General features: G+C 44.0%; 2 protein-coding genes and 1 long non-coding RNA gene across 3 annotated transcripts in view; all 3 read right to left on the reverse strand.

The window, feature by feature from the left end:
* Positions 1-264: 264 nt before the first annotated feature.
* Positions 265-4,834, reverse strand: LOC309669257. The gene is made up of 3 exons (XR_014268895.1): positions 4,782-4,834; positions 4,536-4,673; positions 265-457 (listed from the first exon to the last, which is right to left on the reverse strand). It is a non-coding gene; the product is annotated as an uncharacterized lncRNA (long non-coding RNA).
* Positions 4,835-6,398: 1,564 nt separating this feature from the next.
* Positions 6,399-28,229, reverse strand: EXOG (exo/endonuclease G; the record flags this gene model as incomplete). The annotated part of the gene is made up of 6 exons (XM_082479763.1): positions 6,399-6,980; positions 18,408-18,522; positions 21,518-21,594; positions 23,286-23,425; positions 26,677-26,826; positions 28,082-28,229. 6 exons carry the CDS (start codon positions 28,227-28,229, stop codon positions 6,519-6,521), a joined length of 1,092 nt encoding a protein of 363 aa, XP_082335889.1. The 3' UTR covers positions 6,399-6,518.
* Positions 28,230-39,261: 11,032 nt separating this feature from the next.
* Positions 39,262-72,089, reverse strand: part of ACVR2B (activin A receptor type 2B) — a 101,844-nt gene continuing 69,016 nt past the window's right edge. The window contains exons 2-11 of the mRNA XM_082479036.1: positions 58,481-58,688; positions 54,737-54,846; positions 53,486-53,637; positions 52,192-52,335; positions 50,943-51,086; positions 49,903-50,051; positions 45,234-45,348; positions 43,535-43,673; positions 40,735-40,865; positions 39,262-39,574 (exon numbers count right to left, since the gene is read on the reverse strand). Of these exons, the coding sequence (XP_082335162.1) occupies positions 39,380-39,574; positions 40,735-40,865; positions 43,535-43,673; positions 45,234-45,348; positions 49,903-50,051; positions 50,943-51,086; positions 52,192-52,335; positions 53,486-53,637; positions 54,737-54,846; positions 58,481-58,688 (1,487 nt within the window). The 3' untranslated portion in view covers positions 39,262-39,379. The remainder of the gene's footprint in view (positions 39,575-40,734; positions 40,866-43,534; positions 43,674-45,233; positions 45,349-49,902; positions 50,052-50,942; positions 51,087-52,191; positions 52,336-53,485; positions 53,638-54,736; positions 54,847-58,480; positions 58,689-72,089) is intronic.

Raw genomic sequence — 72,089 nt, forward strand, 5'->3', positions numbered from 1 at the left:
TTTGGCTATTGCCCTCCAGTCTCTCCAATACGTGTCTCTGCTTTTTAGACACGTGGCTTCTGCAAGGATGTGGCCCATCTCGGACACCTAGCTCCTGGCCAAGGGCTCAGGCCAGGCAAAGCCAGAGATGGCGACGGTGCCGCTCTGCTACCGTTGGGACTTATCCTGACGGCAGTAACATCGATTTATTTCTTGAAATCTCCTACTCGCTACAGCAGAAACCTCATATAATGAAAACATAACCCTGGAGCCAAAACTCCTCTCCCACACAGCCACGCGCCGATCCTAACTCCGCGTGAACACACGTTTTTCATTCCCACCCACGGGAATCTCCCCGCACATTAAAACACCTGAAGACTGGAGGATGGGGAAATTTCACCGCAGCGTTTCTCTGCTCCTGCACAGCTTCTCCCTGCGCAGCTTTTCCCGGTTACACTTGCTTGATGTTGTAGGACGCCTGTGACAAAGCGGAAAGGAAAGGTTAAGATGTTGTCACCCAGGCTAAGACACACTAAGCAATCCCTCTGTTTGCGCTTTAACCCTGGCAGGGATTCGCAGGGCTCCAAATTCCCCCAGGGTGAGGGTGGCAGTGGGGAAAGGAAGGCCCATCGCCAGCACATCTCCTGCCATGAGGTCCTGAGCTCGCGAGTATAGCAACAGAACAGCAACACAGTTGTCTTCAAGATGCAGTTAAATCAAATTAGGTGAATCTCAGCACCTTTTTCTGGAGTGCCTCGCTTCTTGCAGCAAGCCCAACGTTTCTAGCCCAGCTCTTTTTGGGACCAGCGTATGTCTATCCATGCACAGGCACAGGGTAATATCCCTACCTGCCCACCTTGCAGAGCAGTGTCACAGGGCTGATGTTCTGCAGAAGGTCCTTCAGCTGCCACTGATGCAGCTCATGTCCAACCCAAGGGACCCGCTGATGGCTGAGGGACACAATTTGGCATCCTGCCCTCTAGCAGCGCCATCAGTTAGGGGGTCAGCTTTCCCGCCTTGCTTTCACACCCTCTCGTTTTAGCTCACCTTGCATCTTGCAATGCTCTGGTAATCAAATCCAAGCTCAAGCCTCTAATCCAACTACAGTTTCATTTCACTGCGCTTGGTGTCCCCCAAGTGCTCAGGCACGGCCACCCCACATTTGGAGGCACTACAGCACCAAAGACCATTGGCTGGGTCACAAAACAGACGTGGGGGAAAGAACACATATTTTTCGTAATGCATGGGAGTAAAAGGAGGCCGGCCAGGAGATGGGCTGGTCTTCCTCCAGATGGAGGCATCCACACAAAGGTGGGACAGGACTTAAGGCTGTTGAGCACCAGCAGCCCGCCGGGTGCTCCCCTTCCCTCCCTGGCTCCATCCTCCCTCAATGCTGAGCCCTGCCCCATCGGCTGCTGGGTGCTGCTTGGGAAAGCTTGCACAGGTCTTTATTTGTTGTCCTGGGAAATATTTATTCTTGACACAAACCAAATTTACCTCTGGGATCTGCCAAACACCTCCACTCTGTTTCTTAAGCTGAGTTGGAAGCACTTCGTTCCAGAGCTGTTTTCAGCATCTCTGCCCACCCACCGAACGCGCCGGCGGGGAAGCCGGGATGCCAGCCATCCTACCTCTCAAACTGACATCAAAAGCCTCGCGTTCAGCTCTTGGAAGTGAGTATTTTGGGAATATTATGTTGCCACAGCTGTTAATTTTTCACACGGCAGGTGGGAAACCTGCCCTATTTGAAAGGCACGATGGAAAAGGCCAGTTGCTCTGTAATATTTTACAAGAGGAGAAAGTGGGGGTTGTTCGTAGCCAGCGCCGAGTATCGGCTCCGGAGCATCCACACAGACACTTCAGATATTTTAAGCAAATACTCAAAGCTCTTGTTCGGTCTTTTCCTCCAAGCTATGGCAAAAGCAGACAAGCCATTAATTGCACAGGCAGATGGCTATTAGGAAGCGTGTGAGAACTGGCTATACCGCCACTGTGTAGGTGGAGCTGATTAGATGGACCTGAATCAAAAAAAAAAAAAAAAAAAAAAAAAAAAAAAAAAGAAAAAGGAACATTTCCTACGTTGCTACATGGTGAGAAAAGCTTTTCCCGTGTGACTGCAGAAGACAATTCAAAAATAACAACAAAATTGCTCCTCACTTCCCCACTGAGCCAGGTTACCAGCAAGAGCACTTTGGGGTTTATACGTAATTCCTCCCCAGCATCACTGCTGGGCAACAAACCCATGGGACCAGGATGGGCACAGGAGAGTTTGGGGTTTTCTTCACACGGGCTGGCACTGGTTAAACACGTAAAGAGACCCAGGCGTTACAGTCCCAGAGGTCCCCATTTCTCTGCAAAATGCCACAAAAAAAAAATCCCTCCTCGTTCCTCTGCCGTCCCATCTCTAAGCAGCTCTGGTTTATCCACCTGACTGGCCCTGCTTGGGACGCATCTTTGGAGCTCCTTCACAATGAAGACCTCCCACCGAAGACAGACAAAGCAAGGCTGCCCTATTTCAGCAACCCATTCCACCCACCGGCACAGACGATGAGGGTGCCTAGCAGGCAGGAGACCTTCAAATCTTCCGGGGATGATGTGGCTGCTTCTCTGGCAAGCAGCCTGGGGACAGCATGGCCCTAACTGGCCAGTTTGGTAGGGTTTGTACCAACTGGAAGTTTCCACTAGAAAGATTAGTGGCTTCAAGTCCATGAACTGAATCAGAGCAGGCTGTGAGGGCATGTCTGCTTAGGCATCTCATTAAACCAGGTGATGTACTGGCAGAAGAACTGCTATTTAATAGTTTTCCATGACAGAGGCTCAGCTTGTCTAGGCAATTCCAAAAAAAGGCTCATGACTGAAAACCCTCCGAGAAACCCCGTGCCCATCTCCAGCAATCACTGTTGGCCAGATGAGTCGGAGCTTCTGCAAATTCTGGGGTTTGTTACCTACTTGCCTCCATTTATTTTACACCTGAGCGTCTCTGTTAGGGAGATGATTCCAGTGACAGAAAGGATGCTCAAATTTGGGTGTTGCAGCACTTTTGAAGCCCTTTGATGAAAGAAATCCTCAAATTTCTGGGTGCGTAGCTTCTCCCCTGCCAGTTGTTGCCTGCCATATCTAATACTTTTTCAGGACAGGTACTGTTTCGCCACAGGACAGTACAGCGCTTAGCACAACCAGCTAACGAGCCCCATCTTTATGACTGCAGGACAAACTGAAAATTGCAAACTGGTGCTCCGAAGTGAACCAACCACACAAAAATAAAAAGCAGAACTTTAAATCTCCTCCTCTCCCATAAGCTGTGTTTAGGGATGCAATGCCATAGCATTGCGAGACATCAGTGCAGGGTTAAATCCTCACCCAGAATGAGATTCATGAAAAAGCTGGAGTCAAAATTGCCTTCGGACCAGATACACAACTTGGTTGGTCAATCTAAAGGCACTTTCAAACATTATTGTCAAAAGCCTTATCTAGGGAAAATCATTAGCTTCATACTGCCAATATAACGCTCGAAACAACAGTTCGTTTTAAATGGGTATCTTAGTATCACAAGCAGAAAAACAGTTATTACGGGCCAGAGACACTTGATTCATATCCCCCATCATTTTTGGCCACCGAGGCTGACACCGCAGAAAGAGTCTGCCCTCAAAAGGCCAAATGCCTAAAGTGGTCCGAGCGGGGCCGGTGGACTGCAGCCCCAAGCCCTTGAGCCCAGCGGCAGCTCTCCTCTGTGCTCCCTTCCCGTCTGCCTCCTACTGACCATCACTGCCACCCCGATTCAACATTAGCAGTAACAATCAAGAGTAGACAGTCAAGGGAATATCAGAAAATCACTGTAGCAGGCTGTGGACAGCCTAGCCATCACCTTCGCTCACGATTTGGGTATTTAGCCTTAAAAACAAACGTATTAAACCAGTGGAGGAACAAAGGACAAGCTTCTCCACGTCCAGGGCTCCGGCTGCTTAGCTGCATCACAGAGGTTCGTATTGTCACTACAGATGGACACGGGGAAGTGATTAAGTGTGCAACAGCAATGACAGATGGACATGGACATGAGCACAGTTCTCATGGCGGATCTTGAAGCAATTACTTACGGAGGTGGCTCAAACAAGTGTGTAAAGCCTCACCCCCTCACTGTTACTTATATTTCCTGCTGTAAGGAAAGCACATTTTTTTTGCTGTATGCTAAACTCCACAGTGACTTCAGATGAGGAAACCAGCAGAAGACGAGCAGGTGAACGTACTCCTTGGCACAGCCCAGCACTGGAAGTGGTTTCACTGTTCACCACCTGCTGCCACCCTCCACGGGGAGCCGAGGAACACCAACCACACTCAGAGCTGAGAACTCTATAGGGAGTCTAGTCTGTGCGGTAAGCCACGATGCCCCAAAATTACAGTAATTGGGGCTTACAGGAATTCAAGGGGGCACCTAAGGCCCCAGGGAGTACTGAGTTAGTATCCATAGCTGGTGTCCATAGCAGGCCTCTACAGTAGAGTGACAAGCGGCACTTCTGCTGTTGTCGTAATGGCAAGCTGTCAGCAGAAGGGGAAGATACCTGGAGTTCCTTGCATACAGCCGCTGCTGTCCCCACACAGGGTTTTCGCGACGGATGGACACGTATCTGCAGCACCGCGATCCGTTCCAGCTGTCTGTAGGTGTGTGCGAACACCGCGGGAGACCTGTAACCTCTCAGCTGAAAGGATCAAGGGGAAAAGAAAGGCGGAAGGCTGAATTAAAAAACAGAAATAATTCAAATAATGGGTAAAATAAAAAGACAATGCAAAGAGCAATGACCAGGTACCTTTTAAAAAGGGTGACACTCCAGTGAAGCACACACGAGACCATCAAGAGGCACATGAAGTAGACGGCACTCTGTTATTCCAGGCAACACACATGGACATCTCCCACGTTCTGCAAAGGGAGAGGTGGCTTGTTGTTTTGCAATTTACTGTTTTTGTTACATTTGATAGGATTAACAACCAACATTCTGGGCTAAAATCGAAACGGGCAAACATTTTGTCAGGATTTCCCCCAACTTCTCTCTAATTTATGTGGGCAGTAAGCTTTTATGATGTCGTTGGCTAGTCATATTTCTGGTTTTAAATGTCTGGATTTTGTAAATACGTTCTTGGCAACCGCAAAAGTGTCATGGGAACCGTAACTGCTTTATGAAGTGATCTACTTTTGGATACTGCAACTGAACTGAGATGAAGGAAACCGTATAGTTTCTAGAACACCCAGCTGATGATTCACATCATCCAAATAATGTTCCTGATTCATCCTTTATAAAAAAGCCCAATTCAGCCTGGCACTACATGACCCTTCTCAGAAACTATTAACTCTCATGTTAAAACACCTGAAGGTGATTTTATGGCACAACTCCAAATTTGTATAGATTCTTACCATTAAAATAAATCTAAATATTTCCAGTTTTTATTCCCTCCTTCCAGATGAAAAATCTCAAGAGGATATAAATCATACTAATTTATATCTGAAATTCACAATGTATACACAAATAAAAGTACAAAACTAATTAAATAAAAATTCATTAGATCTCCCAAGAAGATGAAAATCCAAGCAATATCAAGTTGCTGCTGAAACAGAACTGGAACTGCATTTTTAGTCAATCTTCTGCTTTCACGTAGAAGTTTTGTTGCGAAGTTTTAGACCAAAGACACTGACACCGGGCAGAAAGCCAGCGAGTGACTACCACAAACAAGAAAGCAGTGCTTGTCTCTCAAATCAAACCATGTGCACGAAAACACGTTTATCCAAACTTAGCGGTGAAAGAGAATATTAAGCTTATATTATTTTACGAAGACCCAATCTATACCGGTGGCAACTTGTGTAAACGCTGCTTCTATTGCTTTTTTTTTAAAAAAATGCAGAATTATACATGAATGGAAGAAGCCCGCTGCAAATGACAACAGCTGACAGCTACTGACATGCTAAAGTATCCGAAGCACACAAGGTCAGGAGAGGTTAGGGACAATCTGGTTTGGTTAACACAACTAAGTAAAGACCGTAAGGGATTCAGATTATGTCCTACAGGTCTCTAATGAAGGAGTGTTAAATTAAATATTTCTAAATTAATGTTAAAAAATCCCAGAAAGTACCATTGCTTCTACAGCATCATACTGAAAGACATTTGCAGGCGGAATTACATTTAAACATGTTCCAATTACGCTCCCAAGGTGTCTACTGTCTATTTTTATAATATTCCTAGAAGGGATTCCATACAAACCCAAAGTCTGACGTCTCGCTTGGAAAATAGCACAAAGCCTTTTCTGGAGGTCCAGTAATCTATTCGTGCCAGAAAGGGGTCATTTTCATTTCCCACATATAAGTATCGCAACAAACCATCTGTGTGCATCACGTTACACAAGAATGAACATTATTCCAAACCCATCAGCTTTCAAATGTTTCTTTATTGTTTTCACAATTCAAAAAAGGATATTTCATAGAGCCCTTGTCTTTGTGTTTGCCTTCAGGTTCCCTTTCAAAGTACAAAACCCCAAATGTCTTCCCGAATAAGCACTCAGCCAGCTTTCCCCTCTCTAGCTGCTACTTGTTTTTCCTGCAGTAGTTCTTCTTCCTTCTTCTTGTGAAGCTTTAGAAGATACTCATCAGGCTCAATTCCCGCCTCCCTTAACTCTGACATGGCTTTCTCCAACCGGTGCAACGTACGGGCACTCTGCACTTTTCGAGCAGTGATGTACAATGTAAACTCCTTGAAGCCTATCAGTTTGCAGGTATCCACCTCGCAGATATTTTTAACATCTTTGGTTTTGTCCACCTGGGGGAAGAAAACTAAACCTGACATTTTTTCCAGATCTTCAATATCTACTTGGAACTCAGTCAACCGGTGACTGAAGCCTATGGGATTGTTTGGCACCACAAAAGCCCCCAGTACCAAGGGTTCTGTAGATGTTCTGCTCCGTCTGGCAAGGATCACCTTGTACAGGTGGGATGGCACAGCTACATCATCCTTTCCGATCACCTGTCAAAAGGAAAGTTGTTACAGATACGGATCTTATCAGTTGAGGGGAGGAAAAAAAAGATGGGAGATGAAGCCTACTACTTCCAAAAAGGAATCACAGCATGTTACTACATATCAAAATCACGTGTAATGTTATCAGACTAGATGCTGAGGTGGAAAGCACCATTTCACTGCAGCTCCTTATATAGTTGGTCAGGAACGAGCTAGTTATTCGATGCCCGAATCTCTCTCTCAAATAGGAAAAGCAGGGCAAAGAACACTTCGCTGCAGGGGTTTTTAGGCACTGTTGGTAGGAGACTTTCCCAGAAGAATCTCTGCCCTTCTCCTGTAACACCACTGACTTTATATTATACTGTTAAGAAGAATGATGCAGACAAAAGGTCAAAAGATTAGTCAGTAATTGGCTAATATTTGTAAAGATCTGTGACAAGGAGCTCTGGTAGAACAATGAACTCAACTTAAATCCCCCAAGATGTGACTTCAGTTACGGCTGAAACTGAACTGGAACCAAATCTGAAAAACACATTTGGAAGCAGGGAGCCAGCCAAGTCCCCAGCTCCCTAATCCTGGTGCAGATCTGTTAAGGGTAGCTGACTTGAAGGGATGGTAGAGCTCCTTTCTCATGCTGCACCCCATTAGTAATGCTTGGAATGCTGTTTTCAGAAACAGTGGCTCTATACCAAGTTCTTGACCTGACAGTTCCAAATCATGTGATTTTTAACACACATTTCAAATTAACTTAACTTCTGCCGGTTATTTTTTGTATCTCTATTACCCATACACAGGCTGTATTTAAAAGCTATGTTACCTAAGTAAGCTTTTTTTTTTTCAAGGGACCTAGATATAAAGTAGTACATTCAGTGACTCGGTATCTTGGAAGAGAAGGAAAATGTACCTACTTCTTTCATAAATTCACTATGATTCAACTTAAGAGCTTGTACATGTTGGGTCTCCTGCTATGTCACTCAGACCAGGATCCAGGAATTTAACTGAAGCACCAGTAGGGGAGATCAGGACTCCAAATTCACATGAAATCTGTTAAAAGCTCACACACATGTATATAGCGGACACAGCATCCTGTGTCAGGAATAAGTCCAGGGGAATATATTTGTCTTACCTCAAACCAGGACAAGGATAAATGTAATCTCCCCAGTATTTAAAAAGCGATGCCCATGCATGCACTATATTAGGTATTTTTTTCTTTTCTTCAATGTTGCTGAACAGAATCTGCCATACTAACAAGTGTAACAGGCTCAAACATGGAAAATTTGAGTTTTGCATAACCCTTCCATATAACTACCCTTCTAAAATTTGTACTTTTATTCTAATGGTAACAAAAGAAAAAGATGCAGATGCCTTGCAAAAACTACAAAGGCATCTTGTTTTATACATAAAATCCAGTAATTTGGTAGTTTCCAATATTTGCAATACCTGCAAAAGCAAAGACTGCTTGTTTTGATTTTTTGACAGCTTTTGTTAGATACGGTTAAAATACAGTTTCAGAGAAAGCAGGTATTTATTTCACTGCCACAACCAATCACATTAATTGAAAGTATTTTATAAACTAATCCAGTATATTAGTTCAGACATGCTTTGTCCATTCATATAGTCAGTATAACTCCATCATAAAAGAAACACTTCCTAAGTGTGCTTTATTCTGACAGCATTCAGCACTTTTGCAAACGAAAATACATTTTTAAAACTAAACTTTGCCTGTGGCTACTGAACCAAGGTTCACATCAGTCTATTCCAACACTCATTTCAGCTATGAATTCTTTCAGTGCTTGAAACCAGAGACCAAAACCAGAGAAAGTACCTTTAGGACAAAGGGAAATCTCTGACGAAGAAAGTTTTTTTATGTTTTGCACGATAATGTAGTAGTAACATTACTACTGTCTCTGGCAAACGTGTGCTCTGAGATTTCTTTACTGTGTTACAGAATATTCCCCCCTTCCTTAAACTAGGCTATTTAATGGCTTTGCTGTAGTTTAAACTTTTTTTGGTTTGGCTGTTGTGCTTTGGCTTTTTTTACAAAAAGGATCTTGCTTATGCCACCAACCTCCTCCTAAATAAAGCTCTGCCTAGACATCTAACAGTCATTGAAACTGTTAAGCAATAAATAAATGCCTTATGCCAAATCTACTTCCCCTTTCAACGACAACAGATGTCTTGATAGGGAAATTAGAGCTCCTGAGTGTCAAAGCACTTTGCATTTAGCATTCAGTGTGGGTGAAACTAGAGTTACAGCTCCTCAGGATCAACTGCATAAATAATCAAAACTGACTGATGCACAGGTAATTTAAAAATATACTAAAAATGCATCAATACACTGTTGTACCTGGTAGGTTAAAAGTGAAGTACAAAACAAATGGTGTTGGGAGTTTAACCTATTTGAGATCGGTGGCATGCAAACTGGGGAGTACATGCAATGTATTGGGGGTGAGATGGAGGGTGCCACTAACCACAAGAAGCTCTGAGGGGGACAGGAGGAAGTTCACATTTCCATCATCACCCACGTGCAGGCAGTGACTGACACTGTTGAAGGCAGAAGGCTGGATTTCCTTCTCTCCCCCTGGAGCAGGGAGCCTGCAGAGCCTGCACTGCAATCCCACCTCCCGCCCACTCCCAGGGCAGGGTGGAAGAGAAGGAAGAGGCTGTGCACAGCCGCCCTGCGCCCTGAAGCTGCTGTAGCCTCCTTAGAGAAGGTAGCAGAGAGACTAAACCCTATTCCCCAGATTTTCCCTGGGCCAACAATCTCCTGACTTGCAGCATTCCTGTGCAGTATGGCCTGCACTGCCTTTTCCAGGCCTCTTCACATACTGTTTTCCCACTATAAATACACGTATACGTACTAGGTCCTCCTTAGCTCGGCTCCCTCCCCTTCTCAACACCTCCCACACACATACACATACCAGCATCCTCTGTCTGTTGTATAAAAGACTAGAGGAAGGGTGAACATGCAGATGGAGATGCTGCAAGTATCTCCAATTAGGGGGTATATGGCATATGTAAAACAAACAGGTGAATGCGTGTTGAGTGAGCTAGCAGAGGGAAGAGGGATTGAGTCTGAGGACCGAGTGGGTGGATAGAAAGGCTGGGGAATGAATAGAGCTGCACGTAGAATAGTTAGGTATGAAATGGAAATGCTGAATGCCTGAAGTGGGTGTTAAGGGAAAACAGACCCTGTGCTTATGTAATAGTATGCAAATATATATATTCTATGCAAAATAATGCACATTTATGCATCGTATATGCCCTTATGAAGGAGGGAAGGAAAGAAGAAAAAAGAGGAATAGTTCAAAATTAAGGAAGGGTTGGCCTTTTGAGAAAAGTAGTTCCAAATACAACTCAATTCTATACAGGCAATGGCCATATATGTAATTTATGTACCACTTCAGTTCCATGTAAGCTCTCTTTTGAGGATTTAAATAAAATTTAAGTAGTGCTCAGGCTTTATACTAGTCCTCTGTGTAGCAGTAAACTACTTCTGTAATTACTTCACTGAGTTCTAATACTGTTAAAGTGATTAAAACAAACTTCAGCCTACCAAATGGCCAGAGTCCACAATTGCCCTTTTCTTACATAAAACGGGGCATGGAAGTTCTATCCCCAGCTCATTCTGCTGGAGAAGAATACCATCAGAGGAAGGTGCCTGAGTTCTCTGACAGATTAAATATGCATGACAAAAAATATGTTTTTTTTCTGCAGTTTAATGCTTACATGAACGGTGCACAGGACGCATCACCAATAATTTATGCAGCCAGTGTGACCCAATGATTTCTGTTAAAAAAGGAAATGCAGCCATAATACTTCCATCATAATGCTCTGTAATATACCACAATTTGCTTTTTTATGGGAGTAGATACAGAAGCTGCAGATCCATGTTTCCGTAGAGTTGCCCCCCACAAACAGCTCAACTGCCTGAAGAAAGAAGGAAAGCGTGATTCTGCAGAAGTGAAGTTTGCAACAGAAGCAATAGGTAGGAAAAACAAACTCAACAATTCATTTCCTATTGCCACCTAGAGGATCTTCCTACCTAACTACAGCAGTCTGAATCACTATTCTGATCTGCACCATCCCATTTATCTCAATGCACGCCTAACGGAGGCAGATAGCATATGCTCCTATTGTAACAGAATTGAAAATGGGTTAAGATTATCCATGCACAGATGTTGACTTTGATTTGTGCTAGTCTATCCACAGGCAGCAGATGATCTTTCAGCAATCAATGCCTGAAAGAGCTCTCTGTCCCAGCTGGAAAAGAACAGTTTTTAATAGTATCTCTGATTCAAAAAGTAAATCTCATGCACTAATGTAAGCAAGAAAATACAGCAATGGCCTGTTGAAAATCACTGCTGTCCCAAATGCATTCACACTATGTTGATAACAGGCCACAAGGTAAATTTTTGTGTCATCCTTCGAAAATTTCCACTTTGCTATTCCTACAAAATTTTGCTTAATCTTTCAAATATTCAACAGCCTCATAACAGAAAAAAAAAAAAAGCACTCGAGCTAAAAGCCTTCTTTTTATAGCATTAAAAATATTCCTTTGTCATCATCATTTGGGAAACCTATGCAAATTTCAGATACTATTTCTCTTTGCTATCTGTATCAGTTCAACATAAAAACAGTTCATTGCTCTAACTTTTTGCAGCTGCTCGTTCCTTTCATTTTTGCTTCTTTGGTGATCTGGTGCTGGCTGAAGCCCTAGGACTGAATTGGCATTGTCTAATAATGCAATATTATGATAGTGTCATTTTCAGCATAGTGTTCATTGGTTTTTATTATTATTGACATTGTTATTGACATTCCACAAGTGTGTATAAATTTGTTATACTCCTCGATGCCCAATTAAATGTGGACAGCTGTCATGAGGACCGGCCATTAAAATGTGTGCAATTCCTGACATTTAGAGGTGTTTACATATCGCTAAAACAACAAATGTGTTGGTAAGCAGTCATACAATAGGAGCTCATAGGGACAGATAAAAGATAAGGGCAGAAGTAGCATGATTTCTTAAAACAGAGAGAACTCAGTGAGCTTTGATAGATTCGGTCTCATAGCTAAGTCACTGGAAGAGGATTTGTCTTTAGCTTGGCTTTCCTCACGATTGTGGCCAAATCATTAAACTGTTATTAGTTGTAGTTTTTAAAATTGGAGGAAGGACAAATTTTATAATATCTGTGGAGTGCTTAAGTATCAGAAGAAACAATGAAGACATTTGCTAACGGCATCTAGGGTGAATTTAAGCCTGTGGCATTAAGTAACGTCACCTTCGTCGTGGTAGTCAGATAAATACTGGGCAAAGCACTCCCTAAAAATGACAGTTTGGAGTTTAGAAAGAAAAGTCCATTCTTACATAAACAGGAGAAAAGGAATATATACAGTGTAATGACAGAACACTTGAGATTATATTAGAAGAAAACAGTGTTACTCTTACTAGAAATTTTAAAGCATACACAAACGTTGTAACAAGTCCAGTTTAAAATGAAAATATTATAGTTTCCCAGAGCAGTAAGAAACCTTTCTTCTGAAAGGGTAGGAATGATTTTTAAAAGAAAGGACTCATGAATCTAAAAGTAGTATTTTGCCACCTAGTGACTAGAAAATGAAAATCAAGCATGAAGAGAATTAGCGGAAGAGGACTAGCCTTTCATCAGCGAGGGCGAGCTCTAGATTGGCAATTATCTGAGATTCTTTTAGAACCTGGTAAACAGAAATCACATTCAATCATGCCTTAACTGCCAGCACACACTGAAGAGTCCTTGCATCAGACGATACCATCATCAAACACATTAAAATGATAGCTCCAGAAATTCCCTCTACACTCCAGTAACCATTTCTTCCTTCTCTGTATAATAACTAGAGTTTAGAACAAAGCCATACTGCAGATCAGAACTGACTGAAAAGAAGCATACACACAATTCTCTATGTAACAGTATTTCCATCTACTTCTGGCAATAACAAAATTAAGATTTCTGTCACATTTCTTCATGGACAGAATTCAAGAACATCATTCCTGTCACCCCAAATAAGACTGTAGCTTTCTCTGAATAGGCATTTGTTTTGTTTTAGCTGTAACTTGAGGCATGATACTGACCAGGCCCATCTGATATTTTACTGTAGACAGTATCATTCCTGCTGATATGACCCCAGGTTTGACAAGCCAGAGCTTTATTCCAATTTCGTACTAAATTCTGTATAGAAACAGACTTTCTGTTAGTATAAAAAATTCCCTTTGCTATCAGTTTAATTTTATTTACTTGATCATTGTGACAGCATTAACTGCCTCCACTCCAGCTCCTTCTGGATTTGTCTTAGGCAGCACTGATTCTGTTGATAGTGTTTTTTTCCCAATATTTGGGAGAACTCTGTCAGATGGCATTGAGAAAAACTGAGGGGTGTGAAGGCAGATCTAGCAATAAAGAAAACAGAAAATACTACAGATAAAAATCATAATAACAATCTGTAACAATACTGCACAGCCAAGCACTGGAAAATGCAAATGTATGTACTTCAGGAAAACTTAATTTGTTATGGCTGGTCTGACTGCTATTGCCAAATCATTTGGCAATCCTACAAAAGAAAGAAAGGAAAAAGAAAAAAGAGATGGTAAAAAAAAAACCCTGTGCCTAAATACATCGTTATGGCATTAAAAGACAGACACCCCAACCCCCCCCTTTTTTAATAAAGAGGGTATGTATACACGTTATAATACTGTATTTACATGATGACAGACCACTACTTCCACAGAATCCATTTAAGTTATCTAACACTGAATCTACTGGAGTCCCTATCACCACTCTTCCTATAATAAAAGAACCTTTGGGATGGGTACAGTGCTAAACAAAAGCAATCCCATAAATCTATCCTGCACCTTTGGTCTCTCTTCCCCTCCACTCTTAACCCAGTGTCAATTATTTTCAGTTGTACATCATGTCTAAATTTAGGGCTGACAGAGCTCTAGTCGTTTACACTAGCTGATCTAGCCCTTTCCGCATAAGTTTTATGGCACATGTATAATGGACCTAGAGCCATTAGTTGCCTTGAGCAAGTAGCCTTGAGCCCACTTGGGGCAGCCAACAAATAGTAATAGTCCGCATGTTTATTTCCTCCTTTAACAAGGATTCCTTCCTCCATAGTATCTCGGCTATGAGAAAACCTCTACTACTTCTGAAAGTTGACTGGAGAAAACCATAAAGCACCATCTTATATTTGAGAGGAGCAGTTAGTTTCCCAGGGACTTATTTGCCACAGAACTAGAAGACAAGTAAGTATATATTCTGGTACAGTTATTGTGCATCTCTGGCTCAGCCTATTCATTCAATTTTGAAAATGAAACAGCAGACCTGATTCCAGTATGAAGTGAGTATATCACTTAAAAGTACATAAAAATGTCTTCTTCAAACAATAAACAAAATGTTATCTAAACTGTACTTTCGTTCACTAACCATAGCCAATTCTTCTTAAATTAGTATTTACTACGATGGCACTGAGAATAAGAAAGGTGGAGCATTGAGCATGACGCAGTAGAATTATTGCAAAATTTGTATTTCAAACTCCAAATCTGCTGACAGAGGAAAATCACTGAAGTGACAGTCACTGGAGAACAGTAATGTATAAAACAAGACAATGTCATTTTGATCTGATCTGGACAAAACTGAAAAACCTGCATCTGCCTCTCCAATGACACAGAACAGATTTTTCCTGTTGGCATTCTATTTTACATATATTCTCAAAATATGTTTTTCAGATACCAAGCACGGTCATCAATCTACTCTTTGCAATAAAAGCCTCCGCTGGAGACAGATGAAATGACAGAACGTATCTGAGGATACAGCAAGTTCAGCCAATAGATAGAACAACGCTGGCATCTAAGGAGTTCAAGGTTAATTCCCTTTCTGGAATTAAACAGCAAATGGTACCAGAGTCCAAGCAGGAACTGGGAACAATGCCATGACCGATGCTCTGTTTTTCCTCTATAGTGATCTAAAAATAACCTTTTTGGATGTCTGATGAGAAAAACACCAGCCTGTAACACCATGGATACATATTTCACCGCTCCTTTAGCCAAAAACAAGGAAACTAAGATTGAAGAGAGGATCTGAAACAAATCAATGCAGACACATTCACTGTAGTACTTCTGTGCTTTCTTTTTTCCACAGTTTTAGTCTCAGAGGAGAAGAAAAACATTAGAAAGGAGCTCAGCCTTAACAGTCACATTGCCAGATTACAGGTTGTGAGTTTCGGCACTATTGTGTATCCTACAGCACCTCTCCTTAAACAGCACATACAAAGAAAAAGGACAACTTCTCACATCAGCTTCATAAGCCCAAACAATAAAGACTAAAAGCCTTTCATTTCTAAGTCACTTGTTTGAACCTAGCAGAGTTCACTCTGAAAGACAGCTAAGAGGTACCTTCCCTTCTCGTTCCGCTGCCAACTCTTAGTGTTCTTGGTTTAGGGGCAGAATCGCAGACTACCAAAATCAATGGCAATGACTGCAATTAGATCCAAGGTATCTGTTTGAAAAGAACTTCTCTCCAGTGCTTTGACAGGTTATGTTCCCTCTTCTAAGTGTATGTGTTGATGTAAGAAGAAAAAAAAAAATACATAAAAACGAACACACCACTCCAACTCTGAAGTCTCTCTCCCTAAAGGACAACTTCAATGGCAAGCACAAGAACCTATGCCATAAAAAGATTTCAAAATAACAAAACAATTCTCAGCCTGTATTTATTTACAATTAGGAGCATAGCCAAAGAGAACCCAAATCAAATAATTTAATATTTAAATTTAATAGTTAAAACAAAACAAAAAAAGACCACAAATCAACATTTTACTTTTCCCACCTATAGACAGCATTTTCTGTACCAAAAAACACCTTAAATGCAGGTCAATTTACATAGTGAATCTCATCATAGGAAGCTGAGTAAAGGATTTATGAATGTGGCCAAATGGTGAAATGAAAACAAGAATACCATCATTCCACTGTTTTCAATCTCATACTGAACTTCACTTCATAGTTTATATTAAGACCAAAACTGATAAAACATTCATAAAAGACCAGAGTTGTCATCAAACCCAAAGATGATGAAAACATCTTGGCAACAGGCAGGAACACAACGATATGGTAATCAAAGCAGCATGGACATTTTGTGCCACTAATATTCCCTCACCGTACCCTGGTATCAAGTTACTTTGAATAAAAGCAGTAAGATGCAATGCCTTTTCTTATTTTTACCTGTGGAATACTAAAATTTACATTTCAAAAACAAACTGGAGAGCCAAAACAATTTTTCTGAAAATGGAATCTTTCTGTTCTAAGTATAAGCACTTTCTCTAAAGAAAAACTAGAAAAAGGGGACCAAAATTGAAGTGAAAGCAGTTCATAGATGCATTTGATAGATGATTCAACTGCTTCCTGGAAAATCATTTTCAGTTATAGAACGTCCAAGTTCAGCTTAGGATATTTAATTCTTTGCTATGTAAGACAAATACATATTTTTAGGGATAAAAAATAAATGCAATATCCCGACAAAGAGGCAAATTCCAGCAAGCTACGTGCAAGCCTGGAGAACTCTTACAAGCACCATTCTGCATGAGAGCAAGCCAAATGCTCAGCTTGAGACTGCTGAAAGGGAACATCTCCCTCCTGCTCCCAGTTTTGGGCTTTTGGACATATCTCATGCTGTCACCAGTAAGCGCTGGACTCCTCTGTGTGCTACTCTCTTTCTATGGCAGTAGAAAACAGGTCCAGGATAATTTTCTGTTGCACTGGGTAATTAAGCATCTTGGTGAGGATGTGACAGTCATCAGCACTGGCAGACAAGGGAAAAGACTGGAAAGTATAATGGGCAATAGTGAAATCAGCACTCTCCCTTTGGGTGGCAAGGAACCATTGCCAGTCTAAAGCTGGCTTTGCCACTAATTTATCATGTGGCATTGGTCATATCCCTGAACCATGGCTTATTTACCCACTTGAATATGAGCACAGTTGTCACCTTGCTCGCAAAGATGTGGTGAGAGCTGAAGGTTGGAACTGCTGCTGAACATGAAAAAGATAAATTATTATTACTGCATTTTCATATGCGTAACACATGACTGTCTGGGAAAAAAAATAACAAACCCAAAACCAAAGCTGCGATTTCATCACAGTCAAGGTTATAGACACATGCAGGTGGGGACGTAAGGAACAGTTTTTAAAGGAGTAAAAAGGTAAAAGCGAACAGGAAAAATTACACTCTATCACAACGGAGTTACAAGTTCAATCCAATGAAAATCAGCTCTGGGTTTATAATGGAGAAATAGCACCTAAATTTTACTGCCAAACAAGCCAGTGTTGAAAGCTGAACATGTCTCTCTTTTGTGTCTCTCATATCCCTCTGAAACAGCAGCTTGTTATAGCAAGCTCATTCACTGCTTCTGAGAGAACTAGTTGGACAGCTGAATCACTCACGAGCTGAAGCTGCAGTTGATCCGAGTACTTATTTTCAAGGAAAAGTGTTTTTTCAAGAGGCGCAAAATACAGCATTTATTATTTGCATTATGCTAGCTTTCATCTAGCAACTGAAAACAGCAATAATATCTCATTACAGTAGGGTCAGAAGGTAATACTCCCTCCCTTGAATACCTTACTACACTCAGATCCAACAGACGTCTAAACATGTGCTTACAAAGACTAAGTCAGGATAAGCAATAATAAATTGACCTCTCAATTTAACAGCCTTTCCTATCTGTCAATCTATCAGTGACAGTTTCTAGAGACTGTGCATGATCAATCCTAAATCTTCAGAGTATTTTAAGCAGGTAATAAAAATGGGGGACCAAAAGAAGAAAGGGGGGTACCAGTACCATGGACCAGTGATCACACTACATTTGTCTAAAACCTACTGAACGCGAATGAAGTCTTTCAATCAACTTTGGTATGCTCAGAATCTCAGCTGTAAGGCCTCATCTAAGTGATGCATATGGGATATCAGTAAACAACTGCTTTTGAAATTAATGGAGCACAGGCATTCCAGTACCCTACATAGTTTTGAGAAACCCACACTCCCTTTGTATTACATTGTTTCTAAAATGTATCAATAAATGACTGAATAGATGCCTACACATCAGCAAAACCCACTAACTCTCTGCTTAGGTACTGTCTTACGGAAGTCAGAAAACTGTTTTAGTGCAGCCTGTGAACAGACATTTAATAGATCTCTCTTTGTAAATAAAACCAATTATTTTAAAATTATACTTTTTCATGTATAGGCAAGATATAACATCTCTACTGAACTTGTCCCAACTAGTACTGGACATTTTGTACATTTTGTCTGTACTAGGATGTTTAACTTCGTTTTATCAAGCTAGAAGATCAATTTTAAATAAATAAATAAAGTATTACCACTGCACTGTTAACCCAACAACATATATACGTACCTGATAAGTAACACTCTTTTTTCCATCATCGTTTGTTTGAGGCAAGGTCAGAGGTCCAGAAACTACCCAAACGTCCTCAAATCTCTCGGTTAATTCCCGACAATACATTTCCATTCTGGAACATATTTGTCAGACAGGGTGAAGTCAGCTGGGAAAACTTAACATGATAATCTTTGAAACATAGTGTGAAGGGCAAGATGAACTACTGACAGTTTGGAAGCATTTTTCCAAACTTGTGTAGTCACAAGACTCACAAGTCAAAGAAGGTAAAACGCAGGCCCACGTCATACCTCCCACTTGTCCCAGGTCCACTTCCTTACAGATAGGCGTGTGTTGTTGCACACATTTGAAAATGGTTTCTGTAGCCTTACCACCTGTCCTGAAAATCTGAATTCTCTACTTATTTCCACACTTGACACTAGAAAGATACTACTGATGGTCACTTGGCATTAGTAAAATACTTGTTTTAAACCACAGGTCGTGGCATTCTCACTTCAAAAAGTTTTACTGCGTTACTGGATTTATATATTCCTCCCCCAGGAATCAACGTCCTGCAACGCACAGCTCTTTCCGTAGCTCAAAGTGCTTAGGAAAGTTTCCACGTGTCATTCCCACTAAATGTACTTTTTTTTTTTTTTTAAGATATATAAAACTGTTTAAAAATAAAGTAGTAACTCCAGAAATACTAACATTATTTTTGCTTTTTAAACTAACTGATCCAGTTTGTAGCATAAAATATTTTTCCAAATAAGAAAGGTTTCTGGATCATGCCTACTTTACATAAAACAAAATATTATAGCCTATCTTTGATCTAACACCCCAAGTGTTACAGAGACCACATGCAGTGAGCACCCATTGGTCTTTTACTAAAGATAAGAGTTGCACTGCACTCAAATGGACAAACAAACCAGAACATGAGACCGATGAGCCCAGCTAATCTGGCTGCCTCTGTAAAGGGGAGGTTTCACCCCCTTCTCGGCCTCATCCCTGTTCCTCATACCTCTCCCTTCAGCACTATTCATCTGTCAATTAGCCGGAACAAAATCAGCCTTTTTTTGTGTTAGGTTAGTGAGTTAAATCAGCTCACACAAATCAGAATTAGCCAGAATGAGCCCCTCGAATCAGAATTATCAGGAATGAGCCCTTTCTTCTTCAGTAATAGTTAGCTGCCATGTGACACGGCAAAGCATTGACCACAAGCTATTTTTTTTCCTGCTGTTGTCAGCTTTGCTTCCAAGCAGCTCAGCTCCTCAGGCTGTCTCACGGCATGGCAATACAAACACCACCTGGCACAAGGAAAGAATGGGAATAAATGCAGCTAGGGAACAAAGTGCTTTTGGTGGCAGCAGGGACAGAGATCAGATTACAGCGACCATGATATCGCACTCAAAAAGTCAGAAAATGACAGTTAAACATCAGGAAAGAAAGAAGCGTGTATGTTAGTAGGAAGAAAATGAGGAATAAATACTAAGGTGCAGTTAGACCACACCACTAATAGCTTACTATCTAATAGCTTGCTGAAATATGCAGTCCTGCTGTCCCCTTTCCCACTGCTCCCCTTGTCTGCCCCTGCTGAATGGTCCTATTCCATCTTCTGTGTTGGCTCTGGCACTCATCTCACTAGCTGATCGAATTTTCTAATCTGGCAGAAACATAACCAAGCAAAACAAAATGTGAAACAGTTTAACTGGGTTAGCAAATGGAATTGACTCGCTGCAGTCAGGCTAGTACCAGAGCTGGAAATGGGAAAGCAGCAAAAACACATGGCTGGAGGCACTTTAAAAACCAACAGATTGTTAAGATGACTAAGCTGTATTCTCTACCTGCACCTAAGAAGACAATTCAAGAAGCAAGCAATTAAAAAAAGAGAAAGGAAGAGAGTACTGAAGCCAGGAAGGGATACAACAAACGTGAAATATAGTGTCCTTAAAAATATTTATCATTAAACAAATGGCACAAATACTTGTTCGTGTATTTGAACTGTGGGTATAGGGTGTTGGGAGAACGTAATAATAGCTGCTTAAATTGTGGGGCTGATACTGCCAGGCGAAATTTTCAAACACTCCCCATGATTTCCTGATTAGGCAAAGATACTGCTCAAGGGAGTTAAAGAGGGTTTCCAACCTTGAATTGTTACAAATGTCTAGTTTTGTTATAAGGAAATTTTACGTTCAAATACTTGAACTATTAAAACAATACAAAAATGCTCTTAAAATGTTATAGCATTTTATTTGTCTATAAAACGGTATAACCTTACTGAATGCCTCATATGATTTTATATGTGTTCTTTTAAAACTGGAAAGCAGTGTGTAGTTGAATGGTGATGCATTTTTGATAGACTTTTAGTGCAATACTGTACATAATTTCACTAACCTTCCTTTGAGCGAACCTTGTAAAATCCACCATTTTCCCTCCTGTTTCTGAGTCTTAACATTCTGTAAGTCCTATGCAAGAAGCACTGGATGAATGCTACTTTTATTAACGTTTTTCTCTGCTCAAAGGGAGGAAAGAATAAAAATCTGACGTGAAGAAAGTTTAAATTTATCAACCACTCACTTCACGTCAAAGCCAATCCAGCTGGCGCTCACAAGTGACAGAGAACCTGCCTCACTGCTACCTGGAAGCCAGCACTTGAAGAAACACCTAAGACCTGAAGTAGTCACAACTCAGTGGGGAGTGCTCAGTTCTCCATTTCAAAGTGAACCAATGTCCACATACAGAGATGTGAATACTCTCGCACTGGAAGCGCTTTTTTGAGGAAGAGATGTTAAAGCAAGATCTAAATCCTTTCCTTGCTTCTACTGAATTTTCCTTAAGGACACAGATGTTAAGCCTGGTACCTTTACCCACATCAAGAAGAAGCAGTTTTATCGATTCTAAATAAACGTCCTTTACAGTTTGAATAAAGAACTAACGTAGCCATTATGCTGTTCTTGCACTGTGAGGACCGGGCTGCCTTTCATTTCAGAGAAAGTTGCTATGATCTCTACAGATAGTCTATAAAGTGCTCTAGAATACTGGCAAGTGAAGAAGCTTTATAAATGCAGCATTTTTTATTTATGCCACTGCCTAGTATTTTTCACTTATTTTACTTACTAGTAATTTCTCACCTGTTCCAAAATCCGGCATTATTTTCATAATTCTGAGGCACGATGTTAGACAGATAAAATGTTTCAGCCATAGCTCTCTGCATAAAGAAAGAAAATAATATCATTTCATTGAAACATTTATGAGCTGGAAACACATTTTAAAGTTTCTGGATCAGAATCCATTTCTAGTTTAGTCTTAACATCACCAACATAAAAGGCCAGATAAAACCTAAATCAGAATATTTACAAAATTATTTTGGATTAAGAGGTGCATAACTGAGGTGCGAAGCTTGAAAAATAAACCAACCTACCTTTTTTTTTTTTTTCTTTTTTGACAGAAACATAGTACAAGAACATCCAGTTCTAGAGGCACAGGAATTGCTATGTTCTTTTTGAATGGGAACGATGCTTTTACACATGCTTTTCATTTATTTGACTGCCTAATGGCTAGCTTTTTCTTTCCAAGAAAAGGTTTTATTAACAATATCAACCAATAATTTACAAATACTTAACATGCAAGCGATAATGGTCAAATATCTACATATCTGCCTAATTTTATCTTTAAAAAGTGTCATAATCCTCTCTGAACTGAAGCCCACGTATCTCCAGATGCGAAGGACCTAGCGCTAAAAAACTACATGTATGCAGGGAAATATAGGAGAAAAAATTTCCAAGATCTTAACCCAGAATCTTCATAGATCCTGTACTTGTCAATATTTTTCACATACTACTTCTTCAAAGCAAAGCGGTTGACAGAACTCCTTAGGATAATGAGCAAACACTACCTGCACTAATTAAACTGTAAAATTAAATTTTTATAATCCTGTATTTGAAAGACTGTATCATCTCACTGCATTTCAAGCCAGGTCCAGGATCTCTCTGCACAGGTAGCTCACCAGCAAAACCTCTGTAGATATCACAAATAAATAACCACAAAGAAATAAAACAAATGGTTCTTTCATCCACCACATGCCACTGTGCTGTCATTCTGCCCCACTGCATACTATTCGGCCTGGCAGAAATACAAATTCAAACTGCTTCTTAATTGACAAATTGCTGCATTAGGCACATTTCACAAGAGGATCCAATAAATCCAAGGCTGCTTTGTTAGTCAGCCAAGGCATTAGGGCATGCTTTTCTTACAGCTCAAATAAATGGCAGGTGAAGACATTTTATAGACTGAAAGAACTATGGCAAAAGAAGGTTCTAATTTACCTCATACACATTGCCAGAAAGGAAAAAGCCTTTTAAATCATCCAGGCAATCCTCTTGCCAATACAGAACAGTACTTAGCAGCATCTTTGCTTTGCCCAATCTAGCCTTAAACATCTCAGCACCTGTTGGTCAGGATGAAGTCATCGTTCCCAGTCTCCCTTTAACTGAGCTTCTGAAGATGCTTTCGAGGTTCATTTGGTGAAGGTTATCATCTGCATTTTACAGGCAGACAATGTGACATACAAGTGGTTGAGAAGACTTGCTTAACACTACGCAGTACAAGACATACACTATCTCCACCAAACAAGTTAATATAGGTGTGATTTAATGAAGAGAGGTACGTCACCAGAGGATGCACCTGATTTAGATGCCTGAAGCAGAGTGTTAGAGCATCCTACAAGTGCTCAGTCAGGCACAGACCTTGTAACTCTAAGTCCAGCTCTGTGCATCAATAATGAGACCACATTCCAACTCAAAACAAACGGCAAAAGGAACATTACACATTACTTTTAAGGGTCTTTTGACCCTTTCCAACTCATAAACAAAAATTAAAAAGATAAGAAAAAAATCCTACTGTTGAAAACTTGTTGTCTCCCGCTGGTGCCATGTGTCCTCGTGACCATCCGCTCCCAAGGTAGTCTTCATTGACAGCGCTAAACATTAGAGGGATGTTAGGATCTGGTTTGAATTTACAGTGCCTTCGGTCTGCATTACCTGAGGAATAACACACTATATTGTTAGATTATCATTAAACCATCATAACAACAACACAGAAAGAACTGGTTCTGTCACATCTTGCCAAATGACCCATGCTTAAGGACTGAACACATCAATCTAAATTGGATATTTTTCTCCTCAACCACAAAAAAGAATAACAGGAAAGCTCTACACTTACTTCTGTGCCCATGAAGAACAAACGGCTTAAGAACTTTCCTTGAAAGGGTTTATTATTTTAGCAGGTGTAACTTTATCAAGATACACCCATTCTGCTTCCAGGCTAGACTTGGAAAAAGAATTCAAACCAGGACAGTTCCTTTCCAGGATTTCCCTTCTGCCTTTCCAGACATCTGGAAATTGTGCACAAAATCACCAGGTCTAAGATTTCTGGAAAATGAAAACTTTGGGGCGGTGGGAGGGTTGTGGAGGGATCTAACTTAACTGTTGCAGACATGGCAGCCCAGTCTAAGCTGCTATCTGTGCTCGGGAGCTCGTGACTTCTCCCCAGGTTTACTGGCCAGACACCTGTATTTGTGTTCTTGCACTGTGTAAAGTCCCAGTCATCTCCTTGAAAAAGAAATTACTCTGAGTGGGCTGCAATTTTGAGACCACTTCATCCACTTCCTTGGGACAGTGATGGCCAGAAGAGACTTGCATGAATTATTCTGGCACTGACAACCTCCAATAAGACACCAGGGAATGGTTTGGGACCCAAGAACATCCATAATAAGGAAGGTGCTCCAGAGAAGCAGCAGAAGCATGCACAGGGGCTGATTCAGATGTGCCTGTACACACAGGCAGCAGCACAGTGTGCAGCTGGCTTAGTGCACCACCACTGCTGTCCACAATATTTTTTTCCCCCAAATGCCAATATAATACAATGTATCTATAGCACACTGATTTTTTTTTCTTTAAGCATAATTTCACAGACGCAATATAGAGGACCATTACAAATTCTCTTTTAATTTAAGCATGAATCAAGGCCTGTACACACCAGAGAGAATCTTCCTCAAACTTGGCACTCTGTAAAGTACTTCCTGTTGCAATACAATGTGAGGGGCAATTTTCACTAGTGATCACTGCTAGCTGTTAAAATTCTTCGTTTTACTATAGATGACTGTGCATACACACACAAACTGCACACACTCCGGCTTTTTAGTCATGTCAATATTACCACTGAGCACATATGCATCCTACACTTCCTTGTGCTCCATACTGAGAACAAAGCGTGGTACATGCTCTCCACTTGGCAGCTCTCTGAAGAACCCAAGAATATGCAAGGATGACAAGGAAGAAGGGAAGGAGTGGAAAATGAGCATACATATGGATAATTCATCTCTTGGAAACCAGAGCCTATAAGCAATTTCCTCTTCTTTGCTGACCATCTGTGCATATGTCCATGGAGGTGATGTCAAAATGAGAGGTGGTCAGAGCATCTTTACGCACTGCAGGTAGAAGGAAGGAGCTTCACTTTTATTTTCTCTTTTTGGTAAAGCATGCGACATAATACTTTAACACAGGATTGATGCTTAGGAAGCAACACTGACAAGTTTATCAGTGTGCAAAACAACAGAACTCTTATTTTTTAAAAAAATCATATTTAATCTCAGTATTTAAGACAAAGTAATTTATCAATTAAACTTGAAAAATGGAAAATATATCCTCATTTATTCTCTGTTCACTGCTTTGATAAAAACAGATCATTTCTTCTGTAATCCGATTTGTAAATCTCATTTATATGTAAAGCTAATTTCTCTCCACTGTGTTTTTTCAACATTTAAGTTCTTACTTATCAATAAAATACTTTTTTCTTTTTTACATCACACGGTTTCAAAACTCCAGATTTTTGTGAAAGGTTTTTGTGACCTTCCCTGAAAAACACAGTTCTGCCTCAAATCTCAATTAGAATAGCTATCAGACATAAATCAGAGCTGAATGCCTCAAGATGCTTAATTTCAACTTGTAGGTTAGTTGTATCTGATCATTTGGAAAACATTTTAACAATTTGGCTGTTAAGGCCCACTTGAAAGTAAGCCGGGAATTACTGCTTTCTTCTCAGAAAGAAGTGGAATCAACGATGCTACTTAGGGGCTGGTTATAAATATTTTCAGGATCACGCTTTTAATTTTGAAAGGTAATTTGAAGACAGTGATTAAGATATATTTAGAGGGCTACTGCATCCATAAAACACTTTACAATTATACAGTTATCTCCATTACTAATAATTTGCCTTATAAAAACTGAACTAATGCTATAAACTTAATTTACAATGACTGTATACCACTCATATTTCATTCACCACTGACAGCAAAAAAGCACTGAGCCTCTGCCTTGCATAAAGAACAGGGGAGCGACTATTAGACAATGCACATCAGAAAATACAACAGAACTGCATCAAAGTAAATAATGGCTGCAGTAAGCAGGTGTGCCCCATCTAGCTTTGAACAATTACAGCTGTTGATGCCCTTTGCTCCATTTTTGTATCACAGACGGACATTCATCTTTTCTTCCCATTCTGAACAAATCTCCTTAAGATCTGTAGATGAAACAGTCTGGTCACTAAAGGAGCTGATTCCACAAGCATTCAGACATATGGGGCAGTACCTAAACTGACATAAATTGGCCCGCAGAACTAAGTAGGCAAGCTAAGGAAGCAAGAGCAATGTTATGCACCTGAGCAGTAACACTGAACTTTGCAGGTCTGAATCAGGTAAGAAAAGTTTAATTTTCAGTTTTTCATCTTCTCTCCAGTCATGTTTAAAAGAGGTAAACCAGGACACCCCTGCACCATGATTTAGAGTGTTTACACTGACACAGATATACAGATCTGGTGCTAACAGACTGTTTCATAAATTTCTAACACAAATTTCTCAGGGAAGGTAGCTCTAGTTCTTCCTTGTTCCTCCATTTCATATGCAGCCTTTGGGTCAAGCGTATCTTGCAGGCTTCAGGACATCGTACATTCAATATCAGACTAGTCCCAACAACTGAAAGAATACTGAACAAGCATGCCAACCGGCAGTGACCGATCTCTTTTAAATCACTAGCAACATCAGCCTTAATATTGTCACGAAGCTGACATCCACCCAGAGGCCTGCTGCCTCTGGTCAGATTGTGAATGGGTGGAAAAATCTATACCTAGAGATCACTATAGGATTTTTCTCCCTGCCTGCTCCCAGGTCCACCTTCTGTGAACTCCAAAGCCCATTCTGGGCATCATAAATGTAAGAAAATAAATACCTACATACCCAGTGTCTTCTGTTTTGAAATATGTTCAATCACCCATCTAGGCACCCGTTTTGCCTGGTCATAAGACAGTGCATGATTTGTGTAAAGCCTGGTCTCTGTTCCAGCTTCGGGGAATCCATATTTCTCCAGCAGAGACTCTTCTACTGGTTCTAAGGAGAAACATAAACAGAAAGCCATCCAAAGATGAAACGTGATCAGAAACAAGACAGTAACAAAAAGCATCTCAGTGGATGTAGACATACTGTATAGGGAACTACTCAAAGTTACTGCCACAATTGACCTAAAAAATATTGAGAGACCTATCCAGTGAAACTCCCTTCTACCAAAAAAGTTGTGCTTTTCATTGTGCCCTCACATGAGGATCTCAGCTCTAGGACTAACTCATCCACTCTAATGCCTACACACGTCTACCTAGCTATCGCTCTGGGCTGGCCTTCAGATGAAAAGCTATCAGATGTTTAGGGACAAATCAGACAACAAGGAGTTACGGACACAGGAGATCAACACACGCATTTCAACCTTCAGAGCTGGAAATCACACTCCTCCTCACAAACCGAGATGTCCCGAGTGGAGCACATGCATGAGTCCTGCCCTCACCGGGAACACTCACACTCTGCTGAATGAATGAAAGCTTCACTTTAGAGATTATTTTTTTTTTCTGCAAGTAACATTTTTCTCTCACGGAGGAATATTTACATCCGTCTTACTGACTTCCTCGTCCTCCAGCCATCTGTTTGACAGCAACTCACGTTTTTAGAGCCATTCCACCTGTGCTTTCCAACACTCCAAGTACTTTTAAAGCCTTCAGGCCGCAGAGAAAACCGTTCATTCCTGCCCCCCCCTACCCCCCAGGCCCTGGTGCCCCCCAACACCCCGCACCCTCTCCCCACACCCCGCCAGCCCCCAAGGGAAGCACAGGGTGAAGCAATACCTGAAGTCTCGTTGCAGCCTGACCTGAACTGTCTTTAAAAGTAAACGTGTGTGTGTGTGTGTGTATATATTAAGCGGATGTTACCAGATCACACGGGGCAACTGCTCTCCGCTCCCCACTGCAACACGGGCCACCTGCAGCCATCGTGGTAGCCACAGGAAACCCCTTTCCTTGCGTGTCACCAACATTTTGGTGCGAGGAAGGGGAAGCTGCTTTTTATTAATGCAAGTGACAGCCCAGCATCCCCAAATAACCTCCTCCCCCCTCCGCAGGAACTCGAGGAACTCCCCGGCCCCCTCTGAGCACCCCGGGATGGAGGCAGCGGGGAGAAGGCCGCTCTGAGCAGAGGAAGAGGGTCGAGACGGGGGAGCTGTAGGGACCGGGGCCGCGCTGAGGAGCCGCCGTTCCCGCCTCCCTGCGGTGCCGCGGGACCGCCGTGCCCGGCCTCCCTCCCCTCTGCCCGCGGCTCTTACCCTCCGGCAGGGCTCGCCCGGGGTCCGGCTCCGGCCGGCTCTGGTAGCGGAGGAGCCGCCACGCAGCCCAGCACGAAGCAACGGCGCCCGCCGCGGCCCCGCAGACGAAGCCGCCCAGAAAGCGGCGGTGGCGGCGGAAGGCCGCCATGGCGGGCGGGCGGGAGGGCGGGCGGAGGAGGCGCCGCACTGCCCCGCAGCGCCCCCGCCCGGCCGCGCCTGGCCTCCGTGGTGGCACCGCCTCAGCGCGGCTGCCGAGGCGGGAAAACGCCACGGGAGGAATGGGGGGAGCGGGATTTGCCCGAGCGCTGTAAGGAAGGGAGAGCGAAGGCGTGGGGCTCGGCCTCACGGGGGCTGCAGGGACCGCCTGGAAAGGGCTAGGCTAGCCCCGGGGGCGATGGGCCTGGGGCGGGGGTGATGGCCCTGAGCTCCAGCCCCAAAGGATGGGTTGGGTTTAGTCACCGTTTGGTGGTTTGACATCGGGCTCTTTGTCAGGAAAACCTCCAGCCCGATTATTGCTATTTTTCCCTCACAGGTGCCTGTTAATGTTCATATTAGCCTCATGTGAGTCCACTGTAAGCATTTCCAACCCACCACCAAGCGAGAGGCGTTTTTGCTGAAAAAAAGAAAAAAAGGACCAGTTTAGTGATGGAAAACACCAAAACATGAGGGCTGCATTGTCATGCCATCACTTCCCTGCAGGCTACTTGCCCGGAGAGGCCCGGCCATGCTTCAGGTGGTGGCTGAGGGCATCTTCTTGCCTCATGTTGTGGGGACTACAGAGCCCACTGTGGTGCTACGAGTACAGGGAGCTCAAGCTTTTTATTTGTTTTTAAACTTTTTCCAGGTCCAGTCCCCCTGTCTCACTGAATCTTGTTCAGCACTCCGCTGAAGCGGGGGAAAAAAAACCTCAAACGCATGGTGTATGGAAGCTGCATCTCAGCCGCAGGTCTGATGCTCGCCCTGATGGCATGTACCTCACGGTGAAGCCATTTCCCTGACTGGGAACCCCACAGCACTTGTGCCTGCTGCGTGTTTCCCTTGCCCGACCTAGCTGTCCTCGCCGAGGACCTGGCTGTGCAGCTGCGGTGGGGACATCATGAACAGGGGCATGCTGCTTCACTCTGTTCATGGCTCTGATAGCAGCTCTGCATTCACTGTACCTTTGACTTAGAATCATAGAATTGTTTAGGTTGGAAGGAACCTTGAAGATCATCAAGTTCCAACCCCTTTGCCATGGGCAGGGACACCTCTCACCAGACCAGGTTGCTCAAAGCCCCATCCAGCCTGGCCTTGAGCACCTCCAGGGATGGGCAGCCACAACTTCACTGGGCAACCTGTTCCAGTGTCTCACCACCCTCATAGTGAAAAATTTCTTCCTAATATCTAATCTAAACCTACCCTCTACCAGTTTAAAGCCATTCCCCCTCATCCTATCACTACATGCCCTTGTAAAAAGTCCTTCCCCAGCTCTCCTGTAGGCCCCCTTTAGGTACTGGAAGGCTGCTATAAGATCTCCCTGGAGCCTACTCTTCTCCAGGCTGAACAGCCCCAACTCTCTCAGCCTGTCCTCATAGTAGAGGTGCTCCAGCCCCCTCGTCATCTTTGTGGCCCTCCTCTGGACCTGCTCCAGCAGGTCCATGTCCTTCTTATGTTGGGGGCTCCAGAGCTGGATGCAGTACTCCAGGTATGGTCTCACCAGAGCAGAGTAGAGGTGCAGAGTCACCTCCTTTGACCTGCTGGCCACACTTCTGATGCAGCTCAGGATACAGTTGGCTTTCTGGGCTTTGATCATGCATTGCCGGCTCATGTTGAGCTTCTCAACAACTGTTAAGGTATCAGAGGGCAAGTTTTTGTGAATCAGGTTAGAGCCATTTAGGTCGTCACTGTCTCTTGCTCTCTGCTCTGCTCCTCTGCTAGAGCTGGTGGAAGGTGGAAGTGCAGACACTTCACTGCGAGGTCCTGGGATTTAGCTTAAACCCCCCATCACCAACAGTTGCTACAGCCACATCACTGGACTTTGCATGATACAGCTTAACATGCACGTAATGCTCTGTGTGAACAGTTCTTCGCTGGGAACAATAAGCAGTGTTACCATAGTACTACAAGAGGCAACACCCTTAAAAGGACGCAGTGAGTTGAGCTAATTCCCTCTTGCCTTTAGAGGAGTTAGTTAGCAAATGATACATAGAATTAGAGGCCTCAGCTATGCCTCTGCAGGAACTTTGTTAGGGATTTTGGACAACAGAGATACCATTAAACCAGCAAAACATTCTTCTATAAAAAGGAAATACTCCAGCTAGATGCCAAAGACAATAAAATGACTTTTTAACGTCGCACCAACAACAGAAACAATTATTTGTCATTTACTGTTTATTTTCATATACAAAAAGATAAACTTGAAATAGTTCTTTCTAGGTTTTTTCCTCCTATCTGTTGGGGTGTAGCTGCTTCACACAGGGCAAATACTACATTCATACTGGTTTATTCGGACACCCAGTGCAAAGCTGAAGCAGCAAAACTCCAACTTGGCAGATCTAATTTCAAACTTGAGACTCATTTCTAAAATACCACAGTAAAAAGGAACAAAGATCCACTGCAAATTCATGAACTATGATACAATGTTCTTGCCAAAATGTCTTCATTTCATAACTGCAATACAATGGATGTCTGCATTAGGCCATTTTATATATACATTTTATATATATATACTTTTGCAGAATATATATATAATATACATATATAAAAAATCAGCACACTTCAATCCAAAAGGGGTTACAGCAACGAGCTTAACTCTCTTGTATATTTTTTTCTTTAACAGGATACTTTAGTATAACTTTTGTTAACTCAGTAGTACAAGCTATCTCTGTTCTACATTTTTATAGCTACAAGAGTGAAATATAACCTACAACATTTACATTTCACATATCTTGGTATACAAACAGTACTTATTGAATTTGAGCCAAGGACCAAAAGACTCTTTAAAAATTATTTCACCATCTGATAGAGCTTCCTGTAATTTACACTCAGTTTATTCTGCAATCTTCTAAATCATTTACGTAATCTCATAGTTTGATTTTAAATCCATTCAAACTGGAAATCCTGGAGAAACAGGTTACTGCAAACTCTTATGTATACTCTATATATACAAGTTAAGTAACACAGCGTAATAAGACTTAGCTATTTATCCTAAAACTGATATACACATATTTCACTACGCTAGACAAGTCTTAGGATTTTTATTTTATTTCTTTAAATAAAGCACAAATTTAGAAGTAGCTGGTAAAACTTACAATAGGATGGTTTAAAATGACAAATGGTTAGGGTGAGATTTCTTTCTGCTGGTGCCAAAACATTTTCTTGTGAGTTTTGTACTATGCTGTGTTGTTTAACTGTATGTGTCTAATGTTACATGCAGAAAGCTCTTTCCACAAGAATTGACATCAAACTGTACTTAGGTCAACTTTACATTAGAAAATTTGTCAAACTTAAGGACGAATGTGAAAATATTAACAGGTGAAAGATCAGGCTTTCAACTCTATCATGAGGATCATGCAGAATTCATAAGCAGATAGTTTGAGCAGATTGACAATGGCATTGTGCGGACTTATGGCATAGAATTGAGGTCAAGAATGTTACTTAGTTTGCAGTAACCACCTCCTTCAATTCTCATCCACCAACAGATCGACTTTTGCATCATAGTTATGCCATCGGAAGGCCGTCAGCATTGCAAATGCCTCCTCCTGGGAGATTTTAGTACTTTTGTAAATGATTTACCAAAGATTATCATAAACCATCAATAGCCATAGAAACATTAGACAGTCCAGGAAAAAATGGGGAAAGAGAAGCATCTCCTTTTCTTCCTTTAGTAACAGTAAATTAATTACTAGCAAGTACCAGTAAATTCATTACTATTTGGACTGGAAAGCTACTATTTTGTCCAAGTAAAAGACAGACTGTAATGTTGCATCAGCCACACGGAGACATTTTTAAAAAACAGACATTTGGGAGGGGAACACGTACAGTAAAATGTGAATGAAAAGAATGGTCTAACTTTTTGGTTTTCCCCAGAAAATATATCCTGAATGGAATTCTCTTCAGCAAAGTACCCTTAAGAAGTCCCTGTGGTTGAAGGTCTGCTTTTATGAGAAGGTTCTTGGGAGAAGGTAGTTGGAAAAAGGAAAGGGCTAGACAAGTTCTAGGTCTTGCCAACATGTTTTTTTCTGTCAATAAAGTTGCTCTGGTGCTAAGTCCACCTTCAGGAGCTATGAAATGCTCCAACTTCCTCCTCTGTCATGGTCAGATTTTTGGTTTGGGTTGTTTTGGGGTTTTTTTGGGAGGTGTTTTGTTTTTAAGAGGGGTGGCAATGCAGAGATGCCAGTGACTATTGAATTAGGATTTTAATTGACTAGGATGGTTACTGGTTAAACTTCAGTTCCTCAAAACAGTGGAAAAGTTGACTAAAGTATGGCCAATGCCTTCCTTTTCACAAAAACAGAAGCTCTGAAGCCTTCCCAGAACACACTTTAATTTTGCAACACTAACCTTACTGGAATGTTGTACACTGAGGTTCTTTTGTTTTTTAACAACTGGAAAGATTAAGAGGCCTCTGCTTCAAAATTGGCCAAAAAAACGCAGAAATGGTGTTTTAACCACATCATCTGCCCCATTAAAATACTGAAATAAAAGGCTAACAAAGGAAGCACTTTTCAGAAAACACTTTCTTGATATACATCCAGCACAATGCCATTATAGAGCTTCCGAGAAGCCCTTTTGGTTTCGATGTTGGAAAACAAAAAAGTTTTGCTTTTTTCCTTCAGTCCTTGGGGATCACTTTCCATTTACATATACGTATCGTATATATATGTGCACATATGTATATGATACATATATATAAACACCCATATATAGCAAGGTTCCTGTTTGTGTATGTTACAATATTGTAGTATCAAGGAGAATCCAGATAGCAACACTGTTTAACATGAGGTTTGAGGTAATTGGTTCTTGAAATACCTGGATCACAGACTGCATCCAGAAATAACAGCTGGGCAATGAAAAGTGTTTTTTTCAGACAGAAAAACAAACAAACAAAAAAAAACAGTGAAAGAAAAAAGAAACTTACAGCAGTTGCTTTTACATGGAAAAATAAAGGCACAACAGAATAGCATTACATTTCAGAACAGCTGGATGGATATAACACAAGTATGATCTCTTTCTGTGGAAGTGTCCCGACAAAAAGGATTACTGCTTACTCGCTAGGTTACTGCTTCCGTCAGGGAACCGAGCGTCACCCTGGCACTAGAGTTTTAATAAAGAAGTCCCATGTAAGTAAGGGACCAGGTGCGTTCAGCAAATGCCCCGGGAAGGAACACACGCACATCGTGGTCCCATGGAATTGGATGGCCAGTCTCTTCCTGGCTTCCACAGGGCCAGGAATTCACCGAGAACGCAGAAGCAGGAGCCTGCCTGGAGCTGTTCAAGCACTAATTTCAAAAGGCGCACTGTCAAACCAGCATCAAGATAGGGTAGCGCCATGTATTGTTTGGTTTAAAGCTTTTTGCAGTAACCCTTGTCCCGCTGACACCACGCTGTCGAGGTTCAGGGAACCAAAAGCACCAGAGTGAATTTTCAGTCCAATGGGAAAAGTTAGCTTAAGTGAAAAGAATACATTGTCAGGTGTTTTTTTCTTTAATAATTTTAGAATACCTTGGATTGGTTACACAAATTTGGAATGCTCTTTTTCTAGGTAGGACTTTGGAGATGACAGTGCGCCTTTTCCTTAGTGCCTCCGACCCAGACTGTAAAATCTGACGTTGGGAATAACAGAGCACATATCTGCGTGTTCTGGTGAAGCCTGATTAGTTGGGTCACTTCAGAGAGAAGGAACTTCTAGGAATTGGTTTTATCAGGACTTTACTGGCAACAGCTCCTTACAGATCATATTGTCAATGTAGCAGACGCAGCTGCTATAAACGGATACGGCAGCGAGCGAGATCAGCCCGGCTATTTGGTCTCAAGTAAATTCTTACCACCCTGACTTGACAACTCACTGCAGCATCACAGCATATGCCAAAAGACACACTGCTCACACATGGGGACTCGAACGAATACATGAAAAAAACTCTTTCCTGGTTAAACCGAAGACGGTCATAGAAAAGCAATAAGCACCTTTCGCAGAAGGGATGTGACATGCAAGATAACCTAAACATACACTCAGTGCCGTCCTCAAAGCACGTCCAAGTACATCCAAACTTGCTCCTCAAACTGGTTTCAGGCTAAACTTGTCCTATCCTCTAGACTTTGATGTAGTGCACACTTCATTTAAACATTATATATATATATATATTTGCTGTGCATACACAGACCTTTCTCCCTTTTCCCTGCAGAAACATATTAGACATTACAAAAATAATTTGTGGTATAAAAGAATTCTCACACAATGTAGAATTTTTGTTTGTATACGTAACTAAAATATATATATATTTTTTCCCAAAAGTAAAAAAGTCAAAATGTCCTTATTTTCCTCTATTATATAGTCTATTTTATTTACAATGTTACGAAACAATATTCTGTATGTAAAAGTGATAACAGTTTGCGGGACACTTCCAGCTTAGCAACTTCCCAAGCCGAGCGTGGTTTGCAGAGGACTGCGACAGCAGCGCTGTCACAGCGTCAGCAGCCAGCACCTTCCTCTGCAACACCAGTTTCTTCCATACTAAGTGGAACCAGCTCTTTCCCCTGCGCAACAGGGCGAGTTCCGACAGTCTGCCTTGAAAGTAGCACAAGAGGAATAAAACCTGTGTTCTCCGGCTTCTGTGCTGTGCTATTAAGGGGGATCGGGATTCCTAACGGCGAGGCCTGACCCAGCCAACCTGGCAATACCCCCCCGGCAACGCTGTGCTGAGCGGAGCCTGAACCTTCTGCTGCTTCTCCTGAAACCAACAACTTCAAGTGGAAACCAGCAGCGAGCCAGGAGAACCAAGGAAAACGCAGTGGAGTTACTGGGGGGCACTCACGGACCTTCTCTTTGAAACAAACATACATAAAGATCTCGGCATTTCCATAAGTGTAACTTCATCTAGCAGAGTATATTCTGTAAGAGAATTCCAGTTGAAGAATGAGGCAGAATAAAACGTGGTTTTCTTTTCTCTCAAATAGAGAAAACTTGATAATCGGGACTAGCTAAAATCCTTAATCATAATGGAGAAGCCTGGTGCTACTTAACTGATGGTTACACTGGTTTATAGCCATCTCTTAGAACATGCACGTATATTTCGACATGAGCCACGTACAATTTCCATCCTTCCTGTACTAATGCAATTTCATTAGCAAGACACAGCTCCATCATCTCAAAACCCACAATTTTAGTTCCCGTGGTATTTCCAGTTTCAAAATGCGAACTCAAACTCCCCCCAACTAGTCCAGCCAGTCCAATAAATTCATAAAGGGAGTTACACCAGAGAGATGTGGAATCCCGTCTCCTAAAGTCAAGGAGAATTTTTACCCAGGATAATCAAGGTTAATATTTACCTAAGAACTGCCACACAAGAGAGGAAGGTCCACAATAAAATTCTGCAGCAAATTTTTTGAAGAGCTACTTCCTCCGAGTCTGAATGGGAAGTGAAATTTAGTGCTTGGGAAGTAACAGCAGAGGTGGTGTACCCGTCATATGCAAGGGAGTGTTCAGAAGAAAAGAGCCACAATTGCTTATTACAGCTACACCTATGGATGTGCCCGATCGCTGACTTGGAAAAAGCCTCTGCAGTACTGAGCAGAACCGAAATCACGTTGTCAATGAGAGTTCAAACACTAGATGAATGGTGAGGAAACTACTTGCATGACAGCTCAACTGCTGAAAGACCGGTAAGTTAATCAGAGCTTGTCTTCATTAATGAAATAAATAAATACCAGTTCACAAGAACAGCTTGAGCTAAACTGGTACAAATTTGTAACTATGCAAAAGTTCAGGATTTCCTTCTCTGCTGCAATAGCAAGACACACATACCTACATACATGTAAAATCTGTAACTGAGCACACACGCAATTTGGAAATTCTTTTTAAAAATCAGTTTCTGAATCCTGTTGACAAGATGATCTATAAGGAACCATTACACCAGGGAAGATGTAACACTTTACAATCAACATTTGGTCAAAGTTTGTACGGTTGCGCAGTTCCCTGCAGTAAGATAAGCTACACGTGAGAATTTTTGTTTATGCTTTCTCAAAAGAGAAGATTGAAGAGACTGTGTAATAGGCTATTAAAATCATATGGCACTTTCAATAAATACTTTAAAGCTTCTCAAAGAAATCAGGATAAAAAAGCAACTGCTGTAATAAGCCTGTTTTAGCCATAATACATAATGCTGAAGGAAAAAATCCAGAACAGCAAACAGACATTAACAGTTAAAAGACAGTACAGCTTTTTTTCTTTCTGCAGCAATACGAACTGGCTCCCATTCCCAGGGACGTGGGAGCAAGTTCCCCTCCGAACAAGTATTCGCTCAATCTCAACTGCTCTACGCTCCACCCCAACCCCTACATCACTTCACTTCTACAACATAGTCACATTTGTATATAAAACTCAGTGCAGAAATGTATTAAACATGAAAAAATACTGATCCTGCAACCCTTTACCACTATGCTTAACATTAAGTGAGCGCCCAATGTCATGACACCAGAAGAGCCACCCACACGCTTAATGCTAAGCACAGGTATGTCGCAGCATCAGGCCCAAAGATGTCAACCCCCACGGGGGACATCGCCTGGGTCAAAATGGTATCGTTCTGTCGGGTTTGTCAAGGTGTTCTCAACAGAAGCACATTAAGGAACAGAAACTTCCAAACCTATACACGGAAATACAGCGACATGTGTGTACACACTAATATGCAATATACATTCAGTAACTTGAAAGAATAGGTTAAGACTTTATTCAGATAGACAAATTAAGGCAATTATCTTAATGTCTCTTCAAGATAAAGGACCATGTCCTCATTTGTGACCTCTAGGTTTTAAAGCTATATTTTTCAAGAAATAAATTTCAATTTTCTTTATATTATCTCCAATTAGTGATTTAGCCTGCTTAATAAATTATATCTGTGCAAGGGTGCACGCTGACAATTTGGCAGTGGCAAGAAGTCCAATTCGTTTATATAATACAGACTTTTTACATTTTCATTACAGGGTGATTAGTTCAGGACTGCATTTTGGCTTAACACAAAGCAAAATTTAGAAGTTCTGGCCATCCAATGGATATAACTTTGTCACTCTAGCAAGACACAGAATTCATGTTATATTCAAAGTCAAAAAAATAAAAATTAAAATTAAAAAAAAAAAAGAAAAAAAAAGATGTACTGTCCTTTCACTAAAACAGACCAAAAAAATAACACAGAATGGAAACAGCCTTCACAAATAAGAGTGAATAATGCCCAGGTACCTTATATAGGCAGTTATTCTACAACTGTATACAGTTATTTACAATGGTGCTTTATAAAACAAACAAAAAAATGGTAGCACTTCCTAAAAGATTTTGGAACTTTTTTTCTTTTTTTTCTTTTTTTAAAACTCCCTTGTCATAAAAGCCAACTTACATTAAAATATACTTACTACAAGACAACACAACTAACAAAATATATAATAAAACTCATACAAGTAGAAAATTCTGAGGTATTTCTGGTTTGAGGTGGTCTGTGGTCATGAAGTTTTTAATTTTTTTTCAGTTTAAACCTCGGAAGCCACGTAACGTGTGTGTGTGTGTGTGTGTGTGTGGTTTGTGGTTTGTTTTTTTTTTTAGTTTTTTTTTTTTTAAACATTGCATGTTTTGCAAATTAAAAAAATATTTCACTGTTGAATCAGCAGCATTAGGAACATTCACTGACTAGAGCGAGTTTATGGCATAATAAGAGTAACGGTATTTTAGAATATGCACCACTTTAAGACAAAAGAGTTTCGTAACAGAGTAAGGAGAAAGCAGCGTCAAAGAAATCAGCCGGAGAGATGCTGCAATAATCGCTGCTGCTGCTCAGCCGCCTCTGCATCCTGCAACTGGGCAGTTCAGAGGTGTCTCGGATGCTACAGGAGCCATCTGCCACCGGTTCAGGTATTTCCACCCACCCCCCCAACCCCAAATTAATAAGGAAAAAAAAATAATTCTAGAGCCAGTTTTCACACTTTTCCTCTTTCCACCATCTGCACTGGTAGCTCGGGCTGACGGATAATCAACCCTAAAGCCGATTTTCCTGAACTGACTCGCACTTCAAGCGAGATGCAAAAATTTTCCCATCTTCCGGTATTTTACCAAAGTGCTTCGAGAACACGCTTTCCCACCTTTTCCAATTACATTGCTTAAAAGCATCCTTCCTGTTACTATCTGGAGTGGAAAAATAAAAGGTAATTACAGTTCTGCTTTGTTCTTTTACCACCCAAGCCCGAGATACTGTAGGAAGAAAGAACTAGTGCCTTGCTTACAACCGCCGGCTCTTTAACTCAGCTTTCTCCATACGCTGCAGCCGTTAATACTCTGCCCAGAAATGTCCTTCCCCTCCTCTAATGGTTACCTGAGAAGTAGCTCCATAGCAAATGATGTTTCCCCAAATGCTGCCGAGTCCAACGTCGCTCTCCCCACCCCTATTCTACGCTCCCCCCTTCAATTCTACCATCAAGAATTAACATTCTCTGCCCGGTTACTTTTTTTTTTTCCATGTTACAATGACACCCGTTAGATCCGTAAAAGACACATCTGCTGTTTTTTTTGAAGCTCACTTCCAAAAGAAAAAAAAAAAAAAGAAACTGAACCCAAAACCAAAAGAAAATGGGGAAAAAAAATCCTTTTGAGGAAGGTGTATTCTTTATATAACAGTCTTAAGTTTCCTCCACAGTTTGCAGCATTGCGTTTTCTAAGATGGTGGGTGGTTTTCCTTTATGTCACAGATGCTCCGCTCAGAAGACAGACTGATAAAGAGAAACCCAGAAAACGGAATAAAACAAAAACAACTGAAGTGAGTTTGTTGAGGTTCTGAGGTACCTGCACCTTTTCTGCATTCATTAGTCGGCACCTGAATGCTTGCTGAAATGTCCATTTTTTAATACAGTAGAGCAATGTGCTGGTAAAATTGATCCAATCCAAAAAAATAATAATAATAATAATAACAATAATAATAAAAAGTCAAGATAAAATAGCAGCTGCATTCATGTGTTTGTTGGATTTTTGTGTTGTTTTTTTTTTGTGTGGGTTTTTTTTTAAACTTTTTTCTTTTTTTTTTTTTTAAATCCACTGAGTCTGGAAAGACAAAAGTGAACCAGGACTTAGATACTAGACTCTTTGGGTGGCAAGTCCACGTTGGTGACGGACGTCACGATGGAGACGAGGCAGTCCGAGGTAGTGCCGTTTACGGATTTGCGGATCTGCGCAATGCGCTCCTCGACACAGCCCGCCGAGAGCCGAGCCTCCGCATCGTGGTCCCAGCACTCTTCGATGGTCACGCAGAGCTGCGCCAAGCCCTGTGGGCAACAAGGGGGAGAAAGCACCTTCAGCAACGTCTGCTCTGGAGACCGTCCTTGCAGCGGACGGGGAGGTCCACTTAACACAACTTAATGCTGTAAAGAAAAACTAAGAATATTCTCTCCACAGCATACCAATTATCATGAGTTTAGCTTTAAAAATTACTTTCAATATGAGTTTTCAGGTTTTTTAAACTTCTGCTCTCTAAGGCTGTAGGGTTTGGTTTCATCCAGCTTTTTTTCATAGCCTCAAAAGCCCCTTTTTTAATATCAAAGTACACAATGAGATTCAGCAGTTTATGCTTTAAAAGACAAGATATCAAGTATTACGATTCCCATGATAAAACCATGAGAGCTGGCAACACCACATCAGTTACTACGAAACAGTTGCTTTATTTGAAATCACTTCTGTAGATATCCCCCAAATAACCAAATTCAACACTGCTGGAAGAGCACAGCTCTTATTTGAACCCCGCTCACCCAGCAACTGGAACACTCATCTTTATCTACAGCCCACAGCTCTCCTTGACTTCTAGGTAATGAGTTACTACACCTGAGTCTAGCCAAAACCGTGGCAGTTTGGTCAAAATAGAGGTATTTAGCTTCTTAGTGAAGCCCTGTGAGATGGTATCATCTCCTCAGTTTCCCAGTCTGAGAAAAAAAATCACCTCTTTTAATAAAAAGTGTGAGCCTGAAACAATCTACCTCTGGGAAACCCACACTGCATTTTACTTCATTGTCTGCTTGCCTTCACATCTAATTAATTTCTCCTCAAAAAACTGCTCAAGTCTTGCACGCTATCTAGCTTGTGAGGAACGCATCTCCGATGGTATGGATCATTTTCTTAATGAAAGGGACTTCATTCTCCATTCTTTCATCACATTAAATGAGTCCCACTAAACCACCACACGCCCCACGTTTGGCACCACAGACTTTAACCAGCTGGTTTTCTCCCTAAATACAAGGGACAAATGGAAAGGGGAGCAGGAAGGTGTTGAGCAAACCCTCATTCCCCAGGGCTGACTCATTCTAACACCGGGGTCCATGCACCGGGTTGGACTGGTTGGCTTCCCTTTGAAGCTAAGGAGCGATGCATAACTGCATCTCTCGTTCCCATCACACTGGAAAACGTTTTCAACTGTTAACCAGGAGGGACGTACGGGGTGTTTCAGCCAGTGATCCTTGAACACCGGGCGCATCTTCTTGTGAACCACCACTTCTTGCAGGTCCTCGAGGGATGGGTGCTGACCTATTTCTTCTTCGAAAGGCAGCATGTATTCATCCACTGGACCTAAGGTGCACATGGAGAACCGGGTTAGTACAAAAATGTCCTCCGCAGAGCCACGTCCACCCCGTGCATGAGTGAACTGCAGCTCCAGAGCAACCTCAACCCACCGCAGCAAAGCCTGAAGTTCACATGTCACTGAAGACAAATGTGATTTACATTCATTCACACAATGGACTTTGCTGTCCCCGCTGCTTGTCTGGCCACGCTTTTTCCACCTTGTCGAGTTACGAATCCAAACCCTCAGCCAGGCCTCCCAATCCCACCGCTCTCCTTGAGGAGGCTTGTTGAGTAGTCCGTGATTTATTTTAACAGAGAGAGCAAATCAGCCCATCCTCCTCACATTTTAACATAGCAATTCAACACACAGTAACCTAAAGAAAGGTTTCAGCATGAGCATAATTTCATTTTAGGCACTGACTAGCAAGGTCAAGCAAATACAACACTTGTAACTTCTTGCTTTGTGATATGGCTTGTTCATCAGTTTGAGTCAGCCCTGACATGCTGGAGCCAGATGCACTTGTCCCAAGTACCAGCTCCTAAGTGCAAAATGATTTCTGAACACGTTAGTTGTCCCAGTTATGGCTGTGAACTGCCCTGGGCCACGGGAATGAGACGACTGTTATGAGTATCAGCGCAGACCCTGGACGGCAGCAATAACTTCTGCTTATTGAAACGTCATTTGGCCTTTGGCAATGCGGAGATGCTCTCTCACAAAGGGCAGCCCAGCTTAACTGATAGGCTTTCTCAGGGTGCTCCGCGGCATCGCTTACGGCTTCTTGGTAGCAAAAAGTGACCTCTTTCAAGAGCAGAGCTATTTCAAGAGGGCCTTTCCAGACTAAAATAAAAGAGCTGACCACTTTAGCTGGTCATGAACTGTGACACCAACAACACGATGTTTAGGTACTCTAAAAAAATGGTATCACTAAAACAGCTTATCATTATTCTTGTTGACACAATGCCAGTCACTAAGCCAAACTGAAACACTCGTTCCATCTGAGAGCACAATAACACTCACGACCTTCCTTTCCTCTTCCTCCAAGAAGAATCAAGGCTATGAAGAGCTGCACTGGTGATCCCCAAGCCAAATCTGCTGTTTACACATCACTTCTGAGCTAGAAGCGCAGACGAGGTTCAGCGTAACCCCCCATCATCCCAAAGGTACCCTTCCCTCTAATTTATCGGTGCTGTGTATGGCACCTGGAGAATCTTGGCCAGATGCTGCCTGAAAAGAGTTGGGAGGAAATCACAAACATGACAGGCAAAAATCCAAGTGGACATCTGGGGGTCCTCACAGAGAAGGGTTATTCCTACATGAGTGATCTGGGTACCACTGTTTCACCCCGCTGTGCTCCCACCTCCCTGCTCCTCTGGCATTTTATCTGGTTATATAGTAACCTTTTGAAGAAAAGACCTTCTCTTACCACACACCTATGCAGACATCCTAATTATAATCAAGCTCCTTGGTCCTACTGTAACACTAACAAAAACATTTGAAGTCCAGGAATACCAAGAACTTGGTATTCCATCAAGAGCACCCCTACCTACACAAGAAGAAAGAAGTTGGAGCAAGCAGCCTTAGAGCTACTACAACGACATGATTGCTTCCCGAACCGGGGGCAAGGTCCTGCAAATGGCAAGGGTGTCACCAAAGAGCAGATGTGCTATTTGGACAGAAATCATGCCCCATTTTGCAGCATCGTTTTAGGATTAAAACTCTGAGAAAGAGGACACCTTGAAAGTTCATTTTTTTTGGATCACCCAGAAGACAGTGAGATCAGAGCTGTAAATGGAACAACAAACTCAGCCCACTGCTGAAAGAGGACTTGATCAGAAAAGTCAAAGATTAATACCTAATGACTTCTGATAGAAGGTAAATGGGCTTGCTGACCCAAGAAGATGCTTCCAGCCCTGTGTTCCTGCTGTTTCACTGAGGTGCTTCACTTCTTTCAGCAGCGCCCGTTGCAGCAGGACAAGGGGTAATGGCTTTAAACTAAAAGACGGTAGATTTAAGGAAGACATTTTTTACAATGAGGGTTGTGAAACACCGGCCCAGGTTGTTTAGAGAGGTGGGAGATGCCCCATCCCTGGAAACATTCAAGCTCAGGTTGGACAGGGCTCTGAGCAACTTGATCTCGTTGAAGATGTCCCTGCTTATTGCAGGGGGGTTGGACTAGATGGCTGTTAAAGGTCCCTTCCAACCCAAACCATTCTATGACTCTATGCTTTCCATTCAGGTACCACACTGCCCTGCAGAAGTGAGGTGTGACAGCCAAGCCCGAGCTGAGCACGGCTCTTCTCCGGAGCTCAAAGCCCGCCTTGGTCACAGGCGGGAATGCAGAGTGCCATGGAGAGCAGCACAGAGCAGGCTCAGGACTAAAGGACACCCACCACTGATGGAGGAATCCTCTACTCCTCCTCCCTCTGTGTCCTCAGCCAGTTTGCAATGTAACTGGCGCAGTTAAAAGCACTTTAACACTTGAATACTACAAAGCTCATTACTTGCAGAGAACGACAGCTTACGTTAACAAACAAGCTAGTGAAAAACAGGTTAGCTGCTTAATAAAAATACGCCATTATTATTATTTTTTAAACAAAGCCAGGCCCATTCTCTGAAGCATTAAACCACACTGAAACAGAGCCCTCCCCCGGAAAGAGCCGATCTTTAGTCTTACCATCAACTGCTCTACATCTGGAGACTAGCTCCCACAACACCAGTCCCATTGCATACATGTCTATTCTCAGGAAGGCGTCTCGTTGGAAGTTGATTGCTCCCTCTAACACTTCGGGAGCCATATACCTCCTTGTTCCCACCTACAGAGAAAGAAACAACTCAAGTTACATTCCAGTTGGGCCAGTCAGCCTCCGCTGGTTGGAGATGAGTGACAGCTGGTTTCATTAGCCTGAAGGCTACTTCTGCTCAAGTTGCACCTCACTAGGAAAACAAAGAAAAGGGGGCTGTTTTTTTCTGACACCGATTCTCATTAAGATCACTCGAGTCTAGATGGGCTACCTGAAGGAAAATGCCAAAGCGCACGGCTACGTGTGTGATACTCATTCAGCGTACGCTACAGGTCTCATTTAAATGCAGCGTGGCACGGTGAGTACGGATGAAATCCTGCCTTCCCCGTGTCCCACCGTATCTTGCTCCAGCAGCACACGCTGTATGAGAAAATGCTGTCTTTGGAGGTATGCAAAACACCCTGAGGTCAAGTCAGACTTGGTTATCACAGTCGTTGAAAGTTCAATCCCCTTTCACTAAAAAAAAAATCATATATATATATATATATATATAGTAAAATTGATATATCCTGAAATGGTAGGAAAAGGTGTTGGTTTGACAGCCCTGGATAAAACAAGTCTCCTGCAGCCACGGGAGTAGTAAAGCATGAACCCTGCAAAGTCTACCCGGCCCTGGGTTGCCATGATCTGGCTTGGAAAAGATCCTCGCTCACTTTGAGGGGATTCAGTCCTCATTATAGTGCCTACCTTGTTGTGTTTAGTCCAGGTGGAGCCACACTGAGCTCCTCATATAGTTGTGGTAATACACGTGGCAGAATGACAGCCCATAACGTAGGAGAGCGGAGAGGAGAGCAAGGGAAAAAGCACCTTTTTAACATGGGAATTGAAATGCCCTTAATATTTTCCTTTAGGAAATTCTCATCTCTTCTGGCTGTTACCTGAGGTCGTAGGGACAGGGGGAAGCCAGGATGTGAAAAGGCATAGAAAAAAATGGAAAAGTCCAAAAAAAGAGGGCAAAATCAGGAAAGCCACAGGGGCTAACCCAGGAAGGTGTTCGCTCCTTCTGGGATAAAGGTGAAAAGGGAGCTTGCACTGGAGACAGGCATTCAAAAAACCCCGGAGGCACATGGAGGGGATGGCATGCGCCCCAGCACGAGAACAGAACGAGGGGCTGCTCGCCGCAACGCAGAGGCAGAAAATTAGGAACTCATAAAAACGTTAGTAAATTGTTTACGCAGCGCTTGGCCAGCTCGCAAGATCTGCCGTTGCTAAAGGTCACCCAAGCAGCCAGCCCGGCCAAATTCTCAAAAAGAAATGAATAATTTTAGGAGTAGTAATATTTAATATGGAGGACAATGAAGAGTCAGCAAGTCCCATGCCTGAAGGAAGGAGCCGCCTGCCCCCAGGGCCGGGGCACCTCACCTGCCCAGCCGTCGGGAGACTCCGAGCACTCCGAGCACTCTCCCCGCTCACCCAGATCAAAGCAGCTCCTTTATGTCTGAGCACCAGCTTTTATGGAAAATACATGTCTTGAAGAGAATTAAATGCATCTATACAAACTATCCTCCCACTCCCGAGGAGCTACGGCAAGCCCAACTTTTTCAAAATGTTATTGTTAAAGATAATGATTACCTGTCCATGAGTGTCCCCTGGAGGTTTTCCAGGTTCAAACCGTACAGCGAGTCCGAAATCGGCGAGCACTGCCGTCAAGTCATTCTTCAGCAAGACATTTTTACTCTTGAAGTCCCTATGGACAAGCCAAGAAGCAAGTTTGGGAAGGGGTTGTTATGGCACGTGTCTAAATCAAATTGCAACACGTTGTAAGTCTACCGGCTCAGCAGCCCCCAGTAAATCAGCTCCTTCCTTCCTTCCCCGGCTGCCCGGCACGTCCAGCGCTGCCTAATTCGGCTGCTCCCCGCTGCCCGTGTCCCGAAAACACAACCAAGCAGCCCTGTGCTGCCTGGCACAGAAGCAGCCAAACTTTACAGTGAATTAACCTCAAAATAAAAGCAAGGAGTGATATGAAGGGGGTGCTTTAATTAGAGCAGGCAAGATAAGGCACCATTTCATGCTCTTGAGTACCAGCTATAGACCCCCACCTCTGGGCACTTCTTACATTTCTCACTCCCGACAACAAATGCAAGACAGATCTTTCTGGAAATTAGCAGATGCCGGTGGGACTCTGTTCACCCCAACTACACACTTCAACAGACTTCTGCCATAGTCTCCTGTTACATTTATAACGTCTTTGTTGACGACACAGATGTTGGGATGGAGGGCACCCTCAGCAAGCTTGTTGATGACACCAAGCTATGCGGAGCCGTCGACATGCTGGAGGGAAGGGATGCCATCCAAAGGGACCTGGACAGGCGTGAGAGGTGGGCCCATGCCAACCTCATGAAGCTCAACAAGGCCAAGTGCAAGGTCCTGCACCTGGGTTGGGGCAATCCCATGCACAAATACAGGCTGGGTGGAGAACCGATTGAGAGCAGCCCTGAGGAGAAGGACTTGGGCGTGTTGGCAGATGACAAGCTCAACATGAGCTGGCAATGTGCGCTCACAGCCCAGAAAGCCAACTGCATCCTGGGCCGCATCAAAAGCAGCGTGGCCAGCAGGGCGAGGGAGGTGATTCTGCCCCTCTACCCTACTCTGATGAGACCCCACCCGGAGTACTGCGTCCCGCTCTGGGACCCCCAACATAAGAAGGACACGGACCTGTTGGAGTGAGTCCAGAGGAGGGCGAGAAAGATGATCAGAGGGCTGGAGCACCTCTGCTATGAAGGCAAGCTGAGAGAGTTGGGGTTGTTCAGCCTGGAGAAGAGAAGGCTCCAGGGAGACCTTATAGCCCCTTCCAGTACCTAAAGGGGGCTACAGGAAAGATGGGGAGGGACTCTTTATCAGGGAGTGTAGCAACAGGATGAGGGGTAATGGTTCTAAACTGAAAGAGGGTAGACTTAGATTAGATATTAGGAAGACATTCTTTCCTGTGAGGGTGGTGAGACACTGGAACAGGTTGCCCAGGGAAGTTGTGGCTGCCCCATCCCTGGAGGTGTTCAAGGCCAGGCTGGACGGGGCTTTGAGCAACCTGGTCTGGTGAGAGGTGTCTCAGCCCATGGCAGGGGGGTTGGAACTAGAGGATCTTTAAGGTCCCTTCAAACTCTAACCATTCTGTGATTTATGTTTTAATTGCTGGACTGATCTTCCCTGGAGAATTCGGAGGGTGGGAAAGTAAGCACAGGAGGGGGTGAACCCACACTCAGACGAGCTGTCGGGATGGGACTGGGCAGCTGACAGGCAGGAGCGAGCATTTGCAGTAGAGATGGTGGGTCTGTGCTTGAAGGTGGCATTAAGGAGACATTTGGGTCAGGCTTGTGCCGCAGAGGGATCATTTTAGGGCAGCTCAGGTAAATCTGCAGGGGCTGGAAAGCAGGGTGGAGGAGGGTCGAGATGCCTAACCAGTGGAGCCCTGTTCCCTAGGCTTCCCGCTTTTTCATCTGAAAAGGAATGTTTGGCAATGTAATTAAATTACAGACCTTAGACAGCAGATGGCAATTGTCCTGTATGCTCAGCATTATAATTTCCCTATCATCAATTCACTCGGTGACCCTGCTGATTGCAGGACATTGCAGGCCTGCACAAAATAATTAATGAGGGCAGATACAATTGTTCCGCACTAGAGAGACCTGTCAAAATTCTCTGGGAAGAGAGAAACTGCTGGACCATAGAGAAGGACTGCTCGCTGTGGCCTCGCATGCCAGAGCACCAGCTCAAAGCACCACAAGCAAAAATCCTCCTGTACCACCCAGCCCCTGATTCTGAGCTTAAAAGAAACAGAAGAAAGGATTTTTCCTTTCTAAGCTAAACACAGTGTGATGGGCATTTCTGGCTGGAGGATTAAGATGGGGAAGTGGGGATGAAGTTGGAGAGCATCATACAGCCAGGGAACCCCAGCAGAAACCAGCCTCCATCACCTCAGGGGGACACATGGGGTTTCTAGGGACACAGCATAGTTTTGCAGAACCTGCAAAACATTTGTAGCCCTCTGTTATACAGAAAAACACCATTTACCTAATACCTGTCATCTTAGAGACTGACTGCTTCCACGCTATAGCAGTTTCCCCACAGGCTTAGAAAACAGCCATCATCTAATGACACAGATAAACTCCTTTGCTCGGTCAGCATTAAGGGATTATGCCCTCCAGAATGGTACAGATTGTGCACGAGATTTCTGCAAAACAGTTGCTCAATGAGGACCACACAGAAATTATTAGACGGTCTGCCTGAACGATACGTTTCCAACGTGAAGTGAGATGTAAACCAGTATTATTGTATGGGCGTTTGTATTATTGTATGGGCTGCTGTTGTTCACCTGCACTGCCCTTCGGGCATGCAACAGCTAACTGCTACACCTTGATATGCGATTCTGTGATTTCCCTTTGCCCTTCCTTTTTTTCCCCTATTTCCCTATATTTCCCCATTTTTCCGCGCTTCCCTTCCTTCCACAAACCTCCTTGAATTGACAAGTGTGAGCTGCAATGCAAACGTATCTAGGACAGGGAGAAAGACCTGACCCGAGCCGTGCCAAGCAGAGTTCCCACTAACACCACGTGCATTTGACTATCCTAAAATGGCCACTGATAAAGGAAAGTAGCCTGAAAAGAAGAAAATCTCTTTTTCCGTGTTATGCTTCAAACTAGGGAATAAGAGAGCGAGCGGACTATGAACAACGGGTGTGTTAACTCCATTCAGACACCGGAGATTTTATTTTCAGCTTCCACGCGGGGGCACTTTCGCACCAACAAGCGATCCCATAACCTTAATCCTCCTTGTAGTGCCGGGGGCCAGTAAGGACTTAGCTGAACCCCTGCCCAGCGCTGACTGGGGGGGTCCCACCTTCACATGCGGTGTGTGAAGCCATTCAAAAATACACACCCCCACCCCCCACCCCCAGACGTAAAATGTATTTGGTGTTTTCTTTTAAAACAAAAATGAAATGAAAAGGAGTGGGGTAATCCAAGGGAAATCCCCTGTGTCCTGAAATCCCTCTTCCGTAGGTATGTGCTAAATTCACACAAATGGTGCATTCTCCATCTTTTATCATTTGCTAAATGGATGGGGACACTAATGAGCGCGATCTGTTGCTTTAAAGCCTTTCTATAGCCTTCCTCTGTTCCCCACCCTCAGGAATTTTCATGTATAAACCACTGCCTTTATTCCACAGGGACAAATGTCAGGGACACAGGGGTCAGCTCCAGGAGCAGCACAAAGGCAGCTGCAGGCTCTTTCAACAGCCCCCAGCTCTCAGGAACCTTCACGTTTGCGGAGGGGTGTTGTTTTGGGGGAAGGGACAACCCTTGCAAACCCAGGGATTATCTTGCCGTACATGAAGACGGCCCCGCTAGATCGGGTACAAATTGCTGCAGCTGGACTTGGGGTTTAAGTCCCTCCTAGATGAAATATGGTGGGTGGCGGGGGAGTACGGCCGCGGATTACGACGTGTAGCCCACGTAAATCCCTTCTGGAAAACTCCCCCCTCCTGCCGCGCCACTAGCGAACCGCTCGGTAGAGATGCTTTAGTCCAGGGCAAGCAATGTGGGACTGCGGAGAAGGGCTAAAACAAGTGTTGTTGCAGTCAGGATGGTTTAACCCACTTCTTTCTGGATTTTTACTGTCCCCACGGTGCTGCCACCCAGGTGGGTTGAAGCAGGTGCCAAGAGATCTCAAGAGGCAGCCTGGTGTCTCCTCTGGTGTCTCTCACGAGAACCCCTGCATGATATGGGCACTATAAAACCACTGTGAAGAATAAAAAGCAGCCATTTTCTGCATTTCTACAGTTTCTCCATTTCTTGCCTAATGATCAAAAGCTCTGTGGGAAGACACGCAGAGGAGTTATCAGTCTAAAACACTTAGGGAAAAATAGGGTCCAAATCTTGGTACGGTCATAGAAATACACAGATTATAATGCGATTTATCAAGCACAGTCCTTTCAAAGAGCGCTTCTGCAGCAACCAGATTTCCCTTCCTACTACAGGCCAAGAGAAGAGTTGATGGACGAGGGAAGCACCTACCCTTCAGACATTTGCCACCCATACCGACTGTTTCACAGACAAGGTACTTACTTGCCCATTGCCATTTCATATGTAAATGAAAAAAAAATCTTGTCTTAGCATAGGATTTGTTGGGTTAAAAGGCATCTACTTCCCAAAAGCACAACCTCCTCCTCCATTCAACAGCATCATTTCAAAGAGGTGGCGAACATTCGAACAGAGCACTCGAATGGCATCAACGAAAGGGGCCGTACCTGTGTGCTATAGCAGGTTTGTGTCCTTCACCTTTGCACCAAGGGACATCTTCATGAAGGTAGGACAAGCCACGGGCCATTGTTTCTGCAACATGGCAGAGCTCGTTCCAGCTGATAATATTGCCCTTCAGGTAATCCGTCAGAGAGCCCTGCGAAACAGGACATCGCATGTTCTTAATCGCAGACCCTGCTATGTGACAGATGTGCCAACTCATCAGTTTAGAAAATGATTTTAATGAGCGCTTGAGAAATCTGAACCTTGATTTAACAGGGGGGAAAAGAATCACCAGTGAGCGCAAAAAAGGAGAAATAAAACCCAGAAGTGTTCGTGAGTCCTCAGCCTTTGAAAGCACAGAAAGTATCTGGCTGTCCAAAAAGGAGTCTACTAACCTGCCAGGGCAGGAGAGGGAGATAAGGAAGGGACAAAATCATCTCAAAACAGAGCAATTCATCTAACCTAAGAAAGGGGAAAACCTTCCATGCAAGAAGGTGATGCATCGTATCAGCTGGTTGTGGCAATGATTGACTCAGTAGACCTTGGATTAAACAGAAGGATAACGGTGCTGGCTCAACCCTGGATTTGTGCGTGTTTGTTTTGTTTTAAGTGTTAGTCATGTTTGATAACTAAAGCAATCCATGAAAAGGGAGATATGCCCTGAGCTTTTAAAGCAAACACAGAGCCTGTGCGCAAGGGGTGAGCTGGGACTGCGAGGGTCTGCAACCCCCGGCTCCTACGTGCACATCTAGGCACGTTAAGAGATGGTGACCACCACATACGTGAGCTGTGGCCTTTTGTGCCTCTCCCCAGGTCCTACCTTTATTAATCCTTTGTTTGTGTAGGAAAGCCTTGAAAGCTACAGGAAGATCTATTGAACGAGGGGAGCAAGAGCAGCTCTCCACTACCGCTGAGCCACGGCTCACCAGGGACAGCCTGGATAGATTACAGGGGAGCTCCTGGGAGAACATTAGACACCAAATCCTGCTGCTTCACAACCACTGCCTCTCTGTCTTCCCAAAATGTACGTGCAACGATACATTACCTTGTCGTGGAAAGCTGTGATCAGCCAGAGCTCTGTCTCTAGGTTTGTCCCTCTTTTCTCTGCTGCGATGAACTGCAAAAGGTTTTCATGCTTCATGCCAGGAGTATTGAAAATCTCCCTCTCGCTCTGCCAAGATTGCTTATCCTAAAGCAGGGAGAAATGCACCATCAAAGATCACACTTCCCTTTAAAGCAAACAGCTCCTTCAGCACAGTCAGAACTGCTCACGTTCCTCTTAATATCATCCTCCAGCATTCGGATGTGATGTATCCCTTCAAAATTAGGCTTTTTTCTTAAAGGGTAGATGCTGGAGAAAGACTGGAAGTTGCTGTTCTCAGTCTCCCTTTGCCAAAATTACCCTCAGCTATTCCTAAAGCGCCTGTGTGGGGAGGGGGGAGGAATCCAAACCCAACCTCACTGAGAAATAAGATTTGTCAAGATTTCCTAAGGACGCTTGCAAGAATAAAGCCTGTGCATAGTGCACGCAGATCTGCATTGGAGCTGTAAACGTTACGATTGCAAAACCTAATCTAGGCTCTATTGAATATTTACTAGTAGGTCACAGCTGGCCTGGACAGAAGATGTGCAAATCTCCTTTAGCAACGCTGTGACAACAAATACGGGGCGAAAAATTAACGAAGAAGGAGATAGCAGAGGAGCACAAAGATCTTTCAGTCATTCTTCTTTCATTTGACTTTTGATTGCTTTACTCTTTCCGTCTACAATTCCTAGAGAGTCAAGTCAGGAGTGTTCAAAGGTTTCCTAGAGCAGAAGATGCGAGCTGACAGAAACGCTGCAGTGCAATTAGCTTTCACAGCGCCGGGGCTGAGCCTTTGTAAGCTGCAAACTCTTTGCTAGGTTCGGGTCTGGATTTACAATCCACCCAGGCAGGACACACAAAGCCGGGGCTTTGGTCCTTTGTGTGCACTTTGGGCATCGCAGCTGCACGCTGCCTCGCTGGACTTTAACAACACGGACATTTGCAACGAAGTTAAAATACCCTGTAGATTTCAAAATCTGCTTGTTTTTGCCCTTCTTGCAACAACCACTGCTGCAGGAAGCATCTGGTAATGGGATAACACAGAGAAAAGTGTAGGAAGGGAAGGAGGGTCCTTGAACGGTTTCCTCCAGCAGAAGAGTCCAAATGCATCTTTGTTATGGTCTCAAAAACACCTCCATAGGCACTTAGAGCATCTCAGCATGGGTGAGGAAGCCCAGCGAGTGAGAACCTAATGCAATGCCCTTCTCACCTGAATAGGGAAGATTTTCACTGCTACGTAGTCATTCATCAGCTGAGCCTTCCACACGCAGCCAAAGCGTCCCCTCGCTTTGATTTCCAAGAGCTGCAGAGGCTTTAGGCCAACCAGAGGAGAAGGGGGTGGCGGGCTGGGGTCCTGCACGAGAGAAAAACACTGTCACGAGCTGAAGCTGGACTGTAAAACAAAGGAAGGGGAGGGATGGAGAGGCTGCGTGAGGGGAAAGAGGTGTAAAGAAGTGACGTTTTATCTCATACAAATTATTTAGATGTACTGTTTGCAGCACGAGCGGCCCAAAATTCCCTATCTTGCTTTGCAGGGTATTCGTATAGAGCATATATAACAATCTACACCTCCAAGTGTCGCTTTGTGTGTGAAACCGCTGCCTGCCATCCTCTGGCAAAACCTGAATTCTCCTATGTTTTCAAAGCAAGAGCTATTTTGGGCTGTAAAACACCGATGACCTCAAGGCTACCTCCTGCCAAAAGCTGGAACTTTTTGATCTTTGTGACCCAACAGCCAACTACACCTAAAACCTCCCACTGCTTTGCACTTCGTTAGACGTGTTTCACATAACCCTAGCAATGGGCAGTAAACAGGTCTGTCAGCATCATAAAGATCGTATCTGTTTAAACTCTGCATTTGTCCAGGAGAACAACGCAACCCCGCAGGACGCGTGGGGTCGGAGCTCTGTCCTAGCTGCTTTCAGACGGGGAAGGTTCACAGTATGGGCTGCAATGGGCAGAGGAGGGAGGGAGAGGTACCTGCTCGGCCCTTCAGAAGAAACCAGAAGGCTCAGGGCACAGCAGAGCCAGCAAGGACCAGTTCCCGATGGCTTTGGGCCATGAGGATGACCTCTTGCTTGCATTCTCTGATGCCTCATAAAAACTGAGCTTCAACAGGGAAAGCATCTCCTCGCACCCCACAGGTAGGAACTTTTATCATCTGTATGATCTCTGCTCCTCTGCTAAGTTGGCTGAAATCGGGGGAGGGGTTTGCGTGTTTGGGGGGAAGGGGAGCCATCAAGCAGGGCTGTGTAAATCCATCCCTTAGAAATTTCGGATGTCGTGATAACCCCATCTTGAACCCATCAGCCTCACAGGGGGTGCTAACACTGCCACGGAGGCCAACTGTACCACCAACTTCAAAAAGATAGAGAAGAAGAGTTAGGCCACCTGAAAAGAGTGAAGCAAAAGTGGATTTGAACATATACTGAGCATCCAGCGGGCCTTTTGCCAGGCCCAAATACAGGGGAACAACTTGGAAAAGCCCCCGGTTTCTCCCTCACCTCATTAATGTCGACGTGCCCGTAGGGAGGCTTGCGGTGACGGTACATCCAGAAGGCCAAGAGGATGGCCATGGAGAGGACAGCGATGGGGAGCAGCGAGTACACCAGGATGTTGAGCAGGGAGGGCGTTGGTGGCGGCGGCTCGTATATGACTGCGAGAAAAGAGCAGGGTAAACGAGGGAAAGGACCCTTCAGGCACGCAACAGCACTGCCAGCTACACGGCCAGATGCAACCAAACCCCGTCCTTCCTTCTACTCCAAAGCCGACAATGCTTAGTGGCATGTCCCGTCACATCCAACAGTATTCATACAGCTCCACAATTTACTCTTTTCCATATGGCTATTACTGATGGAGTTACAATCGTCCAAACCACACTTTGCAAGCCGAGCCTCCATCTGACCTTTATTTAAGATGGGTATTTCTTGCTGGAATACGTAAAAGCAGAAAATTTCCTCCTCTTAATGCTTCCGAATGTATTAGGCAAGCACAAAATCCCTCGCAGCGTTGCTTTGCCTTTTACAGTGATTGACAAGATGTCAGTTTTTAGTAAAATGCTGCCGGAGCCACAATCAAATGCACTATTCCCACAGTAGTTCTTGTTCCAAATTACATCAGTGCAGTTGAGACACAAACAATGGGAATACTAAATGGAGCCATGTTGCTATGTTGGAGACAGGGAAGGAAAAAATAGCAAGACTTGCCAAATTAAACAAAAAACTGTGAGAGAAAGAATATTTGCTACTAGGTTGCTACGGGTACATTAATAACAGGAGATAATAAAACCCATGTAAACAATTAAAAACCTAACAGGAAAGCCCATGAAAATCTGATAATGGTCTACTGGAACATCTCAGTAAATGCAGGTAGTTGATAGCAAAATAAACCATCCTAAGGATAAGATCCACCTGCTTTAATAATTTTTATTGAATGATGCTTTAGCAAGCCTACAGCTGAAAGAATCATCATTTTTCAATTAGCCTCTGAAGAAGGACCCGCTATTACTTTTCCTCCTTGAAATATATCCACGGTGTATGGCGTGTTGGTACAACACACATAACCCACAGAGTCAAACAACATAAAAAAAAACTATTCTTGAAGAATGCCAGGAGAGGATTTCTGGACTTTGCAACCAAAATGGTACTTTGTGTCCTGTCAGATGTATTTTTTTGCTCAGCATGAAACAACTCAAAGTCATCACAAACTGGGTCAAGAGGAAGAGACCCCAGTTCCCCATCCAACCAGTCACTCACCTTCTGGGCCGGTGACTTCAGGCAAATGGGTAAACTTCTCATTGCAATAGTTGCCCTCGCAGCAGCAGAAAAACACTTGAGGGTTTTCTTCTGTGGCTACACACTCCTGCCTGCGTCATGGAGCGACGGACACAGCAATGAAAGGAAGAGAAAAAACAACATCAGCCAACTCCTGCTTCAGCTTTGGGAGCCGACCTGCCCCCAGTTGTCTTCTCCACACGCCTTCTCCTGCTGTTGCGCTGTACAGACCGGCAGTCTCCACTTACAGAAAACAACTTGGCACTCAAATACCCCAGTGGATAGCAAAGACCCTTGAAAAGACCGTAAAGGAAACAAATGCTTCCATATGTACCGAAGGCATTAGATGGCGAGTAATAAATAACAGTCGCCGCCGCTAACTGAATGAGAAGCAGAAGAACGATGGAGAGATGCCTCATTCCTTGAACAGTGTCTTTCCCGCAGCCCGTATGTATGCTGTCAGGGGAGAGGAGTATTTGATCACACAATTAAAGACTCTGCGATAAAGCCCGTATGACCAGGGCTGAGCTCAGACTGCTCTCCCAGCCTTAAGCATCACTACATGCACTAGAAGGGCACCAGACACCACCAGCAACAACAGTCCTGATGCAGGCAGGAGGGAGGCTGCAGGTTTGGGGTTTGTTTTTTAAAGTTTCATTTTCATGTGCCATCTCCTCTTCCTTTAAAAAACTTACTCCTGCACAAAAGCCTTTACGAAATCAGGCTGCAGCTCCCATTGTTCGTATCCGTCTGTTATCCAGGTAGCGCTACAGCCTTCTCAGCACCGAGGTTTCCTTCCACACTGTGCAAGGCGTTAGGGGACTTCCACGGATCACACCAACTCCACTTCCACACATCCTCTCTCTCCCACAGATCAATGCCAAAAGAGACGTGCAGTGATTTTTGCCGTGCTCTAGCAGTCCTTTCTTTCTCCTCCTTCAATGCCTGCTTCCCTTCCCCGCCACCTTTAGCTACGGTACCCTCTGCTTTTAGCTACTCGGGATGCAGAGCTGCTCTCCGCAGAGAACTGTATCAAACTATTTCCTGAAGCCCAGCTAAATTATATGCATAACTTCCTTCCTTTGACCACTCGGAGGAAGTAGCAAAACAATCATATGTGTTTGACATTATTACTCATTTATGAACCCATGCCAAGCCTCCCTTTCTGTGGTATCACTGACATACTGCCCCAAGAAGAACGGAAAAGGCTCTCTTCAGTCATAACGCAGGGCAGGTTTTGGTGCTTTATTCCTTTGGGGGGAAAAAAACAGCGGCTATAGCCGAAATGTCTCATGTAAGGTCTCAGCTGGGAAGCACTTGGTTTGTTTTGCAGGCTTTTATTTTTTCAAACTTCAAAGAAAAAAAAAAACAGCTATTTGACTTATTCAAATGAACAAAGATGTTTCAACAAGTTAAGCAATCTTTCCAGATGCTTTTTCGTGAAATCAGATAACAAGCCGTTTGGATTTAACAGCATCGGTATTGGAGTCTTCAATAGAAAACACATATCCTTTGCTAAATCTGTTGGTTAAGAAATCAAGCTAATGAGCGAAAACAGCCTGCTCCACATCTGCAATTCATTATCCCTGTCTTTGAGTTGGTGTGCGCGCAGGGCAGCCATCCAGGTACATATGACATGTTATACTTAGCAAATATTACAAATGAGACAGTGGGAGAGAATGACACATTTTTCTATGGCAGCGAGGGCATGTTTCGTAGCGGTTCACGTGCTCTTCAAGGCAACGTGACCACGACCTCTCCGGTGGGGCTGTGTAAATAAAGGAAGAGCACACAAGTCGATTTTGAAACACTACCTTTTTCCTATAGCCTTAAATGTACATATGGCACGTTCTTGTTCCCTTAAGATAAAGAACAGAGTAAGGAGCCATCACCCTCAGCGTCCCAACCCTTGCACTTCTGAAATTTTCACCGTGCCCCGCACGCAGGGGACACTTGCAGATACAGGTACAGGTGCACCTCTTGAGGTTGCACCCAGGACCTCAGGGTCCAAAGGTGCTGAAGACAGAGACAGAAAGGGCATCAGCACAGCACCGTCGATTGAAAAATCATCTTTTTAGCCATTTTTGCCACCTTGGGATGCAACACTACCTGCATGAAAGACTGCTGAAGGCACTCAAGGGAAGGGGGAAAAAAAAAAAAGACTCCATTTAAACAACCTTTATTTAATTAAAGCTAACCTTTATTTCAAATGTTGCTTTCAACACTTGTACTGTTTGTTAATTCTCAGAAGATCTTTTAGCTTTGCCCTGGAACTGCGGCTTTGAAGAATCAGGCTGCAGGATAATGGATGCTCAACCCCAGGGCTGCAAAAAGGCATGTGAGGAGCCCTGGAAACTTTTTACTGTTGTAACAGAGCAACACATTATGACAAAGTTTAAGAACCACTACATCCCTGCACAGAGACACTCAGTGACAATACAAGTGTCACTGTATACAAGAGCAGGCACTGAAAGGAGAAATCTGTTTACAGTAAACACTTCTGCTTGGAAGTAGGAAACTAGAGTGACCTTCTGTTCTCAGAAGGATCGGCATTAAGATGACTAATGGGCCAAGGAGGATTGATTTATCGGGGAAAGAATAAAAATTTAACTATATATAGAGCTTGGCTACGCAACTGGCAAGGGAATAGGTGTGGTGGGAAAGTAACCCCGGCGCTAATAATAGAATGAAGATGAGGAACGACTCACAGTGGGGATAAGTGAAGAGAACGGGCACAAAAGCAGGGACAGTGTATGGGGAGAAAACTCTCCAGCCGTGGGACAAATCTAGTCCCAGCTTAAGCCCCACAGCTTCGGACCCGACGTCCTAAAACTTTTGGAATGAGAAGCTACAAAGATGCGCAGCTGGGAATTGCACAAAGGTGAGATCAACCTACATTGGTGTTATATCAAGAAAAATCCTTGCATTCCATGTTGTGTTAATCCTTATTGAAACGGTTGGGTTTGGGTTGGTTGGTCGGTCATTGGGGTTTGGTTCTCTTTAACGGAAACTGAGTCTAGAGCTACTGAACATTGTCCTTTTAAACCGAAACTTCAGAGGGCTATTTTCTTTAGCTGCAATTCTTTTCCCTTCTGTAGAATTGCACTGAGGGAAATGAGAAAAGACTAGTTTATTTTCCCAGCTCTTAAATGAGGCTGGAGCCTTCGTACTGCATAACCTCACTCCTTTTCAACTCACTACAGGCAGCGACACACAAACACGCCTATTGCTTTTGCTGCCCCCCTCTTTCTCCTGGCCCGTCTCTTAACTCAGCCAAACAACAATGAAACTTTTTGCAACATCACAAACGCCAGAATATCTCAACCTCTAAACACCCCCAGATATCTGTGCTTTTCTAGAGAGCTCTGAATGATTCCAAGTTTTCCTTTGTATCGCCAAATGCTCTTGGAAGAACATATTGCTCTTCATTTGATGGTACAGGACACGTTTCTCAACGCATGCCAGAATTATCAAAGCTTTGCTAAGGAAAAAAAAACCACAACAACAACAAAAAAATCCTAAAAGCGCCTTTTGCAGCTTTTATTTAGAAAGTCAAGACAGATAAGTGACAATTCTGAGCGCTGCATTAGCAACAGGAGTAATTACAGGGGATGAACGGGCCAATTGACTTGGACTTGCTTTCTTTTCCTCGATGCAAAAATCATGAGCCTTTGCACTTAGAGGAACAATTAAACCTGTATTCAGAAAAAACAGTTAGGCTATTACCTGTCATAACAGTTGAAGTCATCTAACCAGCAGCCTTTCTTCACCAGCTCGATGGAGCCCGAGTTGTTTCTCCAGGAGGCGTAGCAGTGGAGCCGCTTGTCCTTCTCCCCCTCGCAGCGCTCCACGCCGCTCTGGTTGGTCTTCTCCAACTCCCAGTTGGCATTGTAGTAAATGCATTCCCTTGTCTCAGCCTCCCCATGGCCTGGGCCTGAAGCAAAATGCAAACCCCAAGTACGTTGAAGCAAAATCAGAAACGGATCCCAGGAGACACATCTCCACGCGGCTATGCTTTAGGTGATGCACACATTTGCCTCCCTGGGAGCTGAGCAGCTCATCGTTGTGAGCTTCAGCACGGTGTGGAGGGTTATTCTCCTCTGCTGGTCTGAGGTGGGGAACAAAGAGGTCAGGTTTGCCTAGGCTCACAACAGGAGCTCACAGGGAAGTCAAGAGCTCAGCTGAGACCTCCACAAGGTCTCCTCCGGCCAGTGCTTCAACCATAGAACCCAAAGGGGGGGGATGTACAACTCATATCCAGTACTTTCTAGCCATAGACACCCTGTTTAGGAAAGATAACCTCCCAAGGTGCTACTTGCCGCTTGCTGGAATGTCACACAAGAGTTACTCTCCCTCTCCACCACTATTTCAGGAAACAGCATCTTAAAATAAATGGTTTCTTACACTGGTAGGATGTAACTGAGAATAGATAATATTCATCCTGCACAGGAGGGACTATTACTCACTTAGATCACAGTTCAGGCTTATTTGGATAAGTCTCCATACAATAAATGCCAAGCTCACGCTGCCTCTCCACCCAAACAAGACCACCAGCAAAAAGCAACTTTGTTTCCCGAACAACTCTGGTCACCCCAAACAGATGTTTGGCCACCACAAACAAAGGAGTATCAATACCCTGTGAGTCTTTTCCCCATTAGAGCCTTGTACCAAAGGACTGAGGAGTTCCTACTGCCCCAAGTAAAACAATTCCCACACGGCCACCATGGCACAGAACTGAAACACCGTTACAGACACATCCATTAAAAACAGAGTCAAGTAAGGGAACACCTGTATCTGCAGGTGACCTGTTTTGTCCTAAGCCTTAGAAATCCTCTCTTCATTTGGAAATATTCTACTTTGCAGCATTTTGAGGATTAGTTTAAAATGAGAAGAAGAATAAAACAAACACACAACATCTAAGCAGACCCCCAGAAAAGGTACCATGAAGCTTGTGATTATGTAAATCCTGAGGCGCCCTGCAGCCATCTCTCTTTGGGATTACCCAACTGAAGGCAAGGCCATTATTTTGATGGATTGCAATCATGGAAAATGTAGGTATCCCAATAAAATGTGTTGACAACTGGGTAGAAAACACGAATGGGTCCCACAGGATGGTGAAATGAAAGTGCTGCGCTCCCGGAATAGCCAGACCTTTGCAAAGTGCAGAACTAAGTTTCTGGCTGGAAAATTTTGCGGTATTTTCATGACTTTATCTTCTCCAAAGGCCGTGCATCCTTTAACGTTGAGGTTAAGGCAGTCAGGGCCATGTCTGGACGCCCTAAATGCAGCCCAGCCTGTGATTCCCACTCAACATGGCAAAACAGCCACTTCTGAAAGGTCTCTACAAGGCGATGCAACTCAGTCTTCATAAGACTCTGAGCAGTGAGTGGCTTACAGCCAACAGAGAAAACACCCAGCTTGGGCACAGGCACCAGCTCCAGGCCCCCAATACCTTCTATAGCTTCATCGTTTCCATACCTGAACACCCATCCACCACTGATGCAAGTACCCTCACAAAATCCAGCCAGAGAAAGGAATACTACTTCCAACTGAAGATCCAACATGCCAAGATTAAACGACTTGCCCCAAGTGAGGAGGAAGCTGGGCCTGACCTGCCTTTCCACAGCCCGCAAGTCCTCAAGTTGCCAAGTCTCCAAGCTGTTACCTGGTGGCAAGATTCACCTCCAATTTTGCAGTTCATGGAAAGCACTTCAGAGATGGCGCTTGAGCTAGAGATTGCATTCAAGCTATTGAACGTAGAGTGATCTGCTGTAGGGAATCAACCTTCTGCTGCCAACAGATGTCATCTAAGGAGTGCAGATGACCTGGGACAGAGCAGAAGTGGAACCGCAAGAAGGTAGCAGGAGAAACCATGGTTTCTACACAAGCTAGGGGTGATGTGTCCAACCTACTCCTGCTACTGACCCCCTGACTCAGCGATGGGTAAGTATTCTGGTATGGAGCAAACTCCTCAGTCTGGGAAGATCTCTTTGCAAGTTGAAGAGGTGTTTAATCCTTCAATAACTCTTTTTCGGGAAGAAAGTTTAACCCGCATCGTGGGAGAGACTGAAAGGCAGGAGGGCTATGAGAAAGTCATAAAGCTGACTTCTGAAACTGGAAATTATATTCAAAGCACACACGAACAAGAGCTCAATTTCAATAGCACCTGCAGGTTTTATCGGCACTTGCAAAGCTCCATCTGAGTTTTCCTCTGACAAGTTGCTTACTATAATAAAAACAACCTACCAATATCCCTCAACACAGAACAGTGTCAATATTGACGCTTCTTGTTAAAGGCTTGATATTTGTTCTCTTGATACTTACACCACACTTTGTTAGGGCAGATTAAGCATTTTTGCTAAATACTCGTTAGATCAGCAGGAAAGGAAAGGGAAGGAGCATTGTCTTGCGTGTGGGAAGGGCAATATCTTTCTGTTTATAAAGGAATGAGTAAATATTTTAGCTCCACTGTAATACTTCACATGGTTTCCAGCTGATACCTGATAGCTAATACTCACTATCACCTTCTTGTCCAGTCCTCGAAATGCATTATTTCCATCATCCTGAACCAAATCCTGCTTTTGCTCCAGGTGGGGATTTCCTCTTCCACCCCAACCCCATCTCCCAGAAAGCGGGAAGGTTTAATGAACCATTTGCCTGGGAAGCAGCCCCAAAATCTAATCCTGGCTCAGCCACCTCCGTCTCTTAACCTCCAGCAATACTCTGTAGCCGCTGTTTTCTCCGCCTGCCACGAAGGCCAATGCAACGCACAGAGTTGCGGTGAGATCTGATGTTTCCACCGTGCTTTGAAAAAGGGAATGTTAAAAAGATGTGAAGCAGGAGCTTTAGCGGCTCTGGGACCAGCAAACCGAGGCTGCTAAATCCCGTGCTGAGCCCAGGCTCCCTTCCCCCAAGACAGTTGTCTTTTCTGGAACAAGTTTCAGCTGAAGACTAAGATCTGCTTGCAAACACGCAAACCCAACTCGGCAAACAGCAACCGCGCCAGGAAAAAGGCCTTTCGCGGTTTTTTCCCCACTGTCAAAGTTTAGATGAGTTGAACAAAAGCACGTATAAAGTCTTGGATGACTAAATATATGTATGTTTGCCTTAAAACAGCTCCTACGGATGCTTGCATTAAGGAGACACTTTAAAAACTTGCTTGTTTCCTACCCGCTTTCAGCTCTTTTTAAAAAGCCGTTCGGTGAGGATCCTCATCCCGCTGGGGCCTCAGGACTGCAAGAAACCCTCATGTTTGTGCCCAAGATGGACTCAGCAGGAAGGGGCACAGCTCCAGGACTGGGTGGCAATTTACCTGCTGCTTTAGCTCATCAAGAAAGACTCACACCTCGCTCTGTAATGGATCATGCAGAGACCAAAGTTTGTAGCTAACTGCCTGACCCGCACTCGCTGCGTTCAAACCCTCAGCTGAAGGGAGGGGGGGGGGGGGAACTGAAACGGGGGTTTGTCCCTTTGAGGGAGAACAGTGGGATGGTGGTGACTAAGAGGAGGAAACCTGAGCTCTGCTCCTGCATTTAGGGAGGTGATTCTGCCCCTCTACTCCATTCTCGTGAGACCCCACCTGGAGTACTGCATCCAGCTCTGGAGCCCCCAACATAGGAAAGACATGGACCTGTCGGAGAGGGTCCAAAGGAAGCCACACAGATGATCAGAGGGCTGGAGCACCTCTGCTGTGAGGACAGGCTGAAAGAGTTGGGGTTGTTCAGCCTGGAGAAGAGAAGGCTCCGGGGAGACCATATTGAGCCCTTCCAGTACCTAAAGGGCCTACAGGGGAGCTGGGGAGGGAATTTTTACAAGGGCATGAAGTGATAAGACAAGGAGGAATGGCTTCAAACTGGAAGAAGGCAGGTTTAGATTAGATATTAGGAAGAATTTTTTCACTGTTGGGGTGGTGAGACACTGGTCCAGGTTGCCCAGAGAAGCTGTGGCTGCCTCATCCCTGGAGGTGCTCAAGGCCATGTTGGATGGGGCTTGGAGCAATCTGGGCTGGTGGGAGGTGTCCCTATCTATGGCAGGGGGGGTGGAACTGGATGGTCTTTAAGGTCCCTTCAAACCTAAACCATTCTATGATTCTATGATCTCTGGGAAGCCATGTGGGTTTTCCTGCCTCCTCTTCCCCCCTTGGGCAATGGGTATGGAAGCGCCCATTCCCCCAAGGCCACCAGAGGTCTATAAGAAAAAACAAGTTGGACACTTCTGCAGAGCAACAGAGGTAGAAGAGGCACAGATCAACCATGTCCTGCTTCTCATTTCAAGTTGCAACGAAAATGGGAGGGTATTGCCCCCAAATAGGGGCAGGAAGCGCTTGTTTCCTTCCCTGGCCACAGCTAATGCATCAGCAGAAGAAGGGTTGGGTTGGACTTGAGTGGGCTTCCCTCAATGCCCAGCAGCACAACCTGGCCCAAGGGAGGTGTTGAACCAAAGCAGCAGCTGAGGGAAGGGACAGAATTAATTTTGGCCATAAAAAGGCTTTCCTGAAACAAAAGCCTTTAGGCGCAGTCAAAAATCTCAGATCGAGGGGTTGTATCCTCCCGGTCCTGTCCTGCCCTTCCCTCCCCACAATGCTCTTGCTGTCTCCCTCATTCCAGCATCGGTACATGGTAGGAAAGCTCCTGACCTCCTTCATTTGCTGCCGTTGCCTGGAAAGGACACCCTCTCATGTGGGGTGGAAAATAAACATACCGGGGAACTGCTTAGCTTTTGGCAGAAAGTCAACAGGACTTGGGCGGAACGAGATATAAAACATTTGCTAAGCAAGTGTTTGAAGATCGCTGTCGGAACTTGGTTTAATTCATTGTGCCCCCCATTCCCCTCCCACCTAACCCAACTCCCCCAGGCACAAAGCAAAAGTTGGGAAAAAAGCTGTTTCCTACCCAGCATGGACTGCCATGAGGTACAGGCAAGAAGTACAAACGCTGGTGGGACCTGCTGGCCCCTGCCACACGTGTGCATTTTGCAGGGGAGATGTTTCAACCGTGTCTGCAGAAACTACCGCAGGCAGACCCGGCTCGCTGCACGTTCAGCGCTTTGCAGAAAACGCTGAGCAAGCAAAACAGGGGCACGCATGCCGGGCAGCAGCCTGGCATCTCCAGCAGAGCAGCCTGCTACCAGCTCCGGTTCTCTCCATGGAAAAGAGCCTCGTGTCAGCAGCCGGGCAAAAACAATAAACGTTTTAATACCACGATCCACAAATAGTCATTTAAGGAATGAAGTCTGAAGTCCTGTTTGAAATCAAAGTCAAAGGCAGAATTGCTGGAGCAGATGGGTTTCTGGCATCCCACTGCATCCACCCAGCACTTTGGAGATGACGCAGAGTGGCTTCTCCCAACACCTTCCTCAAACAAAAGCCACACACAAATACCTTTATGCAAAACACCCCCAAGCCCAAATAACTCCCAACACATCATGAAGGCAGCGGGAGTCTACCCGCCACCACCCATTTTTGGGGTGGAAGTCAACTTTTTGACTTCAGCCTTGAGAAACTATCATTACGCCGACTCCCCTGGGTCAATTTTCTGCTCCAAATGACTGAAGCATCACTGGGTTTCGGCCGAGCAAGACCCCCAGCACCTATCCGAGGCATGTAATGATGAGAAGAGCAGTCGAAGCACCATGCGACGTGGGGAGACCTCTCTCCTCTACTTGGGAGTTGCGAGGCACAGAGGGAGCTCATTAAAAAGGGTCCTCTTGAACTGAAGGACTTCAGCCTGCTGAGGCATGGGACCTCGCTGCTGATCTGAGACTAAACTCTGCTCTCCTAATTTGGAGCTGCCGACAGATCACCGAGGCTGTGTCATTATCCAACAGCTGCTAAATTATAGCCAAGATCCAGTGTAGCAACTCTGGGTCTAGGTGTTAGCAGTTGCTGGGCTCCTAAACTCATAATTAGATACATAGGGAATATCTTCCCCAAGGCTGAAGGCTGCTATAAATCTCAGCTCTTTATCTCTGCCTGTCCCCTTTTTAAAACCTAAAATGAAAGTATATACGAAAAGATGGGATGTGTCAAAATAGTCTGCATAAACACTGAGTGATGTACCAGACAGTCTGTTTGCCTAACTGTCAAAACCACCGGGCTTTATACATGAAACTGTGTATGCAACTGAAGTTATTTGCAAACACTTAGTTATGTCCCTATATAGCTATTTGTACATGTAATTTTATAATATAAAATGACAGAGATTGTACACTGAATTGGGGTAATTGCCCTCTAATTTGGAGGGTAATTGCATGTAGCAATTAAGCAACTGCGGATGCATTCTTGCATGTGTGATTATGAAAGTCGGGCCCTTTGTTTGAGGTTTGGGTTTGTTTTCAAGAGCCATCCCTCAAACCACGCCATGGTTGAGCAGAGCTGGGAAATAAGAGGCTGCTGGGTGCTCACCTTGCAGCCCAGCATCTTCTGCGCTGGCTCACGCCCGCCCCTTCCCATCGCTCAGCGCCTGCGGGGATGCTAAACCAGCCGCCTCCGAACCCGGGGCTGCATTTTGGCACATCCTTCAGTGGGGGGTGGACCACGATCCAAGCATGCGTAGGGCACACTGGGAGGCACTGGGGAGGAGGGAAAGGCAGGGAATGAGGGCTGCTGCCCCCCAGCACTCCCTCTCGTGGACCCCCGCCCAGAAGTTATGTGCAGGACCAGCAAATTAAAGAAACTCAAATAGCTGTTGCTAGCGTTTCGGATCCCAAAATCAAGCCAGAGGGAAAGCTCGCAACTGGGAAAGTTTGGAAAATGCTGCTCTGGAGAGACCACCCAGTTGCATCTCTACAGAGCCGATAATGAATCTGCAATTAGTAAGCGTTACTCCAGCACTTATTCCCCAAGCGGTGTGATTTCATTCCTGCCGTACTTAAAAAATAGGGTCTAAATATGTTTTTAGGCAAAGCATCAAACTAGCGATGACATTTGTGGTTAAGTACGTAACTGTACCTGAGGATTTAGAATCATAGAATCATAGAATCATAGGGTTGGAAGGGACCTCTGGAGATCATCTAGTCCAACCCCCCTGCCAGAGCAGGGCCACCTTAGAGCAGGTTGCACAGGAACGCGTCCAGGTGGGTTTTGAATGTCTCCAGAGATGGAGACTCCACCGCCTCCCTGGGCAGCCTGTTCCAGTGCTCTACCACCCTCAAGGTAAAGAAGTTCCTCCTCATGTTTAGGTGGAACTTCCTATACTCAAGTTTGTGCCCGTTACCTCTTGTCCTCTCACTGGGCACCACCGAAAAGAGCCTGGCCCCATCCCCCTGGCAGCCACCCTTTAAGTATTTATAAGCATGGATCAGGTTGCCCCTCAACCGTCTTTTTTCCAGACTAAAGAGACCCATTTCCCTCAGTCTTTCTTCATAAGAGAGGTGTTCCAGTCCCCTAATCATCTTGGTAGCCCTTTGCTGGACCCTCTCCAGCAGTTCCCTGTCCTTCTTGAGCACGGAGCATTTAAAGACTCCTTCCTTGTATCCCCCGTTCTTTCACGAAAAAGCCTTCAAATGGCGGAGCCCCACATAACAGAGATGAGCCCCATGTAACAGAAATGACCCAAAACTTCACCCTGCCTTTGGAGACCCCCATGGCCAGCGTACACCCAGGCACAGAGCCATCAAATATCCAGGGCTTGCCCCTTCTAGCCGGGATGAAGTGACCTGGCTAATTAAAAAAAAAATTAAAAAAAATCAGTAGAGCATCAACTATTGCAAAATGTTTTGGTTCTTAAGCCAGATGAGGTAAAACCAGGCCCATGCAGCATCGAGAACGGCACCGGTGTAACGCCAAGGGAGGATATTACTTGGAATTCTGTTTTCTGTCAATACGTTTGGCATATCCCACGATAAAAGAGCTCTAAGTTTTCTAGTCAATCAATGGCTGTTAATCTATTATCTCAGCATATATTGCCATGGTAACCTGCAATGATGCCATTGACAACCAGTCTCAAAAGGACAGGAGGCTTTAAGTCATTTTCTTTTAAAATTAAAAAAGGAACTTTAATATTAAGAAATACATCCTCCCTGCTCACCAGGGATGACAACTCAGGGCTTCTATATTCACACCATGACTCACACTTCACAGCTTCCACGGACATCTGTGTAGCAACCCCCCCCCCCCCCCCCCCATATATCTCTTTTTTAACTTGGGCTTAAGTCAGTAAAAGATAACAAGGAAATTATTCAAAAGAATTAGATCTTTATTAGAATTTTCCCCCAAATTGCTAGCGAAACCTGTTTTGTAAAATATAGGGAGCGTGTTTTAAGAGTCATTACTACCAGCTTGGGGAAAGGACGCAATAAAGGTTTAATTCTGAATAATTTCCCTGGTATTTCAAGTGGAATAGGGTGGATAGAAGAAGGATCCGGAGAAGGACATGCAGCATCCCAGCTCCTTACAAGTCCGTAACACCAGGCAGATTCCTGTTTAGGGAAGACTGAGCTGAGTGAGATGACGGCGTTATTCGATTTAGTGCAATACTGAATGTACACACACACACACAGAACTGATGAGATTAATCTCTTGGCCCAAAGGGGAGGATCACTCAGGAAAAGGTTTAGTAAATCATTCCTCTGGCCAGGCAGAGCGATCCAAGGAGGTTTGGCCAGGTCACTGGCTGGACTGGTGTGCGGCAGGACAGCAACGTTGCCAGCAGTTAATCAATTTTTGGAAGCAGTGCATTTTTGACTTGAACTCAGCTGGTCATTTCTATATTTTATTTAAAGAAGAGATCATTTTAGTTATCCATTAGAAAAATCCTATTTTGTAGCATTTCAGTTAAGGACAAAGCCAAAATGTAATTAGAATTTTTCCCTTCGCCTCGCTAACTGTATCTGTCTCCCCCCAAAAAGGTTTTAGTTCTTTAATAAAACCATCAGGGAGATCAATCAAAAGCATTTAATGCGGTGGTGCTTCTGCAGTTCATGTTTAAATGCACTTTGGGTCACAAACGAGGCAATTTGGACAGCAGCGCTCAAACTGGATTAGTAATAACACACAAAAAAGGCCCAATTTCTCTTTCTTTTTTTTTTTTTTCTTTTTAAATACAGATACACACTCTTCCGCTACATCCACGAGGATAAAACCAAAACCAAGTCAGCCTTGATGAACAGAAAGTTACGCATCCAAGAAGGTGCCTGCCACCGACCACCCGCGGCGCGGGGCCGAGGAGAACGCGGGAAGCTGCAGCCCGCCCGGCCAAACCTCCCGAGATGCCGAGCTGTTGGCTCTCGGTGTGTGACCGTCCCCGAGGATGCCGCCTTGTGCAGGACCTCGGCCACAAGCGTAGCAGGAGAACGCCGACTGCTCCTCCGTCCACTCTGCACATTAGGAGACATCTCCTGGCTTCCTTTGCACCACTACACCAAGAAAATGCCTTGCTCCATTTCCATAGAGGAGGTGTTGCATTTCCCCCCCAGATCATGAGTTTTCAAATAAGCATATAGTTATTTGGATATTTTTTTTCTTAAATTTGAGGTATGCATTTATAAAAGCATTAAGCAGACCATTTATTTGGCTTGTAACAGCAATGACTACTCTCTGGCATGAAAAATGGACCCTCATGAGCTAAGCACTGCGCAAATAAGCTACTGAGAAGGTTGTCTCAGCCCCCAAACTTTGCAGCCTCAGTGTTGGAAAAATGAGAGTTTAATGACAAGATTAAGATATTTCCAATTACACTCCTAAAAATCGAAGAGAGGGCAGATTTTGACCAGATACCACAAATCACTAAGCAAAATATGCAGCGAATTCTGAAATGACATTTCAAACATAATCATTTGTTCTCTCCCGTTCTCCTCGGGAGCCAGCATGAGGTCTCCAAAGAGCATGGGAGGAGGAAGTGAAATCACGTATGTTCATAAATATTTTCCCCACACACATAGAAGTTTTGAAAAGCTTTCAAAGCAATCCTACAAAAGAAATTTCCTTCCAGGCAAAGGGATGAGGATACGGGAGCATCTCCTTGTGGAGAGCAGAGATTTAAGGAAGAGCAATAACCACGCGGCAATACCTTTCCCAGCTCTTTCACGTGTGCCTGCTCCATCCCACAGTCCTCATCCTGCCATGCCGCTGCCACCAGCAGAAATGCTTTTCAGAGTTCTACGGTCTTCTCCAGGGAGAGACTGATGTGTTCCTAACACACCACAGCCCACCTGGAGAGCCACAGACCACTTTGGTACCCAAAAGGCGGCACCTCAATTCATAATCTACACGTGGTCCCCTGAGATTTATCAGCGGGGACATTTCAAATACGCTTTAAAATGTGCTGAGTCTACTAAGATTGGGCCCCAAGTGCTTTTCTATTGATTCTGCTTGACATTTCCAAATACCACAATTCCAAATTTAATTCACTGGTAATTGGAAAAACTGTAATGCATGTAAATGGACAAGAAGATGTTGGAAGTCCAAAAGGTCAAGCATCAGGAAAGCGTGCCCCCAAGAACTAAATGATGTTTGTTTGTCTTCTTGTCACCCTTTTCCACGTGAATAATCAAAGCTTGGAGTTGGGCAGTTTTCTCAACAGGGTGGAAGAAGAAAGGAAATAAAAAAGCACAATCACTCTAAACTGTGGGACAGGGTTCAACATCACTGTTTTAAACTCCATCATCGAACCAAATTCAAATACACCATAGAGATGACTCACTTAATCAGCAGATTACATGAGCAAGTGGGAAACTCGGGGAAGAATTAATTTGATAACTCTGTCAGTAGACGATGATTCTCTCTATCTAGAAATCAGGTTTCTACGATTACCTTTCTACTCCGTAGCTTTACAGGCACTGAGCTTCTCCTTGCCAGCCAGCCCAAGGGGAGGCAGTGGCAGAGAGAAAATCTTACCAGATAGGTAAGTTCAAACCTCAGTTCCAGTGTGATGACCGACATTTGTTGGCTGATCCCAACCGGGGTCTCTACTTTATTCACCTGAGGAAGCCAAACTTCTGCTTCCTACCAAGGGTTTCAGCAAGAAGAAACGCTGCAGGACCACACGGGGGATGATTGCCCAGGTCTTCACGTAGAGCTCTGCGTCACAGCAAAGCCCACGGCTCCCTGTAGCATGCTCGAGGGTTCCATGTATTGATGGGTAATTAAGCCCTTTTGGGCAAAGACCATTTGCGTATTATACGAAATACAGTGTGACAAAACTCCCATATTTCTAGAGAATAAAACGTGCAAATTTTAGCTGCCAGTCCCACCTGCATTCCCCAGCACGGGAGCAATCACTGGTGCTCTCGCACCCTGGGGCATTTTAGCTCAAAGGGTAAGAATATGATTGAAGTACAGTGCACAAACAAGCACTAGCACAATTTACAGCCAGCGTTACGCTGATGAAAGACAAGCACGCGTTACCACAGCCCAAGCAGAGCTCCCTCCATTCAGCCCACAGCAGTGTGTATAAACATACTTGATAACTCCTTGAAGCAAGCGAGGTCTTCTACATTGCATCCTAGATCTTCGGATCGGTCAAGCTTTGCAAAAGAAGAAACCACTGACTTTTAAAAGCCTCTTTCCCAGCGTACACTGGTATTTCAAGAGTTAACAAGCTTCAGTCTAAGCATGCGAAGGCAACTGAACTTAGCAAGGAGAAAGGAGGTGGGAAGAAAAGCAACTCTCTAGCCCTTGCAATCACACACTAGCCTTAAGCCCTCCAAAAGGAAGTAAAGACATTCCTAAGATTCTTCGGAGGATGAGAAGCGAGTTGTCAGGCGAATCAGAAGTCCATTTCTCCCCTCTTTACGCTCTTAATGGCAAATCCCACATGAGCAATTTTAAAAGCCTCTTTTACAATGGAGTTTTCTCCCAAGTGGCTGCAGCACATCTAGGACTTGTCTCATGTTTACAGAAATGTACCTTTCTCCTTTGGGTCTATTGAAAAACGCTCCCGTCAAATGACCTGAGGAAGGAATGTAGCACAATCCAATACCATCATGCAATTTCCAGTGATTGTTTCTGTTACAATAATGAAAGGCACGGAAGAAAAGGCTGGATAACTGCAGTGATTCTCTAAAGACAAGTTATAAAAGAGATGCTGAAGAGATGTTATGCAAAAAAAAAAAAAGGGGGGGGGGGTTAAAGTCACCTATTAGCTTTCATCTCGATCACATGCACTCACCAGTGTCCGGATTCCACTATGAAAAAAAAAATGTTCCTGAGTAGATTGTCCTAGAAAGTTGAAACTCTGCCTGTTTCACAGGCGGAAAGCAATAAAATAATTGCATGCTCCTGGACAGGTCTTCTCCTTCCCGGTGTTTTATAGTTTTCTCAAGCCATAAGGAAGGCTAAAACACTGGACCACAGTGCGCACATGGCATGGAAGGAGAAGCACTTACTCTCCATGTGTGTCCGAGCTTTCTGGATGACATGAGCTCAACAGCTCCACCACAGAAACTGGGTACATTCCCTTCCAGTTCAACTTTCTATTTAGACGCCCGTTCCCATGGTGACCAGGCTCCAATATTACGTAAAACAACATAAAGTAATATTCTAAGATTCAGTACTGTTGTCCTAGACAATTGCCTAACCTCAGATAGGCGGGAATCTCCACAAGGCCCATCTCTCACGCTGCTCCCACGTATTCACATGCTGATGTATGAGAATAAGGAGATGGAATCATAGAATTGTCTAGGTTGGAAGGGACATTTAAGATCATCTAGTCCAACCGATGACCTAACACTGCCAGAACCACCACTAAACCATGTCCCTCAGCACCACATCTACACATCTTTTAAATACCTCCAGGGATGGTGCCTCCAACACTTCCCTGGGCAGCCTGTTCCAATGCTCGATAACCGTTTCCGTGAAGAAATTCTTCCTAATATCCATCCTAAATCTCCCCTGGCATAACCTGAGGCCATTTCCTCTTCCTGTCACGTGTTACTAGCAAGAAGAGGTTGACCCCCACCTCTCTAACAACTTCCTTTCAGGGAGCTGTAGAGAGCAATAAGGTCTCCCCTCAGCCTCCTTTTCTCCAGACTAAACCACCCCAGTTCCCTCAGCTGCTCCTCATCAGACTTGTTCTCCAGACCCCTCACCAGCTTCCTTGCCCTTCTCTGGACACACTCCAACACCTCAATGTCTGTCTTGTTGTGAGGGGCCCAAAACTGAACAGCGTGCTCGAGGTGGGGCCCTTCTCTGGGCACTTTCAGGGACACCACAAGTATTTAGAGGGATGTATCACTGGAAATGCGATGAGAACCCAAGAGAAGACAAGGGACTGGGGAGACCTTATCGCAGCCTTTCAATGTTTAAAGAAGGCTTACTAGAAAGATGGAGAGAGGCTTTTTACCAAGGCCTGCAGGGACAGGACAAGGAGCAACGGTTTTCAACTGAAAGAGGGCAGAT

Source organism: Vanellus vanellus (assembly GCF_965231255.1).
Source record: "Vanellus vanellus genome assembly, chromosome: 2".
NCBI lineage: Eukaryota > Metazoa > Chordata > Aves > Charadriiformes > Charadriidae > Vanellus > Vanellus vanellus.